This window comes from Abrus precatorius, unplaced genomic scaffold, assembly GCF_003935025.1.
Source record: "Abrus precatorius isolate BTA unplaced genomic scaffold, Abrus_2018 Scaffold2, whole genome shotgun sequence".
Lineage (NCBI taxonomy): Eukaryota > Viridiplantae > Streptophyta > Magnoliopsida > Fabales > Fabaceae > Abrus > Abrus precatorius.
The window spans coordinates 30,060,267-30,132,355 of record NW_020874362.1 but is presented as its reverse complement, the minus strand read 5'-3'; the positions used below and the strand labels follow the sequence as shown (position 1 = coordinate 30,132,355).

Below are 72,089 nucleotides of genomic sequence, written 5' to 3'. Positions count from 1 at the left end.
TGTAAAATAAAAATTAAAATAGTATATATTTTTATATTGATATAATTATTTATGATATCATATTATTAAAATTAATACATATGTAAAAGTTAAAATATTAAATTAGAATAACTAATTATTAGTATTTTTTTTTTATTATAAGTAAAGTTTAAATATGTCATTTTAAAATCATAGATTAATAATTTTATATAATTTATTAAATAAATTTATGTTAATATTTGTTTCAATTTGTTTGAGAAATAAAAATTAAATTTCATTTAAATGAATATTACTTTTGTATAATACTAAATTTTATTATTTATTGAAAAATATTTTTTATTATATTTCTACCCATTAGTAAATACTTTTTTTTATCTATTTTTATTGTAATTATTTTTATTTTTATTTTTAAATATTTAATAAAATAATAAATTTACATTACTTATATTTAAAAATAATTAAAAATTTACTCTTTAGTTTCACTTCAACAGTCCTTTCAATTTATTTTTAAAAATTTATTTTTTATGTTTATTCTAACTAAAAAAATAAAAATTCTTATCATTGAAAAGGATAAAAAAAATATAAAATATATTAAAAAATTATATATAAGAAAGTATTTATTATTTTTTCAATGTAATTATATTTAATATAATAAAACTTTATTATTACATATTTTTATATTAAAATTATTATTTAATAAAGATTTTAAACAAATATATATAACGCACAAATATATTTACTAGGTGATCAATAAAATTGTGACTTTTTTAATAATAATATGTCGTCGTATTAAATATTTGCTTCATCAATTTTTTCCTATTTTCAGTTTAATCCCTATAAATTAGATACTAATTTTTTCAAAATAATCCTCTTTAATGTATATATCTAAGCTTTTGTGTCAGTTTACTACTCTCTTGTTTGAACCCAACATGCATAAGCTAAACATAATTTCCAAGAGCAAGATTTAATTTTTGCTCATTCAAATAAAATAAAAAGAATAAAATTCACATCAACAAAGAGTGATTAAAGATATTTTTTAGTGTCGTAAAAAAGATTCTAAAAATTAAAACGCATTTGGGGAGGGGAGGGGGTGGCGAAGTGTTGGCGGCAACTTGAAAGTACATAAAACAGTTTGCAATGGTACGGGTCTTGTTTCAGACCAGGGTTTCCACGGTCGAGAACATCAACGTTGTAGTGGTTAGATCTTAATGATGGTGGTGTTTTTAGGAGTGAAAGGCTTGTAAAGGCTTTTGTCCCCGTGGAAGAGATGATTAGTGGTGATAGGTGACGTGTGTGCGACAGAGATCGATTGCGATTTTGGTTCACAGTGGAGAAACAAGGATGCCATTGTTGATGTTGCATGATGGTTCCTACGAGGCAAAGGCTTAGTTAGCGATTCTTGACAGTAAGGGAGGTTCGAGACAATGCTAATAGTTAAGGCAAGTCTACGGGAATGCGTGGTAGGAACTCGATAGTTACTGAATGGTTTCTTGAGCTTCTTGTAGGATTTATTTGCAATTTTAAAAACACAGATCATCAAAATAAAATTAAAATAGATCATTAAAATAAAATTCCAATTCATTTATGATGTAATTATATTTTATACACGTGCTATTAATTAAGCTAGGGAGTACTGTAACCCGCTGAGGGTTACCAAAGCAATGCCCCGCTAAGATAAGAAAAACTCAAAATAAGAGAAAGTCAAAGGGCGAAAAGAGTGGAACGAATTAGCGATACACGAGGCGCACCAGAGATGGACTATGGCGGAGAGGAAACTTTGGAAAAACGAAGCAATTATGGAGGAAAACGGTTGGAACGATGGCATATAAAAGGAGAGGGTATTGGGTTCAAATGAAAAGCAGAAGAAGAAAGCAATAAAAACCATCTTCTTCCAAATAAAGGAAGGAGATTGGAAAGGGTTGAATAAAGGGAAAAAAAAAATCTTGACGAAATGGGAAAAGGGTCATCGATGATCGCGTTGATGCTGTGCCTTATGGCAGCTGCAGTAATGGGTGAAGACCCCTACATCTACTACACATGGAACGTGACCTACGGCACAATTTCCCCATTGGGTGTTCCCCAACAGGGCATTCTCATCAACGGTCAGTTCCCAGGTCCCGAAATTAACTGCACAAGCAACAACAACATCGTTGTCAATGTCTTCAACAACCTCGACGAGCCCCTCCTCTTCACATGGAGCGGTATCCAACAGAGGAAAAACTCGTGGCAAGAGGGCACATTGGGTACCCAATGCCCAATTGCCCCTGGCACGAACTACACTTACCACTTCCAAGTGAAGGACCAAATTGGGAGCTACTTCTATTACCCAACCACTGGCTTACACCGTGCTGCCGGTGGAATCGGTGGGCTTAGAATCTATAGCCGTTTGTTGATCCCAGTCCCTTATGCTGACCCAGCCGATGAGTTCTGGGTCCTCATGGGTGATTGGTACGGCAAAGCCCACACCACTTTGAGGCAGTTTTTGGACAGTGGACGTAGCATTGGAAGGCCCGATGGAGTCCACATTAACGGCAAAAGCGGTGGGCTTGAACCACTCTACACAATGGAGCCCGGCAAGACCTACAAGTTCAGACTCTGCAACGTTGGGCTCAAGGACTCAATGAACTTCAGAATCCAAGGCCACCCAATGAAGCTCGTCGAAATGGAAGGGTCCCACACGGTTCAGAACGTCTACCAATCACTCGATGTCCACGTTGGACAGTGCATGTCTGTCCTCGTAACCGCTGACCAGGAACCAAAGGATTATTACATGGTGGCTTCCACGCGCTTCACCAAGAAGGTGCTGACCGCCACCCGTGTCATCCGTTACTCTAACGGTAACGGCGCTGCCTCCCCTGAACTCCCACCTGCTCCAGAAGGCTGGGCTTTGTCTCTTAACCAATTCCGTTCCTTCCATTGGAATCTCACTGCCAGCGCTGCAAGGCCCAACCCTCAGGGTTCCTACCACTACGGTCAGATTAACATCACCCGCACCATCAAGTTGGTTAATTCCGTCAGCAGGGCCAATGGAAAACTCCGTTATGGACTTAACGGCGTCTCCCACGTTGACCCAGAAACCCCACTCAAATTGGCTGAATACTTCGGCGTGAGCGACAAGGTTTTCAAGTACAACCTAATCTCCGATGAACCCTCTGCCATCTCTGGCGACCTCATCATTGCTCCTAATGTCATCAACGCCACCTTCCGTAACTACATTGAAATCATCTTCGAGAACCCCACCAAGGTTCCTCAATCTTACAACTTGGGTGGTTATTCTTTCTTCGCTGTCGCGTAAGTATCCCATCCATTAATTATTATTAATTATTAATTTATGAATTGAATTATATTAATTGTTGTGATTATTGTAGCATTGAGCCCGGGAAGTGGAACCCTGCGAAGAGAAGGAACTACAACCTTCTTGATGCAGTGAGCAGGCACACGATTCAGGTGTTTCCCAAGTCATGGGCAGCAATTATGTTGACATTCGACAACGCTGGAATGTGGAATTTGAGGTCGGAATTGGCTGAGAATCGTTACTTGGGACAACAATTGTACATCAGTGTTTTGTCTCCTGAACGTTCATTGAGGGATGAGTATAACCTTCCTGAGACTCAGACTCTTTGCGGCATCGTCAAGGATTTGCCCAAGCCTGCACCCTACACCATATAGAGTGTTTATCTCTTTCTATACTTCTGCGATCAGTGCCATGTTGCTCCCACCATTCACTCCCATCATATCTTGAGACTTCAGTTTCAGACAACTTTATTTTATTTCTGTCTTGTTTACTTGGTAGCTGATGTACAACCCTTTCCACTGCATTTTTATTTTCCATATCAATTTTATAAATATATACAAATTTCTCCTTCCATCTACTTATGCCTTCGCCTTCCTCTGTCCTTCTATTTTCTTTTTAACTTTTGATGCGATAATAATAATCATAATCATAATAACTCGAGCTACAATGTTTCGCAGTTAAGCCCTAAACGGTTGCTAAATTGTTTTTGTGTTAAAAAAAAAAGAAGGAAAATTCACAAATTAAAATTTCAATAGTGTCAAAATCACACTAAAAAAACTTGTACCATTTATTTTTTTAACGATGTAAAAATCTTGATATGGACTACCCATCATTGCAAATTACACAATCGAAATGGATACTACCAAAACCCACCTGTGATAAGTGTTCAACAACAATAGGGACCCGGATGCTCTCCTGTTGTAAACTGGACGTTCAGTAAGTTGATTTTGCATTTTCGTTGGACTGCCAATAGATAGATTCGATTACTAGTTGGCCTAAACCACGCTCCGATTATTTTGACATTAATTCTAATTATTCAGGATTTTATAAAATATACTAGTGATTAAGTAGCTAGCATGGAAATAATATATCAAGGGAAAAAAACCCATAAAACAAGTAAATAAAATATAGACCCTCATACATATATAGTGTTAAATAAATTATATGGGAGCTGGAGCCCAAAAATTAATAAATTTAGATACAGTTGATCAAGAATAATGAAGTATTCAAATGAAGAAAATGACGTATAAAAATAACATCAGTCAAACAAGAAAAAATTACTAGCATATTGAACATGACTTTTTATTTGACAGTTTTATTTTTGTAATAATAATAAATGTCATGCTTGAAAATAATTATAATTAAAAAAATGTTTTTTAATTAGTATTTTAAAATTTGTTTTTTAAATATTTAAACGTTAGAAAATATATTTCTAACATTTATCCTTTATATATGTAACTTGAGATCTATTAAAGAATGATTAATAATAATTCTTTCAGGAAAAAAAAAACAGAAATCGGACATCAAATATTTGAAAAATCCCTTTATAAACACAAAACACTAGCCGTATTGATCAGCACAACATGCCCAAAGCTCGAGGTTTTTCATTTTAAATATTTTGTTGAGCTAAATTACTAATAACGAATGCTTGAAAAAAATATAAAAAGATTCAAGAGGCAAGATAACAGTATTTATGTTTCACCTTTTATCTGCCGGGAGAAATTCATTTGAATTTAGACCTCAATTCATCTCAAGACTCTTATGCAAGTACAAAACTAACAAACAATTCACAGTTAGACGTAGTCAATCAAAAAAAATGGTGGAGGCTGTGGTAATTGTTTACGAACTAGAAATATTATAAGGGGTAGGTTCGTACTTTTATAAAGTACACAATAACGAATAGACATCTAACCTATAGTGAATAGAAGCTCATGGACGCTCAACCTACACTAAATGAATGGAAGTTCAAGGGCACTCAACCTACATAGACGAGTGTAACATGTGCTTTATGGGAGAATGAGTTTACTCCTATGTCTCAACATGTCTCATTTTTGTAAGAGGTTATTCAATGTTTCAAGATGTAGGCTATGTCTAAGAACAACCACTACCTCTTTTTTAGCTACCTCCTTTTCAAGGGTAAAAGGTCTCTACTAGAGTAAAGCGCGTCTAAAAGCTCTCCAAGCTAAATACTGCCCATCTCGTTTAATAGAGTGTTCTCTCAGCTTCGCTTGAGCATCATTCCTTTGTCTAAGCATACTAAGAAGCGTTCGTCCAAACACACTCCTTTGTGTTTGCATCATCCATCAATTATGAAGTTTCATCATTCATTTTCATGTCACGGCCTATGAACTTAAGGAGCACACTTGTGAGTAGAACACTTTCTGAAAGAAGTCCTTTGTGGAGTTCCTTTATCCTTCTTCCTTACTCCCTTGGGAAGGTTTTCTAAGACCTTGAAGTAACAAAAATGTTAAAAAGAAAAAAAAAATCCCTTAAACTTAGGAGAGAAAAATTCCCTTGTCTTTTATCCTTCTATCCTTTTCTCTTTTTATAATCTGTATTTTCTTGCTTCTCAAGTAGCATATTTTTTTACTCTCCAAGCAGCACCTCTCCTTACTCTTCATGTAGCTCGCTTCCTTGATCTTCAAGTAACTCATTTCTAATTTTATTCCTAATATTTTATTTGGTTCCAAACAACGATTTTGCCTGTATACAAAGTGTGGGTGAGTTAATTAGTAAGTTTATAAATAATAGAAGGGTCGATTCTTCAATGTGTCAAAATATCTAAGATGTACTGTTACACCTAAACTTTTGTATATTGTTGATTAAATAAAAATAATTATATCAACTGTTTAAGATTAAAATAAGATAAATAAATAGAGAAAAATTATATCATTGGAAAAGTTGGATTCAATGAAAAGAGTAAGCTAGTGCACATATATGTAAAATAAAACGGAGCCAAAGTCTAAATAAAATGAAAAATACATCGTAGTGTATCGATTATGTGGTAGTTTTTGTGACGAATTAATTATGGTAGGGGATGTAATGGGGCACTGTAGCGTATAAGACGAATTATAGTCGTATATCAGATTGGAAGAGGCTGATTTAGGTTGAGAGAAAACGAGATTAGTTAACAATGGTTTTAGTTGAAGCTTGTTGACTCCAACAAGCAGGAGGACGAGGTTCTAGTTTTGAAGGGTTTCAGATATAAGTGGGGGAAGAAAATTTTAACTGAGTTCAAAGTTGAAACGAAATTATATATATATATATATATATATATATATGATCAAATATTATATAAAAAATAAAATTATAAATTTATTTGTAATATAATATAAAATAATTTTGAATTGTTATAAATAATAATAAAATATTTTATAATAAAAAATTAAATATTATATTTTCATTAAATTTTACAAGAAATAAATATAACTATGAAATTATACTATATTTATTAATTCACTTGTCATTATAAGTGAGGAACAATTTTTATGTCTAATTTATCAAAAGAAAGACTAGCAACTTTAAAAAATCTAACTTCTTCAAATGGATTATATTCATCTCTATCATCTCACCCTTATTATAATTTTTAGACTTCCATGAAAGAAGTTGAAGATTTAAATACTAAGCTATCTTAGAATTTAGCTTATTTCATTTTAAGGAGTGAAAAATATATAGTTGTAAAAGGAGCTTCAAGGTGATGAATGGATTGAAGTTTAGGAATTACAACTTCATACACAATCTATCATTCCTCTTGTTGCTTTGTCTTACATTCAAAAATTTTTCATTTTTATCACAAATCAAAATTGATTCTTTGTCTCACATGTTGAAGCTTAAGTTTCTATGTTGTATTAACCAAATAGTCCACATCTGTATGAACCAAATAGTAGTAAGCAGAAAAAAAAAAGAATAAATTAATAGGAAGTTTCACGGTTAATAGAAAGAGAAAAAAAAAAGAGAGAATAGACAGAAATGTGAGCAAGGTACCTACACACATGAAAGAGACTAACTTTGTTAGCACATGAAAGACTAAAGAGATTCATAAAGTGTAAGTCAAGCGTACTTCATTTATAAGATAGAAATTGCAAAGCATCTTAAAATTTTAATTTGTAAAAGCAATTGACACATAATCACTCTCTAAAAGTGACTTTAGAAAAATCGGTTAGTATGTAACTGCTCTTCAAGAATATCTTTAGAGAGCAATTAATATATAATTTCTCTCTAAAGTATAACTTTAGAAAATGGTTAAATTTTAACCACTCTACAAGTCTTTTCAAAAGTATTTTTTAAAGAGTAATTATAGAGAATTGTTCTCCAAAATCTTTTTCAAAGAGCAAGTCTAACGTAACTGCTTCGTATCCTAGAAAGCAATTCTCTACTAATCTAATCACTCTTTTAGATAATAAATTATAAAGTAAAATCTAACATTATTTTAATAATAGCTAATAATTTCAATTTCACATACTGATTATATACATTGTTAGCCTCTTCAATAAACGTATAACATAGTTTAAAAATTTGAAATCATTGGATTGAAATATTTCCATTGTCTTATTGTAAAAAATTAAATCAAATCAGTTTATATAACACAATTTATTAATCTATGGCCTGTGAATCATAACCAAGGGCTTGTTAGCTTTAGGATTAGAAAATTAATTCTCATATTTTTTTAATAAAAAAACACAAATTTTAATAAACATATATTATTCAAATTAATTAATGTATATTTCTCAATTATTTTTAATGACTCTAAATTAATTTTATTAAACTTTCTATATGGAAAATTGAACTAGGTAATGCCACGTTACAAAGGAAAACCGTTCAAGTCATCACAAATAATTTTTAAAAAATTATCATTGATTCATTCTCTGATTGGATTAATAATTATTTTTTAATTTTTATTTCACTAATTTATAAATGGTTTAAATATATTTTAACTACCTTTAAATAGGGCTTATTTCAAATTACTACAAATTAAATTTTTTTTTTCATTTTAATACCTAACTATTTTTTTTTTAATTTTGTACTAAACGTTAACTTTCATCAGTTAAATGGTGACGCAACTCGCAGTTTGCCACGTCACCCTCAATTTCTCTCTTCCATCTCACACTTAAATTTTTACGTCACGAATCCACATCAAAAAATGAAATATAATTTACATGTTGCCTTTTGGATAATGAGGGAAAGAGGGCCAAAACAAGAACCCTATTCCATGAAGAAGAAGAACACTAAGGAGAAAAACACGTTGAAGACAAACAAGAAGGAAAGAAGAAGAATCATTAAAGGAAGAAGAAGGTTAGGGTTCCTTTTTCGTTGGTTGTCGTTGTCCATCTCGATCTCTGTTTCTATTCTTCATCTTCACGAAATGAGTAGTATGGGTGGTTTCTCATGCTCATCTTTTACACGAGCTGTTGTAACTTGCAAATGTAAAAAATCCGTTATAATTTTCACCTCACAGAGAAAGAAAAATCCTAGCAAAAGGTTTTGGAGATGTTCTAGTTAGAATGTAAGTTCAACTAGTTGTATTTGGGAATGGATTTCTGTTTTTATTTCTAAAATTTGTTTGTATTTGGTTTGCAGGAACCTAATTTTTGCAATTATTTTTGTTAGGTTAAAGAGTCTGTAGATAGAGACAATGAGTTTATTATCTCGAGACAAATCTGCACAATTTAAGAGTTGAATGCAAAGATCAGCGATGTAATGGAGGTTGAAAAAACAACTAAGGAGAAAAGGGCAAAAAGTAAAGAAGAGATGGTGAGACTTCACGAAGAATATCATGATCTCCATCAACAGCTAATGATTGTGTTTTAGTTTTTCATTATCATTGTGAGCATTATAGTAGTAATAAATGTTGTTAGTAAGAAAGTTTTAAAGGCTGACAATTTGTAATTCAATGTATTTCAGTATTAATAACTACCTCCATAATTTTAGTATTTCAGAATAGAACCTGTATTTTTAAATCGTTTAAGGTTTACTACCTGCATAAATAAACATTTTCATATTACTACCTTCAATATATAACTGACCGTAAAGTACTGCTTAATATTTTATATTCTTTTAGTATCTCTAAAATAAATATTTTACATTTTACTACTTGCATTATACAAATTTATCAATTCACTATCCAAATTTAACTTCTTAAAGCAGTTCCATAACAACCGCTCTCTAATATATATTTCTGAGAGCAGTTCATTTAGAACCACTCTCTAATATGTACTTCTAAGAGCGGTTCATCTAAAATCGCTCTTGTAGTTGTATTTTGGAGTGGTTGTTAAATAACCGCTCTCAGAAGTGCTATACTTTAAAAAGCAGTTCACAAATGGAACTTCTCTTACAACTTTACAGAGCGGTTGACCCAGAGAACCACTTTGAAAGGTGCAGATTAGAGAACAGTTATTTCTTAACTGTTTTCAGATGTTATATTTTTAAATTAAACCCTAAGCCCTAATCTAGTTATCTCTATTCCCGCGCTAAGTCTGTACTTCAAATTTGTCTCTGTTCAGTGTTTTCTTGAACACAGATAAATTTCCTTGAAGTCATAAGGACCAAATTTCCACCATATCCTCACAAGATGTTCTCTATAATCTAAGTATTTTTTACAATCCTAAATGCTTCAAAGTACAACCACCTATCCATATCAACGTTTTTCACAGAAACTGTCTCTTTACCCCTAACATAGTGCATCACAGGGTCCAACTCAAAATGACCCCCATAATGAATAATAGCATTGAAAGCTATCTATATACAAAAAGAAACAAATATTTGTGTCAAGTAAAACAAAATTAACAAAATTAAACCCTTTCTCTCAATAATCAAAATAAATAACACTTATCTTCAACAATGTTCAAAACGGTGCTTCGTATTACTCTTTGCTCAACACTGGGTGCTTTCTAGAACAGCAAAGGGTCTCGCCTATTTATGGCAACAAAATGCCATATCTGGTAACACTTCTCGTCCACGAACAACCAATCACCAACAATGGTGCTTGGGAAACAAGGAACAAATAACAACGTAAATGTTTGTTTCTGAAACAAAAAACAATGAAGATGAGAAACAAATTTAAATTTTAGATAAGAGATTCAACCATTTTTGCTCTATATTTTGAAAATTTTCACTTAAAAATAAAGATTGAGGAACTGCCCATTTACGACTTCAGCGTTCCTTTCTTCAACACTGCGATATTAATTTTTTTGTTTTTTTATTTATTTTAAAAATAAAACACAAATGTAGATTTATGACATGAAAATTTAAGAGTGATGTGAAAGAGAGATTGAGGGTAACGTAGTAAACTGAGTTATGTCACCATTTAACTAACGGAAACTAACGTCAAATACAAAATTGAAAAAAAAATAGTTAGGTATTAAAAAAAATTAATAGGTAACAATTTGAAATAAGCCCTATTTAGAGGTAGTTAAAATATATTTAAGCCTTTATAAATTGATTTCTAAATTGGTCACCAATAATGTCTAATAATTTAATCTTTAACTTTTTAAAACAAATTAGTTGCTACTTTAGTTTCTAAATGAATTAATGACTATTTTTTACTTTTTATTTTAGGTTTTTGAAAAAACTCTTAGCTAGTTCAGTTTCTGAATAAATTAATGATTATTTTTTTATTTTATTAATAAACAAATTATCTCTAAATCAATCACTAATTATAATCGATAAATTAGTTTTAAAATTTTTAAAAAAATGAATCACTAATTCAATTTCTAAATAGATTAATAATTATTTTTTATACTTTTATTTTAATAATTCACAAATCAATCACTAATAGTGATAAAAATATCAATCTCTAATTTCTTAAAAAATTGGTTGTTAATTTAGTCTTTAAAAAAATATAATTTGATAAAATAAATAAATAAATTTAACTTCAAAATTAGTCATTATATTGACTAATGGCTTTCTTGTAGTATTATTATCAAAGTTATCTTTCATAAAACAAGTTATGTATAATTTTTTTACTATTAAGCTACACGAAACTCAAGATTGTAGTGAAAGCTTGTACAGATATGTATGTTTTTCAAATTAAGTTTTTAAAGTATATTTTTTTCAAAAAAAATGTATTAGAAAAGTCTGTTATCTTAATTATATTTTCTATATCCTTGGTGCTTATAATAACCCTAAATAAGTAGCATAAGCATTTTAGTCATAATACTCATAAAAATTGTGGACCTTCTCATAGTATTACCCTTCTAATGATTTTAATATAATGATCATTCTTATTGTCATTTGCTTGGTTCTTCTTATCCTTTAACTAAGTTTTGGCACTTATGCTTAGTATAAACATAGGATTGTTGTTATCTTTTTAATCTTATGTGATATTTATATTATACGTGACAACTCTTGAGAAGTTAAATGGTGAGGAATGGGGAGATTTAGAAGGTCCATGCCATAGTTCAACTTAGTAAGTAACTTTAACTTTTTATATTTTTTAAATCGATAACGTGAAACACCCAATTCTAAATATAAAATAAGCTTATATGATTAATGAAATTTGTTTTTTCATGTAATTCATAGATAATGTCAATTGAACTTAAAAACAAATTATGTAATGAGATTTTCCATTTTCTATACTAGCTAAAAATGGTAACAATGATTATCCAATATTCAATATTTAATATCATATATGATACAGAAAAATTTTATAGATACATTGACATAAATAAAAAATTGATCTAAAGATAAGAAAAAATGTTTAGATTTTGATACCGACCAATTTTCCTAATAGCATAGCACTGATCTATTGCTATGATAGTTTAAGTGTATCATAGTTGGTACTCACCAATTCATTCATTGAATATATTTTTTTATTTATTTTTGTGAAATCGTAGTTATTGCCTATTGTATTGCCCTTTCTACTAAATAAATCTACTATCATATATCATAAGATTTAGAGCATATTCCTAAAATTTGCTCTTGTACTTTATTTAAATGCTTCTTCCTGTTACTATAATTTTTAGTTAGATTGTATTGTGGAGTTACCACAGAATTTTTCAATTATAGCATGGCTAATAAAGTATGAGGTCAAACCAAACACTACTATCCTTTCATATTGATAACTTTTTTTTTTCTTTTTCTTGTTTCATAGGCAGGCAATACTAAAAAAAAATATCACATTATACCATATTTTAAAATTTGAGAAATACATTTATGTTGAATTTGCTTTTCTCACAAAATTATCTACATTGTGATGTGTGAACTTTAATTTCTAATAGAATTCACAAAATTTAAATATTAAAAAAGTTAAATATTTGTTATTTTTTTAAAATTTTAATATTATTTATTTAAAATAATTATATATATATATATATATATATATATTGTTTTTAAAATTTTTAAGTACAGATACTATTATTATTAAAATATTTATGAATCAAATTATCTAAATTTAAGATATTATTATTGTCAATGAAAACAATTTCAAAATTTAACCAACAATAGAAAAAGCTAGTAAATAAATAAAAAAAGATTTTAAAATTAATTTTAGTGTCATTTAAATCGTCATTAACATTAACTACTCTAAGTTAAAATTTTAAACAATAATAAACTAAGTCTTTACCAACAATTTTTCATAATTTTCAGTAAAACTTTTTCTAACAGGGTAATAATTATTTGCTAAAATTTATTTTTGTTATACTGATTATAATTTAGTAGACCAAAATTTAAAACTTAATAATTACATATTTTCAAAAGGAAAAAAAGCACTTACATAATTAATTTATGTGCAATATACCTATAATTTAGTTTAAAAAATCCATTCAACACAATATTTTGTCTGGTATAAAGTTATTCTTAGAGTATACAACTAATTTACATTTTAAAATAAATTTAATGAAAAAAAACACTTAATATACTAAATATATATTGATGGTCAATTAGCTTGGCAAAGAAACGTGCATGGGAGGATATAATAGGAATGGGCCAGCTTTGTATTCTAACAATAGGCAAATGGAACTGCTTTGACGAGGAGGATATACGTAAGAGGAAGCACGCATTCGAAGGAGCAAAAGCAAAGGGAAGTGAGAGACGAAATCGGAGGGTTTGAATGGTGGAGAAGCAGCGAGTGAAACATATATAACATGGGGAGAAGAGACTCATCATGTACCAAATAAAAACAGAAGCCCTTTAAAGAGTAAAAAGAAGATCAATATAGAGAGAAAACATGGGCAGCATAAGGCTTTGGTTGTCGCTATGTCTCTTTGTTGGGACAATGGCACCCATCATGGGTGAAGACCCTTACTTCTATTTCACATGGAATGTCACCTATGGCACTCTATCTCCAGCGGGTGTGCCCCAACAAGTTATTCTGATCAACAACGAATTCCCAGGACCCAACATCAATTCGACGAGCAACAACAACATCGTTGTTAACGTATTCAACAACCTCGACGAACCTTTCCTCTTCCATTGGATGGGGATCCAGCAAAGGAAGAATTCGTGGCAAGACGGGGTGGCGGGAACAAACTGCCCCATTCTTCCGGGGACAAACTTCACATACCATTTCCAAGTGAAGGATCAAATAGGAAGCTACTTCTACTACCCGAGCTTGGGCATGCACAGAGCAGCCGGTGGCTTCGGTGGGCTTCGCGTGAATAGCCGGTTGCTGATCCCCGTCCCCTACGCAGATCCAGAGGACGATTACACCGTCTTAATCGGTGACTGGTACACCAAGAGCCACTCCACTCTAAGCAAACTCTTGGACAGTGGACGCGCCCTTGGTAGACCCCAAGCCGTCTTAATTAACGGCCAAAACGCCAAAGGTGACGGAAGCGACCAACCCCTCTTCACAATGATCCCCGGAAAGACCTACAAATACAGAATCTGCAACGTGGGCCTGAAAAGCTCCCTCAACTTCAGAATCCAAAACCACCCCATGAAGCTTGTTGAATTGGAAGGGTCCCACACAGTCCAAAACCTTTACGATTCCCTTGATGTTCATTTGGGGCAATGCTTCGGTGTGCTCGTAACTGCTGACAAAGAACCAAAGGATTATTACATGGTTGCTTCCTCCAGGTTCACCAAAACCATTCTCACTGCAAAGGGTATCATCCGTTACACCAACGGCAAGGGCCCTGCTTCCTCCGAAATCCCTGAGGCTCCTGTGGGCTGGGCCTGGTCTCTTAACCAATTCCGTTCCTTCCGTTGGAACTTGACCGCTAGTGCTGCCAGGCCCAATCCTCAGGGCTCTTACCATTATGGCCAGATTAACATTACCCGCACCGTCAAGCTTGTTAACACCGTCAGCAGGGAAGATGGAAAGCTTCGTTACGCTCTTAACGGGGTTTCTCATGTTGAAGGTGACACCCCTCTCAAGCTCGCTGAATACTTCGGAATCCCCGATAAGGTTTTCAAGTACGATTCTATTTCCGATAACCCGGAAAACCTTGCCACCGCTGTTACTGTTCAGCCCAATGTCGTTCGCTTCGCACACCGCACCTACATTGAGATCATCTTCGAGAACCACGAAAAGAGCGTTCAGTCTTATCACTTGAACGGTTACTCCTTCTTCGCTGTCGCGTGAGTGTTTGTTACTATTATTATTATTTTATGATTAAAATATAAATACATTCGATGATTAACTATTAATTGTTGTTTCTGTTTGCTGAATGTAACAGCATTGAGCCAGGGAAATGGAGCCCAGCCAAGAGGAAGAACTATAACCTTCTTGATGCAGTGAGCAGGCACACAATGCAAGTGTTCCCAAAATCATGGGCTGCTATCATGTTGACATTCGACAATGTTGGAATGTGGAATCTGAGGTCTGAGATTGCTGAGAATCGTTACTTGGGTCAACAACTTTACATTAGTGTTATATCCCCTGAACGTTCTCTGAGGGATGAGTACAATATTCCAGAGAATTCGTTGATCTGCGGCCAAGTCAAGGATCTGCCAAACCCACCACCATATACCTAAATTAAGATTTATCTAGCTCTTGTTATATATATATATATATCATGAAATCCACCAGTGTGGAAAAGTAGAGATGAATAACGTAGGTCCGTGAGGCATCAGAAAGTTGTTGATCGGTTTGGATCAACTTGTTAGAAATATGACTTCATTTTGTTCTTTCACTTTTTTTCTCTTTAAGTGGGTGCAGGGCTCCTGCAATTTTTATTACCAATGTACTCCTTTTTATTCAACTATTGATAATTTTTCATAATTATTTGTTCATGTCTTGTTACTCTCTTTCTCTCTCCATTCCTCTTCCTTTTTGCACTTATCTCTTGCGATACTGCAAAAGCTTCCAATTAATAATAAACGTGCTTATTGCAACATTCATACGTGTCTTACTGCGTTAGAAACTAGTGCCATAATTTTACGATGAAGCTTTTCAAGGCACTCTCTCTGTCTTTGCGTGAGTTCCTTTAGGAAGAGTAGCGAATTTTGTTTATCATATTTTTACTTTTCTTTTTATTTATGTTTTTCTTCCTCACATTTATTTGACACTCCATAAAAAATATAAAATTATCATTTCTCTTAAAACTACGCCCCAAATCTCTAACACGATACAATATCTTTTCATTATTGTTTAAAATATTGGGCTGCTATAAAGTTAAAGGCATTTTATTTTAAAATAAATATATAAATTTCTATAATTAAAAAATAAATTTTATTTTTTGTAAATAATTATATTATATGTATAATAAAATTATTTGAAATAACTTTCTTTAAAAAGTATCTTAACTCAACTCTATAACCACAAATAATATGTATAAAAATGATAGATTTAATAAAATTAAATAATTTTATAATATAATTTATTTTAAAATAATATTTTTATCATATAGTGTTAAAAAATAATTTTTAACTAAATATCAATACTCAACATATATTAATAATTATAAAATCAAGAGATAAGAATCTTAAAAGTTAATTTGAAATTCAAAAGAAAATTAAGATATATACTTAAGATATATGTGAAATTGTTTGTATTTTTAAAATAATATCTAAAAGCTACAAAATAAAATATTATAAAACTATTAACATACTTATCTTAAAGATAAAAATCACATGAAAAAATCAAACACTAATAGATCAAGTGCGAAAATAAATTTTTAAAAAAATTATAAATTTGAAATATCGTAATACATTATAAAATTGAAAGACAGAAATTGAGAATTTTGCATGGTTATAAAACTAAGCAAATATAACACACAAATAAATATTAAAAATTATTATGTACTAAAGAGAAATTTAATAAAGATTAAAAATAATGGTGTTTGTCTACACAAAGAGCAATTTACATAAACAGCATCGAGTTTAAAAAAATGTAAATGTCAAAAAGTGTACAAATTAATTTAAAACAAATTTGTTAAGATTAAATAAATAAATTACTATGAAAAAAAGAATTTGAGAATAGTGTGACTTTTGAGAAAATGGATGGAAGTGATGGACTCTTGCACAAAACTTAAAATGTGTTATTATTGAATATTTTGATTAAGAGTATTATAAATAATCAATTAATTTTATAAACTTTATAAATATGTGTGTGAGAAAGAAATTTAAAAATTTATATATAAAAAGTAAGTTTAATTATATTTTGTTTCTTCATAAAAGTAGTAATCTTTAAGATAAATCTTTAATTTTTTAATCTCTATCATTAATTGTGCACTATTAAATGATGAACTGAATAAGAAAAATCTAACTCATGATTGTTTAATTCATGATTGTCATGCCACTGCTATGTCATCATTATATTTTATATTTTATGATATAAAAATTAATATTTATAAAAATATCCTAAAAATAATAATATTTTTTTTTATAGGTACTTCCTTCTTTCCCTTTCTTCAACTTGGGAACCCCTTCTTTCTCCAAAGCAATTCCCCCAAAAGACTTTTGTTACTTTTGCCCAACATTGGATAAAGGAAGCTCCTTTTGATCTTCAGTCATTGCATAAATGCTTTGACAAGATTTTTTTCATATTCAATTCATCAGCTTCCTGCATTGCCCTACCTAGCAACAAATGAGAATATAAATTATAAATCAGATTCACATGTCAGTTTTTCCAGCCTGTCCAACTAATATTCTAGTAGAAAAAAACAATTGTATAATATATAACATTAAATTAAAGAAGTGATGTATAATATATAACATTAAATTAAAGAAGTGATGATGGTGGAGAAACTTAAATCTTTTATCTAATCTTTCTTTGCTTGCATCACAAATATGTTGGGAATATCTTTGGATTAAAGCAACAATTCTTCTCTTTTTTCACTCTCTCTTTTATCAATCTCTCTTTTATCAAGTAAACTTTCACTCCTGAATATGTATAAGTCCTCCAAATTTTAATTTTAAAATTTTAATTTCTAAAATTAACAATTGTCAATCAACCTAGTCTTTTAACACTAAGAGACGTTAAAAATAAGTAATAAAATTTTGATTTATCACGTTAAGTAACACGTAAACATACACATGAATTTCAAATAATATTGTATTTGTGCATTATGTAATGCTTTATTTTTGTCCCTAAAATTAATCTATTACACTATAATTATAATTACACCCTACCTTAAACTTAGTTTATCTGATTTTTCCTTTTGAATTCAACCGTTCTTGAGCATTGAGATTCTTTTTTCATCCACTTGCTTAGTGCAGGACAACAACTGCTTATGTTTTCATCTAATTTTACCATATTTTTCTGCTTGCTTTGAGAAAGGTACGTATAAAGACCCCTCTTCCCATTCTAAAGGTCCCCCGTTTCACTTTTGCCTTTGACCTTTTTTTTTGTGATTAGGTATTTACGTTTAGAAAAGTCACAATTTGTGTTTATTATATAGGTTGATTGTGATCCCCATAGGATTCTTAAATTATGATTAGTTTTCACACGATGAAATGTGTTTTAAATTTTGTGCCTATTTATTTGTTAATTAATTTAAGTGTTTTATCATGTAGAATGAATTTTACTACAATGCACATCTACCACGGAGGTAAGTTTGTGAAACAAGATGATGGAAGTATAGAGTATGAAGGAGAAATGGTTGAAGTTTGGCCTAAAATAGATGATGAAAAGTTAGATATGTGCTCAGTTTCAATAATTATCAACTTAGGCACTCAAACTTGTACTTGTCAATTTTGGCAACTAAAAGGTAACATGTAATTTTAGCATAGCACAATATTTCAATTGAAAATTAACATTTGCATCCTTATATGTTGTAAACATGTCATGCAAACATGCAATAGCTATTATTGCATTTAAGAATGAATAGCCTGAAGAGTATTGTTATGGTTAACCAACCATGACAATATAGTACTACATATGAACACTTTGTACAACTTGTGCATAGCATCAAATTTTGGTCAAAGACAAATCAAATTCCAACAGTACCTCCTCCTATTAAGAAATTTATTGGCAAACAAAAAAAAAACACAAAGAAGAAAGAATGCAAATGAAAAGGAAAAAAAAAAGGAACAATTCAATCAAAAGCTTTTTTAAATTGAAAAGCAAGTAGTAAGGCATAAATGTTCAATATATGAAAAAAATGGCCATAATAAAAAAGTTTATCATGTTTACAGAAAATAAAGATTAGAAGGCTTCATGGCAACCAGTATAGTAAAATAGTGTAATGTAGTAGGTAACAATAATGCGGTTGGTGTTGAACCTATGAGTGAACCTGCCAAGGCGTAAGTTATAAATTAGACAAAAGTCACATGAACTTGCTCATTCTTATATCACAGTTGCTACCAATACACAATTACCACTAAGTCTCGTGCAAATGATACTCACATGCTTAAAGCACTATATTTAGGTGTAATACAATATATGTCTACTCCGACCATTAGAAAACATCAAGATTAGCTTAATAGTTAAAATTATCTTTCTGTAATAAGCATGTAACTCGTTATTTTGTAAGTAATTACAAAGAGTGTCTTTTGGTGTTACTTTTGGAAATGGATATAGATATGTAACATTTATTATCCCTTTGGATATTAAAATTTGTATGAATATTGTCTTAATTAGCATAAGCATATTACTATTTTACCATGAATGCAAAAATAGCCTTGCAAATCGAATTAATCTTATTTCATTCATTACTCAAAATAGAATATAAACCATTTATAGTACACTACATCATTGATACATGAATTATTACCCATACTACAACCTAAACATACTTTCTACTTCAATAAGTTAACCAATCCACATATTATTATCACAATGATCATAACACACTACACAATATTTTAATACCTTAATTTCAACTTCTAAACTTGTAATATTCACAGCAACTTGCATTTTTCAATATGCATTCTCACATTGTGCAATTGTTGCATTAAAACTTCCTTCAACATTATTGATATTGTCTGCTTCTATTATATCATTAAACCAATAAAATTATTCACAATGTCCAATAACCTAGAAAAACATGATACATGTTTCATTATCACGCAATTATATTCTCAGTAAATTAATTCATCAAAAGTCATTAACCTCCCATGCCCCTTTCCATATCATTGTAATTAAGGCATTAGAAGAACAATTTACTTGAATTTGTACTTATTTTTGACCTTTTTACAACAATAGTAAGTCATAGTAGCATCTTCTAGAATGAGATCTCTTGAAACAAACATTAGAACTACCTAAATGACTTTTTTTCATTATTGCTTATGGAGAAATGAGACACATTTCCACCACTAATCATCTACAAATAAGACGAATAACCTTGAAGGAAGAAGGAAAGAGCTTACATAGTGTGAGAAGAAATTACGATTCAACTTAGGATTTTAAGAAGGAACTTACCCCACGAGAAAAAGCTACAAAATAACATTGTTTAAAGTTCATGTAGATATTTGCATGTCACTTAACATGATAATCAAAATCTTTTACATATTTTTAACATCTCTTAACGTCAGATATTAAAACGACTGATATTTATTGTTTTTGGGTACTGAATTTTCAAATTTTCAATTTTGAGGACTAACTTAAGTCACATTACATATTTGTAATTTTGAAGAAAGGGAAAAAGTGAAGGACTGAGAAAAAAATTAAAAACTTTTTTGTAAATATTAATTTTTACATAATATAATATGAAAAATAATGATAACGTGATAGTGATGTGACAATGATGAGTTAAATTTTTGTTATCCAACTCATCCATAAAAGAGAACAATTGATGGCAAGAACTAAAAGCATGTTTATTTACATTTTTAAAAAGATTTTTTTAAAAATAAAAAAATAAGTGTATTTTTTATTTTTTTTTAAATATTTTTAAAAATGTAAGCAAACATGTTCTAAAATATTTTGAAGATGTCAGATGTTAAATCCTAACAAAAAAAAATCAAAAACTTATTCTAAAGTATGCTAATTTTATAGAAAAATAATAATTAAATAAAAAAAACTATAAATATAATCAATATTTATAGAGATTTTAAAATTTTATACAAGGTAATAAGAAAATTTTGATAAATATTTACTAAAAATTGAAATTTAAAAAAAATTAAATAACAACTCATCTCTCTAAAATTTAAAACAGAATTAACAAAATAGTAGATAAAAAATAAAATTATTATAATAAAAAATATAATTCACCTACTATTTTTAATTGATTTTAATTTTAAAATTTTTAATATATATAAAAAAAATAGCTTCAAAAATACTCAGATTGATTCAACCAGTAAAAGCACCTAATTTACACCCTATCGCTCATGTCATGTATAACGAAAATCAATCATTTGCACATTAATTTTTGTAAATTCATTATTTGAATGTCAAATAATTAATATTGTATCTAGTATTAAATATAATTATTTCTATTATTTATTTATACGTTTCAAAAATATTAAATATATACATTTCAAAAATATTCTCCCAAAATTAAAGGGATTCAAATTCAGTACAGTTAAAAAAAAGTTATATTAATGCAGTTAAAAGAAAAAAACTGATACTTTGTAATTCGTACAAATTGTATATAATTCAAAAATGCAAAGTATCACAAAGTATTGATAATCTGTATTCAACTGCACGAATAACACCTTTTTCAACTGCACTGAGTTTAGATCCAAATCAAAGAACACAAGAAAAAATACCCTATTTGTTGAAGAATAAAAGTGAACTAAAATATTATGTATTTTACGTTATTAGAGGTTTTGATTTATTTTAAACTTTTTGTTTGTCTCAATGTTAACATTGTTTTTTAGAACTTTCATTAAACAAATGAAAGAAATATAATAAACTCATACTCTTAAAATTAAGAATATTTAATGATTTTTTTATTTTTATGCAGATTTTAAGCCATGATTATTTTAAAATGAATGGCATATTTATACAGAAAATTCTTATTACACATCTTAAAGGAGTTATATCTCCTCAAATTTATTAAGGTAGCAAAATCAGAATGGAAAAGCATATTGTTCTTTAGATATTATTTGTGTTATATACCAATAAATAAGATTTTATTGTAATAAAATATGTATATTTAATGTTATTGCAAATTATCCAAGTGAAACTACAATCTTGATTGAGAATAATATGCAAAAGTACGTATAGTAGTTATACCTAAGTTTTGTCTAATCAAAATCTACGTGTGCCAAAAATGAAATGAAAGCAAACAAAAGTGATTATAGTCTACCAAGAAAAAAGTGATGATAATCCAGTCACTCCCAAGGTCAGCTTTAACAATACATAATTCTTTTTTCTTCATTTTATTTATAATGTAAAGTGTAAACACCCACCAAAGCTAATATTATAAACAACACTGATTCAAGCTTTTATACGCATCCACTAATTGCTGCACTTACCTCCCCCTGGTCGAAAGAAGCAAGCTTGTAGCTGGTATTGATGGAAGTTAGTTTCCTCTTAGTTCACCCGTTTTGCTTTCTCTACTCACCCTCCAATTCCCACCTCCATATTGTTGCCAACCCTCCTTTTTTTCTCCCTCCCTTTTTTAGTTCTCTTATTTATTGGTATGAGTTAAGGTCTTCAAAAGTAATATTATGAGGCTCCAAAAGTGTCATTTAAGTGAAGGAAATTTAAGCTAAAAGCTTGGGGCCTTAGCCATGTCTCGTAGGATATAAAATTAAAAAAAAAAAACTAAGGTCATGGGCCATGAAACAACCAAGTCGATGTGAGCTGGTTTAGGGTTTAATGAAGAGACGTATTATAAATTAAACTCGGTGCAGAAAACATGAGTAAATATGCCTCTTGAAAATAAGAGAGAGGGATAAGAGAAGTGCATAAATAATTTATCTTCATTCTTCAATTACAACATTTGACCTACGTCTAGTTCCCAAATAACTACTTGGCATTTTTTTTAAATTCACCCCGTTTTTGCTTAGAAGAGCTACAACCAACCTTTCTCGACTTCCATCACCAAAGTAAAATAACAAGTGTCTTTGCTTCCCAAAACATGAGTAAATATGACAATTACATTGTTCACAAAATATAACCTTTTATAGACAATTAACCTTTTACACGTTTGAGATGTCGAGTTGGCAGAAGTTGTAGCGTTAAGGAGACCTCTGGGAGCTGAATCTTCTTTAACTGATATTCAGAGAATAGATGTCTTATAAAAGTACCCCCCAGGCATATCATGTCAAGTAGATCCAAGAAGCATTCGAGTTTGATTATCGAATATATATGCAGACAAATTTTCAAACCAAGTCTATTAATGATCTGGATTAGAAAAGAGAAAGTGTCCTACGCGCCAGAAATGAAGAATCAACCAAAACTGGATTTCCTACAAAATCCTTACACTGCCAGCAGACGCCTGATTTGCTGCTCGATTGCTTCCAAAATTCTTCCGATTTGATTCCCTTGCGATTCTAGAACCAAACTACACGAATACACGTATAATAGAAAGACAAATGAATCGCCATGCAAAAGAGTAGTTAGCCAAGCTAAATACATATGTACAACTTTTTAACGAATTAGCCATTGCCTTCCAGTGAAGTTGCATTCTCTTGCTATTAATTCCTTATACAAAAGTTTGTTTCCCCCATAAAAAGATGTAAGAAAAATATAGTAAGTTTTCACTACCCTCGAAAAACTATATACATTTTAGTCCTTCAACACACCCCCAGCGATATATTAAGCTCTATTGACATCTAACATGAGATCTATCTTAGGAAAACGTAGGGCGCTTCTGGTACACTAGTGAAATAGCAGAGTACAAAACTACAGCTGTCGTAGGAATGAACTGAACAATTGAATCCCAAAAGAGTGGATTGAAACTAATACATAAACCTAGAAGCTTCATATTTAAAATTGCTAACCCTCAAAGAAAAGCACATATTCTTTCCTTTAATAGTAGTATTGCATAGCTTTAGAACTTACATCAAGTAAATTCAAGTGTAAAGTTTGAGAGATGCACACCTGGATTGCTCGTTTCGGCAAAACTGCTGCTTCATGTAAACCAAGCAATTCTGCGACCTTCAAGAAATACATTAACTATGAGATTCGATTTTAGGAATCCCTCTTTTTTTTTTGGGTCTTCAGAAAAGGGTTTAATTTGGAAAAATAAAAGTGCATATCTAAACATTTGTTTTGCTTAGATGGAACATCAAACTTTCGGTTGTTGAAAACGAGAAGTCAGTACATTAACTGGATCTGCCAAATATAAGTAGGATTACCTATGACCAGTTGGAGGTTAAGATTCTGGAGCGTGCATTTGGGAAGGGGAAGGTCAAACTATAATACAATCCATTGGTATTAATTTTCTTAATGGAAATTTGTGTATATTAAGGGAAAAGAAGTATCGTATCAGATCTAGACCAAAAGCTTTTAATTTTTCCTGTGTATGGAAGATGGATACAGTTCAAGCAACAGCATTAGTTTTAAGTCCTCAATATTCAAACTCATAAAGCATATAATTTTGCTAGTATTATCAAACACTCAGATCACTAGTTTGATTTCAGCTCAGTCAAAGAGATTTTCATAGTCAGCCAGCCAATAAATGGTCTGACAATACATCAGTTTCCATAACAATTGAAAATGAGGAAAGTAAATAAATCATTCAAACACAACAAAGAAATAGCAATACCTCTCTTAAAATCTTCTTATCACCAATGCCACTAGGTTGATCAAGGTTGGCTACCTCCCACAATGGAATGTTGAGTAAAACCCTTACAACATCCTCATCCAAGAACGGAAATCTAGCCTAAAGGAAAAATAGAAGGAACAGAAGGAAGAAAAAAATATGTAAATGGTAGACTAATGAGATCAATATTGATCTTTTATAGACTTTTTAACATTACCTCCTTTCCATTATCAGCAATAGATCTATCATCTCTCCCTAAATTTCTTTTCCAAATCCTTTGAAAGTCAAGTCTCATTTCCTCATGTAACCCCAGCCAACTGATTAAGGCATATTACACCATCAGAATTCATTAAAAGATAATGCAAGCACATTCTCCAGTTCAAAAATCAATACTATTAACCTAACACTCATAACCTAAGAATTTCAATAATATTTCTTCTCCAAATATAAGTCTATTGAACTACTACAAAAAAAAAGTGACTTCAAAATAAATAACCAATCAAGTACTTTTAGTTCAATAACTAGTTTAAGTGAAACCTATTTTCATTGTCTAGAGATACAGGTGCCATTACTCATTTCATTGGTCCTAAAAATATTCTTCAATTTAGTCCTTCAATAATGTAAAGCATCATAAATTTAGTTCCTTAATCATGCAAAATGTCATCCATTACACTTACTTCTCTCAATCCAACAAAGAAGGACCAATTCGATGACACTTGGAATAATTGAGAAACTAAATTGATGAAAAAAAAAATTCACAAGAAAATAATAATACTTGCCATTTTGGAGGAGAAAATTAGGGATTTATACAATATTTTTAAAAACAAAGTGAGCTGAATAACATTTTAAACTTCACGAAAATTATTTAAGTAGGACTGTACAGTATATATTTCAAATTCTTTCCTGTGAAATTATTTCCACTTCTAAGTTAAATTGCCGATAAATGATTCTAAGATGAAAGAAATTGCAACATAAACACAGAATATTATCATCTGTAAATTGTAAACAAAAGGATAAGAATAATGCTAAAACATGATTAATCATTATCATAGTAATACCTTCCTCGTCGATAACTTGTTCTATGTCTCCCGTACCCAGCACACTGTTCATCAGCACCAGAACCAACCAGGAGAATCTTTGCATTGGACTTGTACTGCATCCGTGCTTGATTATCATCATTATCAGATGTATTTGCATCAGACACCCATCCCTTACCGCCAGAAGCAAGCCATAAAGCAATTCCAATATTAAGGTCCTGAAATGATATGTGCAAACTAGTCATATTAGAAATAGTAATAAAGGTGTTCAAAAATTTAGCTACAGGGTTTTCAGTCTGAAATTTCCATTTTTCCAGTCTGGAACATTAAACTGAAGTACATATTCAGCAAGAAAGAAGCTACAATGCAGAAGCAGAATTCAGTCACGGCAGGGTAATAAGTAATAAAATTGTAGATAACATCCGCACGGAAATTACTACCCGCTTCTTAAAATGAATGTATGTGCCTTTTACTTTCCTTTTCAACCTTTGTATGCATTGTTTCCCAAGCAAAACATACAAACTTCTAATTAAATCCTTATAATTAATCTAAACATCCATATATTTTAACAAAGCTTTTAATCAAATCCTTATAGTTTAAAAACTTTTATTGAAGTCGTTCTAATTTTAAAATTGTGTATCTAAATCCTTAGAGACTAACATTAAACTTCCATTATTTGGACTTGTCAACCTCTCAATTTTTCCTCAATTCTCTCTCTCTCTCTTCCACATGATTTCATTTTCCCAAAATCATTTATCCCCATATCACCGATTCCCTAAATGCTTGCCTGCATATTAAGGCACTACCTAATAGAAGAAAATATAATTATTGAAATATGAGATGTGAAGCTTGAAAGAAACCAGCAGAATAACACCAAATGATACAGTACTAAAAATTAAGCCAGACTCCCTCTCATCTGAACATTTAACTTCTGCTTACTGGACCCACATAAACACTTCTCTTTGTATGCATAACTATAATAAGCAAACCAATACGGAAATCTATGCAAAAGAGCAAACCCTCAAAAAACAAAATTTGCTATTCGCATCTGGTGACAGTTAAAAACCCACAAGTGTGAAACCAAAAAGTGTGTTATGTTAGCATTTATACGGCACTTTTGACACGGGGATAAAAATTAAAGAATGTCCAGATGCCAATGAGCAAAGCAAAGATTTAACTGTCAGTTACAATATTTAACAAAGTTAATGGTATTGATTTTTAAAGATTTAATTATAACATGTTAAAATTATAATGACTTAACTAAAACTTAGTAAAAATATAAGAACTCACATTAATTTAACCATCTTCTTTAACAAGTGCATTTATAACTTATATCTATCAATATCAACAAGAAAATAAACTGAAGCACATAGGCTATATATAACTCGGGGCCCAACAGTGCAGAAACTGTATCACTCTTCTTATAGCTGAAATAATTTATTAAAGAACTAGTAGACTAGTTTGGCACTTTTTTACTAGGAAAGTTGAGTATCATTATGCTTTGATATTATAAATTAGTTAAACCATAAGTCCCCAACCAGGTTTGTAACTTCGTTTTGTTTCCCACAAATATCCTTTATTGGAGACAATTCTACTCAAGATATGGTAAAGAACTAAATGTGTGTGCCTTTCCTAGTGGAGATTTGAACCATGGTTCACCACCTAGAGGGAAACTAACCCTTCTGCTAGACCCAACTCCCATTGGTGACTTTTTTCTTTATATTTTATTTTTTGTTCCTAAAGAAAAATAAAATAAGCCTAGAAAATATGGAAAGTTCAGTCCATCAAATGACATTAAACAATAATGTTGATTAAAATGTTCTAAAGTAAGCAGTTAAGAGGAATCTTGTAATATTGAAGGTTTCAGTATTTTAAATTTTTAAATAGCTTAATTCGATTCAATTTTAAAAATGAGCAAACTTTTTCTTTTTCACAATGTTTTAAAAACCAGTTGGACCGGACAGGTTGAACCAGTTATAATTTAACCCAAGTATGTATTTTTACAACATTAAAATATTTTCTTAGTACTACAATTTTGTATAACATATTTTATTTCTTCTTTAAAATATATTTATCATGTGTTCTGGTTCAGCCACAAGTTAAACTGATAAAACCGGTTGAACATTGGACTTTGACCACTCTCATAAATAGTTCTTCAATTGAATCAGTAATCAAAACATTGCTTTTCCAACTGTAACAGTTCAGTGCTAAAATATACAGTGCAACAGTGTCATCAAACACACCCTAATTCAACATTTGAATAAAGGAAAGACATATTCAGAACCTTAAAGGGGACATACTTTATCTGTTATTTTACCTGTAAAAGACCAGAAGGTAATCTAAAATTAACAATTTACATTTATTAATGATATACTGAGAAAAGAAGACATGCATATCTATATGATATGCCTTTATAACAGGAAGACATTTGCAGTTGATTGGTCATTGCAAATCAACTTAGAGTAACTAGAAATGTTTATACATGACAGAATAAAAGTATAAATTACAGATCTAGAGAATTATTAGTTACCATGTAGGTGTTGGCAGGATTTATGAGTGACATAACATGACTAGTTTCAAACACCAGGTCTGATAAGTCAGCATCAATCTCCACAAGTCTCCACCTACAATTATAGCGAAATTTCAACTGAACATGATAGTCATAGATGCAATAAAAGATATTTTGACATAGCACGTCCAATAGGTGCATGATCACAACAGTATAATTGCATAAGAGTCCAGAATGACAAACAATATAAAAAAAAGTGTTACGTAATTAGTAGTTAGTTGATTAGGCATGCTGCCTATAAATAAGTAGAAGGGATGTGAGGGGAAATGGCTTGTGAATTGAGAGAGGATTGGGGCCTTTGGGCATTGACAGAGAATCAGGTCTCTCAAATACCTGGATTGTACTAAAATTTCTGTTAATACAGTCTTTATTCAATATCTAAACCAGTTTCTATCAACTGGAAGGAGTTACATCAGTTGCAAACAAGAAAAGTTGTGGGAGGGTCGTAATGTAGTGTTGTCAAATAACAGCCATGGCGGTACCATAGTGGATGACGGTGATTGTTTTCGCCCAAATGGCCACAACCATGACGGAAAATGGCAAATTTATGATGGCGGCCATGGCGGAAAATGTCAGTTTTTGAGGAAAAAAACAAAATGGACCTCTAACCCAACCCAATCCAAAGTGACCCAAAACCATACTTATCGATAGCACCACTATCGGTTGGCACTATCATGCCACCATGGAGCAGCAGACAGCTGCAAAATACTTGCTGTTGTGGAGTGTTTCTTTCCGTCACACAGGTTGAGCCTAATTGTAGATGAATTCTTGGTGTGGGTGCGCATTTTCGTAGCAAGTGGTTCCAAACCGAATACAATTCAGATTTATTTGGATCTATTGGGGGTGAGGAATAGTAATTTTGGGTGCAAGAAAGTAGAAAAGAAGATAAGAATCTTGAGAGAAAAGAACCCAAAGCTTGGAGACCAAACACAAAAGCAGAAAAATGTGTACCTGTCCAAGAAATGTATAAGAATCATGTGAGCCAGAAATCTTGGAACCAAAGACAAACAAAGAGGAAGAAATTCAACTAAAACAAGTTCACATTTTGGGTCAAGAACCAAAAACGATAGAGTTCAATGGATTGGGACAAACGGTCGAGATAGAAAGACAATTGGGTACTGTGAAGGTCTGAGAAAATTGTTTTTGTGAAAGGAGATCATCATTTGAGTGGTGATGGAGAAACACATGCAACATCATTGGGGTAAATGAAGAAAGGATGATAATGAACCATGATTTGCCAATAAAACCTTGGATTCTTAGTACATTTGCAGAGGCAATGATGCTTTGTTTGAGGGCTAAGAATACAAAAGAAAACAAAGCTTTGGGAGAGATTGATTGCAACTACTTGTTGTGTTTGACCCAACAGGGATTGAGGCTAATTTGTAATTACAATCTTGAAAGCATTTTAGGAATTACAATCTTGAAAGCCTTAGTAGCAAGAATACAGGTAAAGTATTCATGCCTGGTACAGATACAGGTATTAAGACTTGGTTGATTATCATTCAATCTGAAATTAGGCTGCAGTCATTTCCAGTCAACCCACAACATCGATCTCACTAGAAATATATGTTTCATACCATATTCAATGCCCATAAAATTAGGTAAAAGTCAATATTGACATACGGCTTAAATTTAAAATTATTCAATATGTACTTGCCCAACATACTTAAATTTATGTCTAGTGTTTAATGTAAAAAAAGGTAAAAGATGTCAATTTTTATACTCAAGTCAAAAAATGAAGGAACATAGAAAAGTAGAAAGAAACAGGCCCTTGGATTGCATACCTCCTGAAAGGTGCAACTCTTCTTAGCTCTATCAACCCTGCCTTGGCAGATTTTCTATCAGGAGCTAACTGGCCATCAAAACTTACATTAAGCAAATCAATTTCATCTGCCAATTCAAAAAAGTTTTAGAAAATCAGCTTAACTGAAGGTTCCCAAAGTAAAACATGTCAACTCAACAAACTCAACTAGTTCTCCCACTTTTTATGTGTTTCAAAACCAAACAAGGAAAAAGAACTAATTAAGATTCTACCAAATAATCAGTATAATAACAGGTAAATTAAGTGAATTTGAATGCACTCACAGCTGGGATCCAGGCATTTATCCAATAATGCTGCAAGTATCATAGAGTCCAGGCCACCAGAGAAAAGAATTGCCACAGGAACAAATTTCTCTTGTCTGATACCAGATACCACTGCCTATGCCATCAAATCCAAAGAGTTCTACCATGAGTTATGAAAATATAAATAACATGTAACAGCAAGAAACAAGGACAGCTCAAGAATACATTCAAAGGTCGTCCAAGGCAATGGCATTCAAGAGTACAAATTCTTTGCATAATAAAGATTTACAAAAGAGATCAAGAAGCAAATGCATATGCTAAAGACTGCAAAACATATAGAAATTCAGCGTAATAAAGTGCTTTGGTTATTTATGATTTACTGTCAAGGGCTATCAGTCCAGCTTAGTAAGGTGCTTTGGTTTTCACAACACCATGTGATGTAATCCATCCAGTGGAACTTCACTATGATGTAACCATTCAGGAAGTAAAGCAAAAATTCCCATGTGACAATTACATTAAGTCAGAGTCAAAAACTGTTGCCAGACAAGCCAATGTGTGTAGGCATAGACTCACAGCACCGGTTGAAGCTAACAAGTAATATAATTAGACTCAAATGCATTCATCAAAAAGCTAAGAGACATTGATAGAAAACACAATCAGAAAAGAGAAAGAAAGTATGGAAGAGATACTCTGATATATGTATATTGCTGTATGAATAAGGAAATGTGAAAGATTGCACTAGCAACAGTAAACGAAGAACAAAAGATAGTAACTCAGGAGAGCACCACGCTCCCCTTCCCAAGCCACAATGGCCGCTAGATCAAAATGAATATTCTCTGCCTTTCCCTGATTCCTTCCTCTCACCTATAACCAACTCCCCTACCTCCCATCTCTAGTGGGCCCCAAAACAACCCACTCAGCCTAACTGACTAGTCCTCCCTTTTTAAACACGTGTCACCCTTTTACCTCTCCTGGAGTATACTTTCCAGGTCTTCTCTCCCTCACGTATCTGCTGCCCGGGTATCTCACTGTTAGCTGGGCTCACGAATGTATGGGCCGTATCACTTGCCACCCCCTGAGGAACAGTCTTGTCCTCAAGACTGAAAGAAGGAAATTGGTTACGCATGACAAAATTTTCCTCCCATGTAGCCTCTTCAGCTGGACGTCCTCTCCATTTAATCAGCCATTGAGCCACAGCAGTCCCATCTTGCAGCTGAGTTCTTCCAGCCAGAACTGTTTCTGGTTCGATACCCTCCTGTATGTCTATTTCAAGACCCGAGGGTAGAGCTGCTTCCACTACTCGATTCCCCACAGCTTTCTTCAACTGAGAAACATGAAAAACTTGATGAACTTTGGACGATGGGGGTAGATCCAGCTGATACGCAACAAGGCCAATGCGTCTAAGGATAGTGAAAGGACCATAAAACCGAGCAGAAAGCTTCTGGTTAATACGCTGAACCACTGAATGTTGCCTGTGTGGTCTGAGTTTTAAGTAAACCTGGTCCCCTTCTTGAAAAGAGACCTCCCTCCTATGTGAATCTGCTTGTTTCTTCATATTCTGTTGGGCTCTAGACAAATGATACTTAAGTTGATTCAAAGCCTCATCCCTCTCGATCAAAGCCTGAGCTACTGCTGCCACTTTGGTCTCACTGGGTGCGAAACTCAGAACCGAGGGCGGTTTCCTACCATAGACCACCTCAAAAGGTGTGGTGCGGATAGAGGAATGCCAGGCAGTATTATAGCACAACTCAACCCAGGGTAACCAGAATGTCCACCCTTTTGGCTGTTCTCCTACAAAACAGCGTAAATACGCCTCCACATAGCGATTGGTAACCTCTGTCTGGCCATCCGTTTGAGGATGGTATGAAGAACTCATCCTAAGCTTTGTCCCATATAGTTGGAATAAAGCTGTCCAGAAATGGCTCAGAAATATCGGATCACGATCACTGACTATCGACTTGGGAATCCCATGGAGCCTAACCACTTCCCTTATAAATACTTCAGCTACCCCTTTTGCAGTAAACGGATGCTTCAGGCAAATAAAATGGGCATACTTTGAGAGCCTGTCGACTACTACCAAAATGACATCGAACCCCTTAGACTTAGGTAAGCCAGTTATGAAATCCATGGATAAGTCATCCCACACTACCTCTGGAATCTCCAAAGGTTGCAGCAAGCCAGCTGGCGACAGTGTAGAGTACTTGTAACGTTGACAGATGTCACACTCTTGGACATAGCGCTGGACCTGTTTTTTCATTCCCACCCAGTGCAGATTTTCAGCTAATCTGCGATAGGTCCTATAATATCCTGCGTGGCCGCCTTGTGGAGAGCTATGAAATTCATCCAACAACTTAACAATCCAGGGAGAGTTCGCAGGTATCACCAGTCTTCCTTTATACAATAAAACTCCCTGAGTATAAGAGTACCCAGCCTTAGCATTAGCACCCGACTGTATTGCAGCAATGATCTTTTTGAGATATGGGTCTTCTTGCACCCCTGCTGTCAAATCTTTTCCTTCTACCCACAGTGGAAAAGAATTGATCATCCTCAATTCTACAGGCTCATCGCAACGAGATAGTGCATCAGCCGTTGTGTTCTCCTTTCCGGGTTTATATTTAACGTCAAATTGATACCCCAATAACTTCGCAATCCAGCATTGTTGGTCAGCAGTGGTAATTCTCTGCTACAATAGAAATTTCAGGCTTCTATGATCAGAATAAACCACGAATTGTCTTCCCAGTAAGTATGGACGCCAATGCTGTATGGCTAAGACTAGTGCCATGATCTCCTTCTCATATGTAGACTTGGACAAACTCCTGTCAGCTAGTGCTTTACTAGAATAGGCGATAGGCCTGCGATCTTGCATGAGCACAGCCCCTACTCCCCTGCCCAATGCATCGCACTCTACCGCTGCCAATTCTTCATACGGGTTCTGCACTTCGAGCCCACTAAACCTCTCCAATAATTCCTCTTTGAACGTGGTCCAATTCAGCCCCGAGTGTATCTCCATTAGTATAGTGAACCAATGGATCGCGGTTCCGCTCATGCTCACCTGAGCCAAAGGTAATTTCGATTCCTCGGGAGTCTGATGCACGCGAAAATAGAGCTCAGCTTGAATCAGCCATCCCCTCGGGTCGGTGCCGTCAAACACCGGTAACTCCACGCGCCTGGCCACTGTGAACAGGTTGTCTAGAGTCCCCGCAAGGTTGTCCATAGTGAGAGCGTCTCTGGTCGACCGTTCCTTCTCTCCGTCCCTCTCCGTGCGGTTTTCCGATTCGGCGGTCACAAGTGATTCTGGCGACTCTTCGTTCTGCGGCATCTTCTCCAGTCTCCGTACCAAACTCGCAATGTATTTGCGGAACTCAGCCTGCTCCTTCATCTCTTGCTCCAGGCGTTGTTGTACCTGGTTGACGACGTTCGCTGCTGCCGACAACTCCGACAACGTCCTTTCTACCACCCCCAAACGCTGGTCCATCGCCTCCAACCTAGCTTGATTTCGCGTTTCCATCTCCTCCGTCACGTTTATATCCGACAGGTCGGACCAAATGATAGAAAACACAATCAGAAAAGAAAAAGAAAGTATGGAAGAGATACTCTGATATATGTATATTGCTGTATGAATAAGGAAATGTGAAAGATTGCACTAGCAACAGTAAACGAAGAACAAAAGATAGTAACTCAGGAGAGCACCACGCTCCCCTTCCCAAGCCACAATGGCCGCCAGATCAAAATGAATATTCTCTGCCTGTCCCTGATTCCTTCCTCTCCCCTATAACCAACTCCCCTACCTCCCATCTCTAGTGGGCCCCAAAACAACCCACTCAGCCTAACTGACTAGTCCTCCCTTTTTAAACACGTGTCACCCTTTTACCTCTCCTGGAGTATACTTTCCAGGTCTTCTCTCCCTCACGTATCTGCTGCCCGGGTATCTCACTGTTAGCTGGGCTCACGAATGTATGGGCCGTATCAGACATCCCCACAGCTGAATATGTCTTTAGTCTTAAGAATATATAAACTGATAAGAACACATGCTAGCCATGATGTTAGCCAAAAATCATAGATATATCTTATCAGTGACATACAAATACAGAACTTGTAATCCGGTTTCAACTAAGTGGCATACCTGATAAATAGTATACAATGAAGTACGCCGTAACACAGATTCCTTTAAAGCATTTAGCAAAATATGAGCTGGCCATGGAATTGCATGTTGAATTGATCCTGATTAATCAAGACAAACACATGTCACAGCCTAGGAAGACTTAAAGCTACACAGACTTTCCAAATAATGCTAAAAGCCAAAGGGACTAGAATGTTCCGAAATATCAATTAAAGCATTGAATAAGTAAGAGGATCATTATGGCACTAGTATATGTTAACCACCTGTTTCACTCGAAACTGCCTCAAAAGAAGTCAGATGCCTATCATGTTTCCACCTAGAACTCTTATGACAAGATGTCTGCAGGTCTTCAGAGCTTGGTTCAACAGAAACTCTCTCCCACTTGATAAGTTCATTTAACATTGAGTTTTTATATTCATGTAGCTTGATTTCACCAACCAGATATCCACATGAATCTGAAGCATCCACATGCACACTATATATTCCACATGGTAGCTCTTCCCAGTAACTAAGACATCCTATTCCATTATGAGCTTCATACTCTGCAGCAAATTAATATTAATAGATCATATGTTTCAAACTTTAATTTACAAATTCAAGAACTCACATACCTAACTACAGTTTTAACAGACCATGCCAGCTTATTTTAATGTGTTAAAACCAGCGGGTTTTTTTTTTTTTTTAATCAAACCAGTACATCCAGCTTGTGCTATTTTTTTATCAAACTGTATTCTTTGTTCAATTGTTCAGACTGCTGTCTACCTAGCCCCTTATTTAGTCCTTCACTAGTCCAGGTTTACAACTATGCAATAACTAACAGCAAAATCCAAATAATATCCAGGGAGTATAAACCAACTCTACAAAGTAATATTAGAGATATAAAATCAATCATGAGCTTTCACCTAACAGCTTGAGATTTATGCAGCAGAGTTGGTCCTTCACAACTAAGAACATAGGTTAGAAAATGGTGGCTGAAAAATATTTAAAGGAGTTATATTTAACATTTCTTAAAGAATACATGTATCAATTAATCAGAAATTTCTATGAACATACAAGAGAGATAGCTTCACCAAACTAGAATGAAATATGTTAACTTATAGTACAGTTCACATATTGAAAGCTGCAAAACCTCATGTAAAATTTTAACCTGAACTACCACGTACAATAGAAGATCCATGCCCTACAACATAAAACCAATGAAAAAACAGACAGAAAAAGAAAGGGGGAAAATGAGAGAAAGTGAGTTTAATAACAACATTTTTATCCCCTAGCAAAATTCTGTCATTGCTCTCTCTCTCTCTCTCCCCCCAAGCCTTTCATATATTGTTGCATAATTCTCAATAAAAATTTCATAGAAGTTCCAAATTTATCAAATAGGTGCTCGGTTTAACCCTCAAAATATGGTATAGCTTAACTAAATTTCAAGTTGCAAAGATGTGTTTGAACTCAAACAATTAGCTTATCTTGTGATAGGCCTCTCATAATACAGATCTATAAAAGAAGAGAAAGGCCCAACATGTGAGTGATCACTGGGCTTTTCGTCAGAGGGTGCACTTCTGCTGCACTTTTTTCTAACTGTAAGATTATAGTTTTTCTCTTTACCTCCATTTCCTATCTGTTTAAAACCAGTCTCTTTCATATTGAAAGAACAGAATGCTGGCGTCATTCAAGCAGCACCAAATAAGGAAACACAAAATCTCCTAAAAACAGTCAAAGCCATTTTGTGTGCCTTTCCTAATGGCATTGACATATACATCCATATAAAGACCATATGAAGTACATAGCTTAAAGTACATTCCCCCCAGCACTAAAATACAAGTGTCAATAGTTTACTAAATGGCAATATATTCTATTCAGATGACTCTGGTTCAGAAGAATTAAACCATAAGAGCAAGATGACTACAGCTGTTTCATGTATTACATACCAGAGGCCTGCTGAACTGGAGAAACAGGTGATACAGAAGAAAGCAGAAAGGTTGAGTCATCTTCGGTAGGCCAGTGAACAAGGAGGCTCCGTCTTCCAAATGCATCTCGGCCAAACCAAAGGGTTCGTGAAGTATCCTAAAAAAGACAAAAAGAAGCACAACCTCTGACACCGTGCAGAAGGAAACAATACTTCAAAAGATTTGAAACACAAAGAAACTTACCACTTGGGGTTACCTGCCAATAGATGATAGCCCAGGGTCCTTGAATTGTAGAAAGAACATCTGGAACAGAACTTTTCCCACCTATAACACAGTGATCAGTTGAACAAGAACCACAGGAGCAACACTTTCCTAAAGTCTGCATGAGAAACTCAGTATCATTGCAATCACCAGCGAGGTCAAGTCCTCCAAAAACCTCACCTAGAGAGCACAACAGAAATTAAAATCCAGAATGACTTATCAATATAAGGGCAAAACTAGAGAAATGCACACTGCAAACCACACAGACAAACAGAAAGACATTTCACACCTTAAACGCGTAGTCGTTGAGACATGTTCATGCCTCATAGGCTCATACAGATACAGCAATACAAACATTACACATCATCCGTGATGAACATATTGAACAAATAGTTAGATTGTATATTATTTAACTTTAACCTAGCAAAAATAATATTTCAAACTCACCATTCACTTATTCACCGTAATTAACCACCGCCATTTATCTGTTTCTGGTTCTAATTATATTACATGCCATTTCCATGTTCATTTTTTCGAAACAACCATCATTCCACGGCAGGAACAAAGCTAAAACTCTAACATCTGAGAAAGTAGCACACAATACCATTATACACAAGAACATTTCCAGAATCATCCGCCAGTGGCTGAACAAGCGGTTTAGTTCCCCGGAGCTGCAGAGTTGCACCGACGAAATGAAGTTCCGCGGTTCGAATCGCAAAATGGTGGCATTCTCCGTCGATGTCTTTGTTTCCGGAACATGACACGTCATCATCGTCTTCCGTGAAGGATGAGATTCGGTTTTCACCTGATACGTTGAATTGCAGAAGAACCTTCTTGGCGCCCAAGCTATCGGGACCCCTTCTCCGTAGAGCTGCTTTGAGATCATCTAAAGAGAACAACAACTGCACCAGAAAAGAAAAATAAAGTAAATATAAAAGGGCTTCAAAAATGAATGGTACAAGTTGTTATGTGCTTCAGATTTCGGCCATTTTAATAGGGTAAGATTTGTGCTTACTTTCTCAGTTTTGCGAAGTGGACTTGTTGAATCGAATGCCAAAGATGAGATGTCAATCCGAATGCCTGAGACAATCAAAGCAATTCCACACATCTTCCTCTCTGCTTGCAATTGCAGAGAGTGTGGTTTTAGTAGGGTTTTGACTTTGAGTTGGCTTGCTGGTCCTATTCGTCTAAATTGTTCTAGTTAAAATTGAATGTCAACATTTGCTTCCGTAGCATAGTGGTAGTGCGTTCGCTTCGTAAGCGAAAGGTCGTGAGTTCGATCCTCGCCGGGAGCTTGGTGTTTTTTATACGAGAGTCATCACACATCACTTGTGATTTCCTGCAACAATGTCTAAAGACTGGAGATAAACATGAATTATTTTAGCATTTTTAACTTTTTTTAAAAAAAAAAATTGACTCTCTTGATAGAAGATAGTTTTCATGATGATATTTCTAAATATCTAACATAACGTTTATTAAAATGTTATGAAATAATATCTTCTTCAACTAGAAAATTAATTAAAAAGCAAGAAATTTAATTTTACATAAAAACTTATAATACATGTGGCATAAAATAAGAAAATAAGTATAGAAGAACATAAGTACAAACAAGCTATTAAACGTAACGAAATATTTTTAAAATCCAACTAAAATAATTTCTTATTGTTTAAATAACTTTCAAAATCTGTAACAATTGAAGTTTTTAATCATTTATATTTTTATTTTCTGACAAAATATTCGCCTATCAATTAAAATATATTTTCTTCAATATTTTTAATTTGTATTTTTACATTTCATACCTATTTAACTTAAAATATTCTTATAATATACAACATATTTGCTTCCATTCTTCAATTATTGTATGTCTTCCTTCACTAATTTTCGACTTAAAATTATGTAAATTCTTCATGTAATTTGTTTTCAACGAGAATGAGAGCATACTTGGCAATAGTTGTTTTGTCTTGGTTTGAACTTCTAAGCTTTATTATTTTAAGAATTCAAATATAATAAAATGTTGCCTTATTATATTATAGGTTAATAATGCATTGATCAGTGTAACATCATAATGAATTGATAAATAACATTTTGATGATTAAATAATAAATATATTTTATGTTTCCCCTATTTTTTTAAAATGTCCTTTTTTACTTAAGGTGCATCTAAGATGTGTATCATTTACACAAATTTTATGAATTTTTTGTGTAATTTCTTTCTACATGCATTTTATGCTTTTTTAAATATTACTACTGTTTACGGTAAAAAATGACAATTGTAAACAAACAATCCAAAGATCAATCTGGAGACTGGATTTAGGTCCTCTTTGGGTTTTTTTAAGTGTGTTGTTAACGTGATGCTCAAATTAACGGCGTAAAAGAGTATTAAGCAAGAATAGTGAATAATAAATGGGCAGAATTGAATCAAATGTAAATGTTCTTTACAGAAAAACGCTAAATAGGAAATGAATTGCAATAATTGAAATAAGCATCAAGCTGGAATTAAAATGCGGAAATGTAAATGCAAGAATGTAAAGGTGCGTGAATGTAAACGTACGACTCCTAGCAATGAACAGCAGCAACCGTTATGTCTCTTTGTAGTTGGTGTCTAGCGCGGTGCAGGGTTTCAGCGTCTCAAAGAGTTTAGGTGCGGTGTCGGGGTGCAAAAAGTCGTCCTTTGTGAAATGGTGCTTTGGAGTATTTATAGACATGAAGATCACTACAGTTTTCCTCCTTTTGCAGGCACTTCTTAGTAACTGCCTTCAACTGTTGATGCTCACTATCCACGATTGCTTGTGATCGTGCTGTTTGTTGGAGCTTTTTTCTTAACCGCTATCGCCCATGATCTCCTTTGCGTAGTGGTGAATGTTAATAACTACTGGTAACCGCTTTTGGATTTTTCAAGACTCCTATCTTTCGAGTATTTCTGAGAGAAACCTAGGAGACTCCTTTAATATTATGACCTTAGAATAATTTCTTCTTGACTTCTCTTTTCGAGCCATTCTGGAGTTTTGAGAGTTTGTCTTGGTCTTGTAGACTTAGAACATTTTCTTTGCTCATTTCTGTTTTTCGAGCAATTCTTGAGGGACTCTGGAGCTTGACCAGATTTGTGGACTTAAAATATTTTCTGACCACTTCTTATTTTTCGAGCAGTTCTAGAGGAAATCTGTAGCTTGGCTAGGTTTGTGGACTTAGAATGTTTTCTGAACACTTCCTATTTTTCGAGCAGTTTTGGGTGTCAGAGACTTGAAAACTCCTCAAAAACTCCTCGAAAAGCCATCAGTTTTTGTGGACTTAGAATATTTTCTTGTTAATCCTGTTTTTCGAGCAGTTTTGGGTGTCCGTGACTTGAAAACTCCTCGAAAAAAGCCTTTAGTTTTGTGGTTTTAGAATATTTTCTTGTCTTTCAAGCAGTTTAGAGAAAAATTAACAATGTGACAAAAATCTCATAAAATAGCTCAAAATGTGTACCTTTTAATTAAAACTAAAGATCTTAGATAATCTTCCAATATTCTCTTATGTTCAGGCTTATCTTTGTCTCCTTCTTGACCCCCAAAACTTGTTGAAATGTAGTTTCCTTTAAGATAATTTTTAACTTAGAAAATTTTAATTATCCCAAACAGATGCCCCCTAAAATATTAATATCTCAGGTTTATGAGATTTTAATATTTTTTATTTTGATATTTAATTGAAAATTTTTCATTTTCTAATTTTCCCGCCATTTCTTATGGCGTTTCTGCCACTTACCTGCTTTATGTCAGGCACATCATCTAAAGTCGGCGCATTAAATGCAAGTACTGCCTGGCAGTTACCGAAAATGTCCCATTATTGAGACGTGCTCCATTCTGTTGAGGATTTAAGGCCATTTTAGATCGAAAAGACACCTCACTATCTCTTCATCTTCCCACTAAGTGCCAAAATACTCTGGACTTGGGCTTTTGTATAGGCCTTGCACGAGATTGGGGACCAGTATAAAAAGCGAAGTTACCTTCTCATTTTTTCACGCTTTCGTTTTTTACTCTCCTACTTAGAGCTCTGTTCTCTCTCTTCTGCTTCTTTTTGTGTCGAAATTTCTTCTGGTTCATCCCCATCTTCCCTATTTCTCTTCGAAATGGCCTCCAAGTCTGAGGTTCCCTCTGCTTTTTCCAGTGCTGAGCTCGTGCCTCTGGGTCATTCGAGCTACCTTCCTGAGCCACCTCTCGAGGAGGAGAAATTGGCTATTTGGAAATCCCAGGTACTTATTCCCTTTTCATTAGGCTCGAAACCTCATGCATTTTTAGGTCCTTTTGTTCCCCAGCCATCTGTCGAGTCTTCTTTTTCTGCTGATGGGGTCTTGGCATTCTCTTCCAAATATAACTTGGATTCTCTCGAGAATGCCCAAAAAATATTTAGAACTATGCCTCTTGTAACCAAAGACTTATATTTGCCTTGGTTAGATAGAGTTGAGGGTGAAAAACAAGATAGTTGGAGGGCCATAGGAATCTATGATATCATTCAATTGTCTAGGTACAATCTGTCTTACAACTTCCCTATGATCATGAGTTCTCTTTTCTTCTGGGATCGAGCAACTAGCTCTTTCCACGTGCCTTGTGGTATGATTACCCCAACTCTTTTCGATGTTGCTGCCATTCTTGGGCTTAGGCCAACTGGTCCTTCGTTTCAACCAGATTCTCATCCAAAAAACCCTGATGTGACGCCCAACTTCCAAAAGCTTTCTTACCAACTCTTCATAACCTTGAATATGAATCGAGATGGTCCTGTTACGGATGAAGAGCATGTTGCTTTCCTGATGTTGTGGCTTTCTGCCTATGTTTTTTGCTCGAGATCGCTCCAAGTGCCAAAGACACTACTCACTTTGGCGCAATTGCTGCACGAAGAGTCTTCGATATGCCTTGGGAAACTTATATTAGGAAACTTGTATGAGAACTTAAATGAAGCAGTGGCTTCATTTAGATCTAATGACTTTCCTTCAGTCATTAGTGGGCCCTTTTGGCTACTTCAGCTTTGGTTGAATGCTATTTTTGAAGAAAAGTTACAAAGCTCTGAGCCACCCAATATCTCTCGAGAGATTGAGGGTTTTCGTTTAACTTTTTTGACTACGAATGTAGCAAAAAAAACATTATTGTAATGCTTTTAGGCAATATTTCAACTTTTTCTTATCTCTTCAATCTCTTACTCCTCAACTTTCCCCTTTTTCTGCTCGAAAAATAGGGCCAATTTGGTTTAAACGCCCTTGCCTTCGAGAACACCAAGTGCCCAATCTGAGGTTTTGATGACATGGAGACAATTTCTTTCATGTCAACTTCTTTTTTGTAGTTTCACCCCGAGGCCTTATCATGTGGTCACCTATCAACCAAACCTTGTAGCTCGACAATTTGGCCTTAGTCAATTAATGTCTGCGTTTATGTTAGATGCATCCAGCCATGAATTCTTAGAAAATGCTCGAAATAGCATTGAAGACTTAAATGAGGCCATAAGTTTTTTCCGCAAACGTAGGCCTGAGATTTCATCTTTTGAATTCGAGCCATCGCTCTATTGTACCCATGCTTTCCAGAGTTGGTGGTCCAATTACTATAATCATCACGAAATTTCTGTCGAGGCGTGCAACCAGAAGATGACTTCTGCTTTTTCTATGTTTCAGAAAGGGGATCCAAAGGCCAAGACGAGAGGTACGCACATTCGAGAAATTCAATCTTTTGAGCGATTTTTTAAAGTTATTTACTTACCACAAAGAATATCTCAAACCATTTTTGAAGCTGCCATTTCTTTAAGAGAGAAAACCAAAGAAAGAGTAAATAAATATAAGGCTTTTCATCCTTTTGACCAGTTCATAGAAGATATTCTTTTCAAAAAATTTTGACTAACTTTTTCCCCTTTACCAAACTGTAATTTTGCTCTGGCCTTACCCATTATTTCACCTAAATGGGTCGATTTACCTTCGACTCTTTTGAATGAATTATCCCCTCCTCGAAGTAAAATAACAGCTTCGAGATTTTCTTTTAAAACTTACCCTTACCCACTTCACCTTGATATTCGAGATGTGAGAATCCTTACAAAGTTTAAAGATGGTAAGGTTTACCCTACTTTTTCTCGAAATGCCTTTCTATATTTTTGTTTTAATTTTGACTTCTCACACACTTTTTTGCAGCTCTTCCAACAGAACCTTTTGTTGGTCGATATAACCAAGAGGATTGGGAAGAGGATGAGCCTCCTAAGAAAAAACAAAAATCAACTCGAAAAGGTTCTTCTTCAACAACCCTTAAAAAGGGTTCTTCGTTTACATCCCAAGTTGCCTCTGGGGTATCTAAGGTAACTATTTTGACTTGGGTTTAATTAATTCTCGACATAGGTTTAGATTATAAGCCTGCTTCTTTTCTTTTCCTAGGCTAAGGCCATTCCCAAGACCAAGACTCCTACCAAGCCCCAGATTTCTATCGAGATGACTGCTTCGACTCCTGTGCAGCAGACACCTGATCAACCTTCAGCTCCATCAGTGGAGGTAAATTTTATCTTTTTTCGATTACTATTCTGTCTTTTCGAGCAATTTTTTGATCCTTTTCTTTGTGGCAGGTTTCGACTGATGACACTCCAAGTGTCAATTCACCCCCTAGGGTCCGAAAAGACCCTAAAAAATGTATCCTTGAGGAGTCTCAAAAAATCTCGAGAAAAGAACCTGTAGTTACTGCCCAACAAGGGAACAAGGCAGCTTCTTCCTCGAGTTCTGGATCTTCGAGTTCTTCTTCGGATACTTCTTCGAGCGCTTCTAGCTCGAGTTCTGAAGACCAAGCTCAAACAGAGCCGGCTCCTGAGGTAAGGCATCCTTTTACTCAAAATTTGGTCTTCATACTTGTGAATTTTCTAACTTCTTTTTCTCTAGGTGCCCCCTATATCTCGACAAACACCGCCTCTGGGTTCTCCCGAAGTTGATGTTGTTACATATCAATCAGAAGAGGAGGGGCCCTTGCATGAAGTTGAGGAGAATGTAGCTGAAGAGGGAAACCAAGTCTCTGAAAACCCCCAAATTTCTGTCGAAGGTCCTCCCAACATTGAAGTTGTACCACCAGTGTCATCCATTAACTCAGAAATGAACTTGGATGATTTTAACGCTATGGTGGAGGAAGATCCAGAGGGGGCCATCGACAAAATTTTGGCTGGTACCTTCACCTTTTCTTCTTTGTCTCATACTCCCTCAGGGTCACATTCAGAAGTCTCCAAGCCCACTGAATCAACTGAAAAAATGCTCGAAGAGCTTAGGTCCTTGGTCTTTGATGCGCCAATGATGAAGAACCTTCCAACTGACAAGGACTTGGTTGGCAAGATCAAAGGCTTACTTTCTTCGTTGAAGGCTCAGCTCTCGATATTTCCTGAAGGGCTCCAACGTTTTGAGTCGCTTTTCATCGACTCTTTAGCAATTATAAACCAAACTGTTGTGGTTGGGTCTAAACAAGATCAAGCTCGAGCAATGTGGGACTCTGCTTCTAATAAATTGAAAGAGGCTCGAGCTGGGTTGGTCAAGCTAAAGGAATCGGCTACCAATGCCGATATGAAGCAGAAAGAGGTTGATGCTAGAATCGTTGATTTAGAGAAACAACTCGAAAGAGCTTGAAAGGAGTCAGAGATGCTGAAAAAGGCTAGTGCGGCTTGTGACAAGAAAAGAAAATTTTTTATAGAAAATGTGAAGACCCTGACTATCGAGAGAGCTCAAGCTATGGAGGATATTTCGAGTTTGGATGCACAATGTACGGCTCTTGAAACCAGATATCAAAATTTGAGAGCCGTTTATACTGAAATGCGCTCGAAGCCTCCTTTTTGATTTTTTCATGTATTTTTCTTTGAATTCTAGTAGTTATTTTAATGTAAATACTCAAATTCTACTTTAAATGACATTTATTCATTTGGCCTTTTCATTACTCGAATTATCTTTTGCCTTGACTCAAGTTATTTTTACTTCATGTATTTCTGGTTTGTATGGTTTTAAGTACTTACCGTTAATCGACATGACTCGACTATTAGTTCCAAGTTCTCGAATTGAATACGCGTTATTTGAAAACACATTTTCGATCTCGAAGGGGCCTTCCCAATTGGGTGACCATTTTCCAAGTTTTCTTGATTTTTTGTCGAACAGTAAAATTACTTTCCATACTAATTCACCAGCATTAAAAAACTTGCCTCGTACTTTTCTGTTGTATGACCTCGTAATTCTTTCTTTTTGTCAAATCATTTTCTCTAAGGCACTTAAGCGAATTTCATCCAAGACATTCAATTCATCGAACATTAAGGCCCAATAATCTTCACTTGATAACTCAAATTGCCGCTGTAATCTAACTGATTGAAGATTTACCTCAACAGGTAAAACAACTTTCTGGCCATAAACAAGTCGAAATGGGGTTGTCCCTGTTGCCTCATTTAGAGATTTCCTATACGCCCATAATACTTGACTTAAAGTGTCATGCCAATTTCTTAGCTTTGATCCAATGTGTTTTTTAATTAACTTGATCAAAATTTTATTTACTGCCTCCACTTGTCCATTGGCCTGAGCATAATATGGGGTCGAAGTTATCATTTTTATATTCAAGGACTATGCATATTGAGTTACTTTTCGACCTACAAAAACAATTCCTTGGTCTGTTGTCAAAGTTTTTGGTATACCGAATCGATGAATTATGTATTCGTCGATAAAATTAACAACATCACTCTGAGTAACTTCTTTCAATGGAACTGTCTCAGCCCACTTCGTAAAATAGTCGACAACTACAATGATGTACTTATGGCCTTTTGTCGAAGGAGGATGAATTTGGCCAATTAAATCCAGAGCCCAGCCTCGAAAAGGCCATGGCTTAATTATTGAATGTAATTTTGAGGCTGGAACGTGTTGAATATTACCATGCTTTTGACATTCTTCACAAGATTTTGCATAGTCAAAGCAATCTTTAACCATCGAGGGTCAGTACAATCCTTCTCGAAGTAACATCCATTTCATTCTTTCTCCAGCTTGATAAGCTCCGCAGATCCCTTCATGGATTTCTGCCAAGGCAATATAAGTCTCATGTTCGCTGAGACATCGAAGTAAAGTGCCATCAACACCCCTTTTATACAATTCATCAACCACAATTATATAGTTAACTGCTCGAAATTTTATTTTTCGATCAGTTGGAATGTTGGGGTCCTTGAGATAATTGACTAAAGGTTTCCTCCAATCTTGGTCAATTAAGTCATTTATGTTTAGGATCTCAAGGTTTGTTGACCCTAACTTCTCCCTTATCTCTGTTAATTTTGCCAGGTTTTCACTCGAAAATCTATATCTCGAGGCAATTTGGGCTAATTCATTGGCCTCTTGGTTTTTGTTTCAAGGAATATGTTCTAGAATGACTTCGTCAAATTTTTGTAATAACTTATTCACTTTTACCTAATATTTGACGAGGTTTCTACTTAAACATTTATATTCTTTGGTTAGTTGCTTTATTACTAACTCAGAATCTCCTCGAATGATTACATTTCTTGCCCCAAAATTTAGCAGTATTTCAAGTCCAGCTAATAATGCTTCGTACTCAGCTTCATTGTTTGAACAAGCTGATTTTATCTCGAAGAGTAATTTTGTTGAGATTTCGTCTGGTGAAATTATCAGTATTCCGATTCCAATTCCATTTTTATGACTAGACCCATCGAAGTACAATTTCCATGACTTTAGACTTGTAAAATCTACTTCTTTGATTGGAATCGAATGATCAACAATGAAATCAACAACGACTTGGCCTTTTACAGATTTTAGTGATTTATAAATTAGAGAATACTCTATTAAAGCCAACGCCCATTTTTCAACTCTACCATGAAGGATAGGTTTTGACAAGAAATATTTTATTATATCGTGATGTGAATAAACATGTACATCGAAAGGCCTAATATAATATTTCAATTTCTCACAAGAAAAATATAGACACAAACATAATTTCTCGATTGGACTATATCGAGATTTTGCACCTATCAACATTCGACTAAGATAATAAACAGCTCTTTCGACACCATTTTCGTCTTCTTGAGCTAGCATGCTCCCAATAGTTTCTTCTGATGTCAAAATATATAACTTCAAGGGAAAACCTTTCTTTGGCGGAACCATTACTGGTGGTTTTGTCAGATATTGCTTTATCTCCTCGAAAACAGCTTGATGCTCTACCTCCCATCGAAACTCTTCTTCTTTCTTTAACTTCAATAGGGGTGAGAAGATTTTAACCTTGCCAGAAAGGTTGGAAATAAATCTTCATAGAAAATTTATTTTTCCTAGCAACGATTGCAGTTGTTTTTTAGTCGAAGGGGCTTGTGTCTCAGATATTGCTTTGGCCTTATTCTTGTCGATTTCAATTCCTTTTTGGTGAACAATAAAGCCAAGGAACTGTCCTGCAATAACACCAAAAACACACTTTAGAGGATTCATCTTCAAGCCATATTTTCGCATTCTTTCAAATGCTTGTCAAAGATGACCAACATGGTCACTTTTATACTTAGATTTCACAATAATATCATCAATATAAACTTGCAAAAATTTGCCTATTATGTCATGAAAAATAGTGTTCATTGCCCTCTGGTATGTAGCTCCAGCATTTTTTAATCCGAATGGCATTACTACCCATTCATAAGTTGCTAAAGCCCCAGGGCATCGAAAAGCTGTTTTCGATATATCCTCTTCAGCAATAAAAATTTAGTTATACCCTGAATATCCATCTAACAAAGTTAAAATTTCATTACCTGCTACCGAATCTACTAACATATCGGCTATTGGCATAGGGTATTTGTCTTTCGGTGTAGCAGTATTTAGATTTTGAAAATCAATGCAAACTCTAAGAGATCTATTTTTCTTAATCACAGGTACTATATTCGAGATCTAGTCAACATACCTGGCTGTACGAATAAACTTGCCTCTAAGGAGCCTTTCGATCTCTTCCTTGATTTTTGGCAAAATCTCTGGCGCAAATCTCCTAGGTGGTTGCTTTACTGGCCTCTTTTCTGGTCGAATTGGGAGTCGATGTTCGACTAATTCCCTCGAAAGGCCTGGCATCTGGTCATAATCCCAGGCAAAGCAATCCTTAAATTCCCTTAGTAGCTTGATTAAATGGTCTTTCACTTCTTCATCGACCAATTTACTTATGAAAGTTAACCTCGGCTCCTTCTCATCTCCAAGGTTCACTTCTTCTAAGGGATCTTGTGCCTCTATTTTTGGCCCTTTTCGAGTTAAATCTTTTTCGAAGCCAATCGGTGCATCATCATAGATGCAATCAAGCCGGACATCATTGCCTTCGGTCTCTAAGACCGATTCTTCTTGAATCACACATGTTTCGAGTATTGTGTGCCTTTGTTCAGCTAGATAAGCCAAACTTGTCTTAATGGTCGAATATGGTGAATTGACCTCCCATCCTTTAGCCACTTTTAGGGCCGCCTCTCTTCTTTCGGCTAGATGAGCCGAACATTCGACCATGTTGATATCTGCATGGCCTTGGATTGGGTCTACGGCTTTATGGGCCGAGATTTCTTCAATTTTTTGTGATTTTATGGCCAAACTAAATTTATCGGCCTCCAAAGTATCCCGAGCTTCAAGAGCCGTTTTTATTTTATTTTCGGCTACGTAAGCCGAAATTCGATCCAAAAGGCTCTTTTCAAGGTTCTTCATTTCCATTCTTTTCGGCCTCCACTATTTCTTGGAAGCCGTAAAAACCCACCGAAGGGTCTAGGCGGATCTGGTGTCAAATTTCGCGAGCATTTAGTAGGAGAGGATTTTTGCCAAAATGAGGGCCGCCTATATCTTCTATACGAAGTGGCGCAATGTTGGCAAAAGACTTGTCGAATGTTTTGCTATCGAGACTGCTTACATGAACTTCAGTCTTAAAATAGCTCTGATCTCCATCGACGTATTCCAACACTCCATTGTTATTCTAAAGACATAGTTTCTGATGCAGTGACGAAGGTATTGCCCCAACCCCATGAATCCATTCTCTCCCGAGCAATAGATTATAACTTGCCTTAGAAGCTACCACTACGAAAATGGTTGCTCGAGAAACAGGCCCAACTCTTAGATTCACGATTAAAGCCCCCTTCGAACTTGAAGATTTCCCTTCATAGTCCGTCAATTCCAAGTTATGGGGCAGTAAATCATCCTCTGACTTCCCAATCTTTTTCAGCAAGAAACTAGGCATGATATTGATAGCTGCCCTAGAATCTACGAGCACTTTGTTCACTCGAAATTTTTTGTCAATTCGAGCCGCGATGTATAGCGGCTTCATATGGCTCTTCATTTCTTGTGTCGGCTTCTCGAAAATAGTTGACGATTTAGCAAGTGAACCATCCTCTGCCAAATAACAATAACACCATGGGTTATCATCGGGTTCGTCATCAGCATAGAAGTCTTCTTCGTCTCCTTCGCCGATTCCTTCGGCATATTCAGCAGGTAGCATGGATACGACCCCAAGTATATCCTTGAGATCATCTTCAAAGCCTGATTTAAATACATCGGTGATCAATTCATCATCCGCATCGTACTTGATCTCTGGGCTCTTCATCTTCAAGTCCTTTTGCACTGCTGGTGCTCTTTCTTGGGTCGTTTTGGCTTTGACACTAACCGGGGTACGCCGCATATTCCTGGCGGCATTGCCCTGGGTTTGTTGGACTTGATTTTGAGCTTGAATTTGGGCTTGGATTCGAGCTTAAGCTTGTGCCTGGACTTGAGCTTGAGCTTGAGCCAAGGCTTGTGCTTCATGCTCAGCTTTCCTGATTCTTTGAGCCCTTCGCCACTGAGTTTTAGTCATAGGAGCCTTAAAATAAGGTTTTTTCGTCTAAAAATGGCTCCCGGATGGATTATGGAACCTAGTTTGGGCGAAAGACTTAGGTTACGAGAAAACCTGTTGTGGCATGACCGTCGAATGTGACGGTCCTCTCTTTTTGACCATTTACAATTTTGGTCGAGTTAATGATGGGTGCAGCATGTTTCGAACCCATGTGTTGCTCGAAACATTTTGAGCAGGTACGAAGGTTCTGGTTTGAACAGTTTGGGGATCACGTATGGTGATAGAAGCATTTTGGGTCTGTATCCCTTTGTTCTTGGTGATCACCTGGTTGGTGGTCACCTGATAGTGTTTCTTTATCTCTGATTGCTCGAAGGCTTTAGCCACCGCTTTATCGAAGACGGCGCTACACCTTGGGCATAGCATGACCTCACTGTCAGCTTCCTTCTTTCGAGTTAGAAAGTCCAGTAGCGAGTCACCAGCCCTTGGGAAGATTTCAGCTTCTTCCTTCTCGAAAGCGTCGAAGGTGTCATTCAAAGAGCCTTTTCCTTCTATTTCTTCTACAGCTCGATCGAATGACCCCTGTTTTTCAGCAACACCGACCATCAGTATGTCGATAGGTTCTACGAAATTAGCTTCTATTTGCATGGGATCGAAATCGATTTTCATCGGCATTTTGGTTTTTTGTTCGAATTTCAATCATCCTTGCTTAATAGCGTCTTGAATCAGATCCCTGAAACGAACACAGTTATTAGTCCAATGACCATAAACATGATGAAACTTACAATATTTTTGACCCTTTCTCTGTTCTAGAGTAGGAATCTTATGATCATCAGATAATATAATTTGCCCATCCTTCAATAAAATGTCGAAAATATGATCAGCTTCAGAAACATCAAAGGCATAACTCTTATTAGGCCGAGTTTTGTCTTTAATTTCGAGTGGTTTTAAAGATTGGCATTCATAAGGGGGTCCTGGTTTTAATTCAGCTACATTTACCTCATTTACCCCTAAATCGACATCTTCTTTGTCGAGATCATTCTCGCTTCCTATTTCTCCTTCAGTGAGACCTATGTAAGTCACTTTGTCTTTTCAAGGAAATTTCTCTATTTTCATAGGGACAGATTTTTCAGCCTTAAGTTGCTCGATTTGCCTCACTTTCGTCGCTAACTGCGACATGTCTCTTAGCTGCTGATTAATCAGTTTCTTTCTAATCGTATACTCTAATCCGCCTACAGCCATTTGGACTAGTTCATATTCTGGAATTTGATTAAAACATCTCGACCTCATTTGTTGAAATCTACTTAGATAATCATCAATAGATTCATTATGTATTCTTTTTATATTAACCAAATCCATTAAGCTAACTTTCACTTCACCACGAAAGAATTGTTCATGAAACCTCCTTTCTAATTGATTCCAATTATGAATTGAATTCGGTGGTAAGGTTGTGAACCAGGTAAAGGCCCCCTTAGTCAAAGAACTAGGAAAGTACTTCAACTTTAAATCTTTATTTCGAGCTAAATCTCCACATTCTATGGCGTATCTAGCTATATGTTCTACTGTCGATTCACCGGAATCTCCGGCAAATTTAGTGAATTTCGGGACTTTCCAGCCCCGAGGCAGTTCAGCCTGCAAAATTACCTCAGAGAATGCTGAGACAAAGTAGGGTCTATTAGCATATCCTACGTCGAACCCATGTTGATTCAAAACTTGTTCGACTACATTGGCAATATTTTGAGGATTCGGGTTGTTTGGATATTGAATTTGATGCCCCCTACATTATTTTGCCTAAATTGCTCAAGTATTTCATCAGCATTCTGATTTCGAGCAATAATATAGGGTTGATTTTCCTAGAAGTCACCCTCATTTTGTCTCAGAAGATTTTGGTCGACCAATTTGCTCAAATGGAGCATTTGGATTTTGAGCAAAAACTGGGGGTTGGTCCACCTGGAAATTTCTCTCATTTTGTCTCGGAGGATTTAGACCAAAATTTGGTCTATTTTGCTCGAAAATTTGACCATTTCGACCAAGATCGGTGGCATCTCGATTAGATGTTTAGGCAACATTTTGCCCTTGCCTTATAGGGACTTGAGGTGTCCCAAAAACGTTAGTAATTCGACGCATTTGTTCAGCCAAAATTTGATAGCTGGTATTAGTCGTTTCCACTATGGGATTCAATACAGTGGTCATTTGATGGGTCAGCATATTGACCATCTCGTGATTGCTTTCATCCATTTGTTGCCTCATGGAATGTAAGACAACATTCGAAAACGAGCTAGCAGGAAGTGAATCCCCACTCGAAGCTCCAAACGCAAATTGTGTTTTAGGTACTCCACTTATCGTACCCATTCTCGGTGGAATGGTATGGAGTACACCCATTTCCAATGGAATGGTGTGACTATGGGGTGACACGGTTGTCACCACAGGGTTGGAGTAGGTTGATACTCCAAAGATAGGCGACATACACACAGGAGGTAAGCCAAATGGATGATCACCCAGCCTTGGCCTTGGGCCAGGATTTATGCTGGGATTGGTTAGTGGCATAGTAACCATAAATTGGCTAACTACGGGAAATGACGGCGTAGGTAACGTCGTCGTTGGTGGGGGTTGTGCGGCAGTAGTAGTACTGCCGCTTACATTTTCTGGGTTGGTATCACTACCATCACTTCTAGAATTGCCATTCCCAGAACTAGAATCACTGTTTCTTCCTCTATTAGCCATAATACAACGTCCATTACGTAATATCATGCAACAAAACAATCAATCACTCAAAACACACAATAATGTCCCACTGGGCGTGCCAATTTGTTTACGGTGAAAAATGACAATTGTAAACAAATAATTCAAAGATCAATCTGGGGACTGGATTTAGGTCCTCTTTGGGTTCTTTTAAGTGTGTTGTTAACGTGATGCTCAAATTAACGGCGTAAAAGAGTATTAAGCAAGAATAGTGAATAATAAATGGGCAGAATTGAATCAAATGTAGATGTTCTTTATAGAAAAGCGCTAAATAGGAAATGAATTGCAATAATTGAAATAAGCATCAAGCTGGAATTAAAATGCAGAAATGTAAATGCAAGAATGTAAAGGTGTGTGAATGTAAACGTACGACTCCTAGCAATGAACAGCAGCAACCGTTATGTCTCCTTGTAGCTGGTGTCTGGCGTGGTGCAGGGTTTCAGCGTCTCAGAGAGTTTAGGTGCGGTGTTGGGATGCAAAAAGTCGTCCTTTGTGAAATGGTGCTTTGAAGTATTTATAGACATGAAGATCACCACCGTTTTTCTCCTTTTGCAGGCACTTCTTAGTAACTGCCTTCAACTGTTGATGCTCACTATCCACAATTGCTTGTGATCGTACTGTTTGTTGGGGCTTTTTTCGTAACCGTTATCGCCCATGATCTCTTTTGCGTAGTGGTAAATGTTGATAACTACTGATAACCGCTTTTGAATTTTTCAAGACTCTTATCTTTCGAGTATTTCTGAGAGAAACCTAGGAGACTCCTTTAATAGTATGGCCTTAGAATAGTTTCTTCTTGACTTCTCTTTTCGAGCCATTCTGGAGTTTTGAGAGTCTGTCTTGGTCTTGTGGACTTAGAACATTTTCTTTGCTCATTTCTGTTTTTTGAGAAATTCTGAAGGGACTCTAGAGCTTGACCAGATTTGTGGACTTAGAATATTTTCTGACCACTTCTTATTTTTCGAGCAGTTTTGGAGGAAATCTGTAGCTTGGCTAGGTTTGTGGACTTAGAATATTTTATGACCACTTCCTATTTTTCGAGCAGTTTTGGGTGTCAAGGACTTGAAAACTCCTCAAAAACTCCTCGAAAAGCCATCAGTTTTTGTGGACTTAGAATATTTTCCTGTTAGTCTTGTTTTTCGAGCAGTTTTGGGTGTCCGTGACTTGAAAACTCCTCAAAACTCCTCGAAAAAAGCCTTTAGTTTTGCGGTCTTAGAATATTTTCTTGTCTTTCAAGCAGTTTAGAGAAAAATCAACAATGTGACAAAAATCTCATAAAATAGCTCGAAATGTGTACCTTTTAATTAAAACTAAAGATTTTAGATAATCTTCCAATATTCTCTTATGTTCAGGCTTATCTTTGGCTCCTTCTTGACCCCCAAAACTTGTTGAAATGTAGTTTCCTTCAAGATGATTTTTAACTTAGAAAATTTTCATTATCTCAAACAACTACTTTATAGTATTTGTGTGTACTTATAAATGAAAATTGAAATTTAGAGAAATTTCAAGTGCAAAGAGTCGAGCCTAGTCATGACAATTATAAAAATAAAATAAAATAATAGAAAACATAGTTTTGTGAGTTGCTCACTAAACATGACAAGTTTAGAGAGCCACAAATTAAATGAGGGAATGGAATGCTTGCAATTTTTATTCCTTTTTATGGCTCAATATTAAGTTTTGTGCGAAGGATACGAAAAGTTGCATTTCCTTGCTATTGAATCGGTGGTTCAGTGGAGGATGATCATTTTATACGACTTGTACTCAAAGTTGATGAGTTGGGTGAGTCTTACTAAAATTTTCAAACATTTGATTTCAAAAAGATATAGACATCTTTTGTGGGATACAGTTGTTTCTTCGCTTTCAATGGTGTCACTTGACAGCGAAAAAAAATAACGGCTGTCATCACGTAACTTTGTTTTTTATATAAAAAAAAATAAAAAATATTGGAAGAGTTTTTCTATTTGACACAGTTCTTAAGTGAAAATAATAATAACCAAAAAATTTATTTATAAAAAAACTACATATTAAAATTAATTTAATTATATTAGACTTTTTTTTTTGTATTATTAGTTTAATTATATTTCTGTTCGCTATATTTTAATATATAGACAATTTTGGTCTCCTTATTTTTAATTGCTCATTTTTAGTTTATTTAATTTTTTAAATGTGTGTTTTTGGTCTCTAAATTTTAATTATTCACCTTTACGGTCCCTTTAATTTTTAGAATATGAAATTTTGGTCCTCTAATTTTAGTTATTCATGTTTAGTCCCTTTAGTTTTTAGAACATAAAATTTTAGTTTTCCGCGATTTTATTTACTCATTTATTTTCTCTAGTTTTTCAAATGTACAATTTTAATATTTTTAATTTTAATTGCTTACATTTAGTTCTTCTAATTTTTAAATATTTAAAATAAACCCTTTATAAATATTTATTAACTATTCCAATGAATAAGATTTTAATATATTCTTTAGCATCGTTTATCTTTATCTCCAAATTCTCACATGGTATCAAGAGCCTATAAGATTCGGATATGGCTTTCGCATCATCATCTTTCACTCCTCACACCTTTCAAAAACCAATTTCGTTAAAGTTTAATTATAAACATTTTCTCATTTTGCAATAGCAGGTCCTTACGACTTTTATGGGCTTAAAACTCACAAAATTCTTTCTCACATTATTTATCTTTATGCGTAAGGATTATACTTATGGATTTGAAACATTAAATTTCTTTGACAATTATTATCATTCTGTCTTCAACATTTTTATTTAAGCTAATATCTACTTGTTTTAGTGAAAATTTTACCTTTTCACTTAAATGAAAATAGACTAAAAAGGTTTTCATATTCAATTTAAATATGTTCTCACTTTATTTTTTTAAAATTTAACTCAAAAAATATATATTAAAAAAGTTATTAAATAATGTATCAAAATTATAAATATAGATGTTCCTGTTGGAGAAACACTAGCCTTCAAGTCTCTGCTCTGAAACGATAACGTCCTTCTGACTGTTGCTGACGTGGGTACCTGCAAAAAGCACTTCGATGCTAAAGTCAGGATTCAGTTTTGAGCAATAAATGTTATTTAATAATGAAAAGTCATCTATTTACCTGTACTTCCTACCTTTTTTTTATAAGCATTGTTATGGGCTAATGGGCTTGCTGAGTCAGCCTTGAGTTTTGACCCTTTACTTTAAGTAGATAATGTCTTGATTATTACCTTTAATTTGATTAATTACCTTCTAATCCTGACAAAAGATATTCGGTCAAACTGGGCCGAATATGTACTTAGTTTCCTTTTTCTATATGTAGGACTGAGTAGTTTTCTATCCAGTACAATAGACATTTTATTCATTTAATTATTTCATAATAATTCTAGGAATTAAATTTATATACTTTCAGATTTTGAGACCCTATCCTTGTTTTAAAAATAGAAAGACAATGATAGAATGTATTATTTAATTACAAAAGCATATCTAACATTTTTTTTTATGGGGGCAAGCAATATTTCAAATTGAACTTAATCTAACTTCGTCTCTCATATAATTTTAGAGTTATAAAGTTTAAGTATTTGACTTAAATATTGTGACTTAATTTAGGATAATGGCTAATTTATTTACTTGGTCTTATTTTCACATTGTTCCAATAATAATTCGGTCCTTTACATACTTAATTAGGTCAAATTATGTTAATTAATATATCATGTTAAGATTAGGTTAGTTTATAAACTTAATCTATAGTATCATATGTGTTTACATGATGTTATTTAAATTAGACAAACATTAAAAACAATCATGAAAGGTTTATAAAAATGCATTATAATTATTAAGTATTTTTAACATTTTAATAGTTTTTTATTTAATTTATAGAAATAAGTTGTTTTCAGCTTATTCTAAAAAAATGTATTAAATAAATATTTAATCAAGCTATATTTTTAAAATGCACCCATATAAACTATTTTACCTTGCATTAAAATCAATTATCAAAATTAATAATATTTTATAAATATATAAAATATTTTTATTTAATTAAATTTTGATGTACTGTCAATTTAAAAATTCTACACTATCATTTAACTATAACATTAATTTTAAAATTTTTCTTATAAAAATCAATTGTTTTAAGTTTTATACAATTAGATGATAGTGTAATTTTTTTATATCTTTGATGTATTTTAATTAATTCTAAAATTAAATTATTTATTTAATTAATGCAATTTTTTTTATTTAAGGTTAGAGACAATGAGGTGTCTTGAATGTCAATAGCTTAAGGATTTGTTTGGGAATTAGTTTTTAAGAAAAAAAAATAGAAGAGAAAGACTTGCATAATGTAATTTTTTGTTATAAAATTTTACATGAGAAAGAGAGGATTTATAGACCCTTCACAACTCTTATACTAATATATTTTAAGTTCTTCTAGACTTATAAGAGATTTTGTATTAACTTTTCTTTTTCTTTCTTTCTCCTCTCCTTTCTTATTATTCAAATACTTCCATTTCTTCTTTATCGAAGATCTTAAATAAAGCTTAAAAAACTAATCATTATTTATCACTTATTTGATATAATTTGCATTAAAAAATAAAACTTTATTCTAAATATATTTACTCTACACATCTAAATACAATCAAGTCTTACAACACTAAATTTAATCAATACATAATTTATGTGAATATAAATTTTTTCTTAACAAATTTTTAACCTAAAATTTTATAACAAATCTGCCTTATCATTTTAATAATAATTTAAAACAGTTATATATTTTACACAAAATATAATTATTTAAAAATATGTAATTATGATTTTTTTAATTTCAAATGATAAAATATAATTAAATTTGTTGGCTTTAAATTAATAGTATTTATGCAATGAAATATAAGAAAAACTTAAAATGAAATGCTTTAAATAAGCATTATTTTAAATTCATATTTATATAATAAATTGAAACACTGCTTTTAAAAACAAAGAAAATTTATATAATTTATTGGTAAATATTTAGCTTTAATTTTTTTAACGAATAATAAAAATATATAATTACATTCAACATTAGACATTTACATTAATTTATTTAAAAAATAAATAATTCTTTCCTAAAACTACACATGGAGAGATAACTTTTAATATTTCATTTTTTAAAACAATAATAATAATAATATCAATATTATATCTCATATATAATTAAGTGATAATATATATATATATATATATATGATACTGATAGTATATTTTAATTATATTTATTTATAATTAGTATCACATTTTTTTAATGTATTTAAGGTAGACCTAATAAAATGGATTGTCTAGTTGGATTAGCTTAAACTTACTCTATAGAGTGTAAAGTTTGGACTTTACATTTTGTGTCCGAATAAAATCTAAATGTTTTTATTTTATTTTATTTTAATATAATTAAGCTTGATGCGGAGTAAACTTACAAAAATCAATTTTTATTTAATTTTGACACTATTTTAATATGATCAAATTAGATTTATACATTTTTAACTTGATTTCTCAAAGTCTGTAATCCACCATAAGTTAATCAAAATGGATAGGGTAGCCCGTTTTGGCCACTCTAGTTTAATTTAATTAAAAAAAAATCCTTACCTAAAATTACACATAGAGAAATAATTTTTAATTTTTTTTTGCTTTAAAAAAAATAACAATAATAATAATAATAATGTGAGGAGCATGTGGAAAGTTAATGATAAAATTAGATGTCTTAATAACAAAAATCCTTCTTTGCACATTATGATAAATATAGTGTGTCACGTCTAAACACTTTTCACATTTAGGATCCAAATTACATATAATCAAATAGAAAAAAAGTAAAATGGATTATTGTGTATGAAAACATTAATGACAAATGTTGACTTTTTATATATTAATGTATGATTAATTAGATGTCTTAATAACAAAAATACTTCTTTGCACATGATGATAAATACAGTGTGTCACGTTTAAACACTTTTCACATTTAAGGTCCAAATTACATATAATCAAACATAAAAAAGTAAAATGGATTATTGTGTATGAAAATATTAATGACAATTGTTGACTTTTATATCTTAATGTATGACTAATTGATAGTATATATATATATATATATATATATATATATATATATATATATATATTTGAAGGCTCTGATACCAGGGTTTATCGGCTGGACAGCTGACAGGCACCTACCGGAGAAACTGTTTTTACAGTTGCCTTAACATTAGTATGGAAATTTTTATCCTGGTTCCAACCTATTCCAAATTGGATGAAAGATGTTAAGACATTTTGTTTTTTGTGTGAATCAGATGTACTTAAAGTTTAAGCTTTTATATGCTTTAAAAAAGCCACTTTGTAAAAGGTTTGGAAATCCCACTAGTCCCTGACTAGAAAGAAGTATGCTCTGCACTTGCCATTTTTATGGATCCTGTGCATCGGATAAGTGTGATAGTCATTTTTTTTGTAAAATACACGAATATTTTAAATTTACCTTGGAAATACGCAAAATTTATTATACATTAATTCATATCAAACCTCTACAAAGAAAAAAAAAATTATGCCCCGCATAATTTCTGATGACTGAATAAGTAATTTAATTTTTGAATAACATTAAAAAATTTATTTTTAAATATATCATACTAAAATAATATCAACCCAAATATATATAATATAAATGTTTTTAATTACTAAATGGTGATGGCAAGATTTTGCTCCCTCCTCGATCGGGTAGAAAAGACAAGAGCAGGAACAAACAGCAACAGAGGAACTTTTAAAAACCTCAACCGAGAACTTTGGGCCTGGTCGTAGTCGCAGGCCGAAAAAGCACGAGTGTGAATAAACCGGGTTTGTTGGTTCAATAAAAAACCAAACCAACCCTTTCCTCGCCAACAAGAAACCAAAAAAGTCCCCTATATATATTTACGAGTATTTACGCCCTCGCACCTCCACACAGAGATCTCACTTTCACTCTCACTCCACCGCCTCCACTCCCATTCCTCTCTTCTCTCCCCTTCAGCGTTTCGATCTCTCCCTCGGAGGTATCCCTTCTCTTATTTTCCTTCAGTTTTTTTTTTAATTAATATATTTACTTTTTCAAAATAACTCTTAGTATCGTGATTCTGATTCTGATTTTATTCTTTTCTTTTTTTGTCTATCGCTGGTTTATCTTAGTTGTTCTCTTTCTCTGTCTGTATCGTTTTTCTTATTATACGGGTTTAGTTCTCTTTGATGGTTGATTAGGGTTTCGTTGTTAATCTAGTACTTTTGAGATTTAGGGTTTTGAAATGTTAAAACAATCACAAATTATTATTATTATTATAGCCTCTGGTTTATTTCAAAGGTTTCGATGTTTTCTCGACACATGGCTGGTTCGTGTGTAATGCTATGAAGCAAGCACATACACTGTGTCTCCAGTTGTAACCTTGTCCGATACTACATGAACACTTTTGTATTTTTCGTAAATTTTATTTCTGTCAATATAAATTGGATATCATAATAATTAGATGATAGCATTTTATTATATTTACGTTGACCTATGTTGATTATGAAAACATGAGTGTTATCTCTTGTGATTGAAGATTTTATTGTGTTGATTTTTTTTACAGTTTTTACAAGTTATATTATAGCCTTGTCATGTGCTATTCGTTTTAAATTTTGTCACATTGTATACGTGTTGCTTGTTATCCATGTCTCTTTAATTTTGTGGTGCTTTTTTGGCCTAACTATATCCTAGTTGTCTAAATTGAAGCCCCTTGTTTTATTAATGGAGGGGTAAGGATGTTGCGCTTCCGTCTGTGCATTCTTTGGATTATTGGTTATTAGTTTTCCTTAATTGGGTTTTGGGAATAATTTATTTTGTGCCGTTAGTTGACTAAAACTCTCGATGTGTACATCCCGCGATGTCGCGTTGCAGAGATGGCAGTAACTGATGGATCCCCAACCCCTCAGATGGTTGGCAATGCTTTTGTGGAGCAGTATTACTCTATACTGCATCAAGATCCAGACCAAGTTCACAGATTTTACCATGAGTCTAGTGTCCTAAGTCGACCTGAAGAAGATGGATCCATGACCACAGTGACTACTACTGCAGTAAGTATAAGTGATGGATGCAATCATTTGTTTCACAGACATGCAAAATTATACAAATGCAAATTTAGCACATTTCAAGTAGCATTTATTCTAACCTACTCTTTTAATTTCTCATGTCCTGAACTGTTTAATGCTTAATTAGCCATTTGTTTTTTTTTTAAATTAAAAAATGGCTATTTGTTTAAGCATGACTCAATTCAAAATTCTATGGAAAGCACCATGGATTATGCACTTTTGATGTGAATGTGGAGATAGTGTCCTATTTTAGAAAATCCTTAGTATTTTGTAAGTTAGGAAATTGGTTGAAGCAATAATAGAAAATCTTTATTGGAGGTCACATTGGGGATGTATTGGAAATAAGTGCAGTAATAACATTATTTGATTAACTTTTTCTATTCTTGATCCTTACCCAGTGTCCTTAAGACACTTTTTGGCACTTATTATTAATAGTGTGCACCATCAGTTGTTAACATTCTTGGGGGAGTGTACTTAACTAACACCTTTATTAATAGTGTGCATCATTTTTTTGGGTGATAATAACAGACCATTACTGTATCAATCACATCAGAAAATTTCATGAAGGCTATCAGATATTGGGAGGGTGTAGCATTTAAGAATAATCACAAGAAGAGCAATAAAGCATATACATTACTGATAATAGTCATGTGGATATGGACTTTGTTATAATCCTATTCTAATGTCATAGTTTGCTTAATACTTATAAACATTTATTTTTTGATACCCAATCTTCACATCTGCACCCTCATTCGTGGGTGAAATCAAACTGATGTATTATTATGCTCTGAAATCTGAATTTATTCACCTTTTACTATCTTTCTGGTTCCCTTTTGAGTTATTTTTGTTCTATGAAAAGCAAGAAAGTAAAGAAGATAATCATGATTGTCTAATCTAATTCATGATGAATTGAATGTTGGCAATCCCTTTATAAGCTCATTATGCTGGCCCAAGCTCATTATTTATCTTAGTTTATTTGGGTGCTCTAGTTGAGGCATTTTATATTTTTTTATTACTTTGACTATTATGCATTGCAACAAATGATTTAAGATATGCTAACTTGAATGATCTTACTTTGTTTTTGTACAGGATATTAATAAAAAGATACTTTCTCTGGATTACACAAGCTTTAGGGTAGAGATTCTGAGTGCTGATGCTCAGCCTTCATACAAGGATGGGGTGATGGTTGTAGTTACTGGCTGCTTGATGGGAAGTGACAATCTGAAAAGGAAGTTTAGCCAGTCCTTTTTCCTAGCTCCACAGGACAAAGGCTACTTTGTTTTGAATGATGTTTTCAGATACATTGATGAGTATAAGTCAATTGATATTGAATCTGTGCCTGCAAATGATGCTGATGAAAGTTCTCCAACAGATTCTTTTACCCCAGAGCCTGGTAATTCTTCTATTTACATTTCCTGGTTATAAATATATGCTTCTATTCCTGCTGTTTTTCATTTTCTTCCTCTTGACTTTTGCTTTTCTTGTTAGAAGTTTTGGTTTTAAATATTTGCTTGTATCTATGAATACAGAGGCCATTCATGTTCCTGAAGACACTCCACCTAGTCAAACTGCCATTGTTGATGCTGACAATACTGTCAGCAAAGAAGTGAGTCAGCCAGTGGAGAATGGAAAATTGTCAGTTACTGAAACAGTGGTTCCTGTTAATCATGTTAAAGAATCCAATCATCAGGAACATCACTCACACACTGAGAAAGCTGCTTCTAATACACAGGAGGATGCTCCCAAGAAGTCTTTTGCATCCATTGTAAGTTTTATTTATTTATTTATTTACATCTTTATTGTATCTCTTGTAGTGTCTGAACATATGTGACTATTCTGTAATTTTTGTTTCAGGTTAATGCACTGAAAGATAATGCTGCTCCTTTCCATATCAGGACTTCCCCTGTGAAAACTGTTGAACAACCCCGTGTTTCTAGCGTGCCTGTATCAGAAGTGCCAGCTACTAGCACTGACAGTCCAACAGAAAAGAGTAATGAGAATGCAGGTGATTCCCATTCGGTGACTAGTATATGAATACAGTTTACTATAGCTTGTCGCATTTGATCAGGAAGCTTCTTTGTAACTTATGTAATTTACCTTGTGCAGGCAAGGCTTATGCAATATTTGTTGCAAATTTGCCTATGAATGCAACAGTAGAGCAGCTGGAACGAGTTTTCAAGAAATTTGGGCCCATTAAACCTGATGGTATTCAAGTTAGAAGTAATAAGGTTAGTCTGTTACTAACATTTCTGCAATCTAGTGTACGGAACTTATTTCAACAACTACAACTATTGACACAATACTTTGTTCTCCTTTCCAGCAACAGGGATCTTGTTTTGGTTTTGTGGAATTTGAATCTGCTACTTCAATGCAAAGTGCACTTGAGGTAAGATCTCCATCATTTGTAATTAGACTTTGTATTCTTTGTCCATTTACTGGAGGTGTTGCAGATGACACATTTCATATGATGCTAGTTTTTTTGAAAATTGTTTCACATTCTGTGATCCAGAAGTTGTTTTTTGCAAAAATGTTGGAAGGGTTCTACAATTTGATGAGATCTGCAGTGCTTTTTTAATTAAAATTGTTGTGTAGTATGAGTTCTTTTCAATTAATTATAGTGAAATAGTTAATATATTTGTGCAATTGTCTGTTGATGGTTTATCGTCGTTAGCAGCATATGTTTGATGACAATTTTTCTTGAGAATTAATTAATTAGGAATGCAAGATTGAAAACTGCTAATGATTTTAATTTACATTTTATAAATGCAGTAGTTACATGTGTGCTGCATGGTGGTGGATTGTCTAAGTTTGCTGCATGTAGTGCATCTGAAGTATGCTTTATGTGCCGATTTTTCTCATTGTTCAACTTTATAATCCCTGTAATGCAAATGCATCAGAAATGTTTGTATGGTGCCTTTTGTTAGCTATTCCAATATAACATTTATACGATTATTTCAGGCCTCTCCTCCGGTTACATTGGACAATCGAAGGCTTTCCATTGAAGAAAGGCGAGGTATGTGGGCTGTATTTCTCAGCAAATTTGAACATTTTAAAATTAAACCGGCAGGTTTTGTTGATTATTTCCCATGACGTCAATGTCTTTGACTAATTTATGTTCTAGACATGCTGTATAATAGGTTATCCCATGTAAGGTAAAATTGCTAGGAGAAAAATTCTAATGCTTATACTGTTCCATAAATTGTGCCAATATTGTCACTTACCATCGGGTATTCTTGTTGCAGCTAATAATGATAGGGTCAGATATTCATCGGGCAGGGGTGGATTCCGAAATGACAGAAATGATAACTTCAGGGGCCGTGGCAACTTTGGTGGTGGCCGTGGTGGCGGTGGTGGCTATCCAAATAGGAATGATTTTGAGAAGCGAAGTGAGTTCTCTGGCCGGCCTCGAGGAGGCAATAATGCTGGGCGTAGCAATGGAGAAACTATGCCAAGGAGTTTTCAGAATGGAGGAAAAGTTGCTCGTCAACCAGTGAAAGTTCAGTGAAGTGCTTTATTTTGTTGGGAATTGAGTGACAACGGAGTTTTTTTTATAGATAGCGGCATCTAGGGATTTTGGGTTTGCAACTCGATTAGAGTTTTTACTTTATATCTGTCATGATCCTTTCGCTTCAGAGTTTCGGTTAAAATCAAATGATTCCCCATACCATCTTCTCCCATCTCCCCCATTTTTAATTTTTTCCAATTTTGTTACATTTTGTATCTAATTTTCTTGAATAATTGTTTTGGAATTGATCACAATTATATGCTATTTTTTCTCCTTGATTCGCCTGTTGGTTGTTTTTTAATTACAAAATTCAATTTGATTTATTTGAGAAAGATAATAGTCTACTAGATAGACTGGCTTTTGGGCTAAAATGAATTAGTTGTTCTGTTTACTATGGGTAAACGTGCGATTTTCGAATTTTCATCCCTTATAGAAGGTCAACTCTTTTCTTAGTGCACCATTATTTCGTGCTAAAGGATTTCACGAATCACGAACCTAGTGTAATATGCAGACGTGTATTTACTTTTTGTAATAGATAAATAAAGAATAAAACTTGCCTTCCATAAGCTTTATCACTGCTCATTGGAATAACTTTTACGAACTTTGATTTGTTATTTCTGATAATTTGCTGGTACTTAAAATTTTGTGTGCGCACCGCTGCATTCTATCATTAGGTCAATGTTACTTGGATAGGAATTTTATGTGTTTGCTGTAACGCTTTATATTTTTTAATATATGATAAATTTTTATATGATAAAGTAAATTTTTTTTTAGAAATTTTTTAATAAGAAAAAGAGACATTGAAATGGTATAAGGTTTATAAAGTAAAATTTCATTAATTCATAAGTACTTTAGAAAAATAAAGATTTTAAAATTTTCATCAGTAACAAAAAGAAATAGTAATTTTACAACTGTTTCAAAAGAATGCTATAGAACTGAAAATATTCATTATATAACACAAAATAACTAAGTCCTATAGCAGTTCTCATCCATCCATGCACTGTGAGCCTGGTACTATTCGTCCTGATTTCTTGAAAATGTTATGTAAGAGTGAGTCTCTATCTTACCATTCATACATTACACATATTCATCTCAAAACACATCTTATCATGATTAAAAAAAACATTATGACATTACATATCACAATGTCATATAAAGCTTATTTTTATCTCAACATATATTATATTCCATAGATTCACAATTTCTTTTACTTTTATCTGCGCTTACCGCGTCCTGTGGCCACATTTATCCGATGCCTCTATTCCGAGGTCTTACACATCCATATAAATAGTCGCCGGATGGTCTAATGCAATACGGATACAACGCATGCAATAGACAACCCCTTAGTAAAGGTAATGGTCAGGAGTTAAGTTGAGAAATGAGTGTGTGGCCATGTGGTGCATTCGAACACAATATTCCATGCACAATCTCGAATGTCACTCACCACCCTGCATTTTCCCAAGATATTCCATATCATCTCCATCTTCCACTCCCCAGTGTATCTCTGTAACTATTTATATCATATCTTTTTCCATCTTATACTCTTTCGAGTATATTCACATGTTCACATATGCCATTTATCATGTGCACACATATTTTTCATTATATTTCCATACACTTTTCATCATATACATCAAACCATGGCATATTCACAATACACATCATTTTTACATGAAACTTAATATATTCAAACATGAAACATCCATCTCTTTGTATATTCCATATCACAAAATCATAAAATCATATCAACCATCCTCAATATACCTTATCATGCCCTATTTGAACATAATATCACATTTTCACCATGTATTCCTCATAAAATCACATAAACAGCCAATTATTCTCACTTTTCACCGATTATTTCTCATAAAATAAGGATTATTCTACATATAATCACATACATGACAAGATTCATGAGAATACAAGTAATAAACATAACAAAATGATAAAGTAGAGCCCCCTTTACCTCAAAACAAAGCTTTTACAAAAATTTAACCGAAGATTTGAACTCTAGAACGGAGTTTTTCCTAAGAACATCATGAACATCTATAAGAAGAAGAAGAAGAAAAGAAACGAACATAAATCTAACTTCAAACTTAGAGAAACTTACTTGAAATCCTTTAAATCGGACGTAGAATCACAAATCTGAAGAAAAATCTAAGTTTAGGAGGTTTAGTATGAGAGAAAATGGTGAGATATAACCTTAGAACCTTTGAGAACCTTGGATAGGAGTGAAGAAATAAAAATTTCGTGTGAAACCCCTTTTTATAGAAATTTTTTGAAATTTACTGTTCATCGCCGGAAACATTGTTCACCGTCTTACTGTTCACACCAGAAACACTATTTGCGGTCACTATTCATGCTGGAAACACTGTGCACACGTAATGTACACGGACTGTACGCGGATGTGACGTCAGTCATGACGTCATGTTGATGTCATTGATGACATCATCAACATTGTTCATAGGCGATTTTACTATTCATTTTTTTTAAAATATAAATTCTATCCAAATCTATTCCAATTATACTTTAACAAACTTCATTATATTTAAATCAAAATGCAGAATGTTACAATTCTTCCCTCCTTTAAGGAATTTCGTCCCCAAAATTCACTAAGTTACAAAAAGATTAGGATATAATTCTCTCATCTTATTCTCAGTTTCCCGCGTGGCATCTCCCTCATCACTAGTATTCCATACTACTTTAACTAGTGAAATATCCTTACCTTTTAATTTCTTAACACGACGATCAACAATTTTCATCGATTGTACATCATATGACAAATTCTCTCTTACTTGAACAGGATCAAGTTCTATCACATGAGTAGGGTCAGGAATATATTTTCTAAACTGAGATATATGAAATACTGGATGTAAATTTGAGAGATTTGGAGGCAAAACAATTTTATAAGCAACAGGACCAACTTTTCTTAGCACTTCAAATGGCCCAATAAACTTAGGAGATAACTTCTTGGATTTTAAAGCTCTTCCAACTCCAGTTATAGGTGAAACTTTTAAAAATATATGATCACTCACCTAAAACTCTAAAGGTTTCCTCCCCTTATCATGGTAACTCATTTGCCTATCTTGTGCTATTTTCATCTTTTCTCTGATCAATTTGATTTGCTCATGTTGCTTCTGAACCATATCTGGCGCATATAGGATCGCCTCTCTAGTTTCATACCAACATAAAAGGGTTCTGCACTTTCTTCCATACAGAGCCTCAAATGGAGCCATTCCAATGCTTGCATGATAACTGTTATTATATGTGAATTCCACCAAAGGTAGACATTCCTCCCAAGTTCCTTGTTGTTCCATCACACAAGCTCTCAACAAATCCTCCAAGGACTGTATTGTTCTTTCAGTCTGACCATCAGTTTGTGGGTGATAAGCTGAACTAAGTTTTAACTTAGTACCCAAGGCTTTCTGCAGACTCTCCCAAAATCTCGATGTAAACCTTGGATCTCTGTCTGACACAACACTAGTTAGCACTCCATGCAATCTGACTATCTCTCACATACATATCTGCTAGCTTCTCCAACTTGTACTTCATATTAATGGAAAGAAAATGAGCTGCTTTAGTCAATCTATCTACTATCACCCAAATTGCATCATGATTACTTTTTGTTCTTGGTAGACTAGACACAAAATCCATAGAAATACTATCCCACTTCCACTCAGGAATTTCTAATGGCTGTAACATTTCAGGTGAACGTTGATGTTCTACCTTCGTCTTTTGACAAGTTAAACACTTTGCTACATACTCAACCACATCCTTCTTCATTCTATTCCACCAAAAATTCTTACTAAAGTCTTGATACATTTTTATCGCACCAGGATTAAAACTCATTATGCTTTTATGAGCCTCCTCAAGTATCATCTGCTTAAGCTCATCATTGGAAGGAATACATACACGGTTCTTGAACTTAATCAATCCATTTGCATCACAATGGAACTCCAAATCCTTTCCTTCACCATTCTGCCTCATCATTTCCTGCAAGAATATATCTTCTTGTTGGGCATCACGAACCCTAACCAAGAAATCATTGTTGATTATCGAAGTCCCAAGATTCAAACTCTGAGGTCGCACCTCCACTGCCAAATTCATATCTCAGAACTTCTCAATCAACTCTAATTTTTTCACCATCATACTTGCCATATGCAAGGACTTCCTACTTAAAGCATCAGCAACCACATTTGCCTTCCCAGGATGATAAGACTATGTAAATCATAGTCCTTCAGAAATTTCATCCACCTTCTCTGCCTCATATTTAGCTCTTTCTGATCAAACAAGTACTTCAAACTCTTGTGATCACTAAATACCCCAAATCTCGCCCCGAATAGATAATGTTTCCATATCTTAAGGGAAAAAATCACCGCAACTAATTCTAAGTCATGAGTAGGATAATTAACTTCATGAGGATGCAATTGCCTCGAAGTATAAGCAACTACCCTTCCATCCTGCATCAAGATACAACCAAGCCCTTGCCCAGATGCATCACAATACACATCAAATTTCTGTTCTGGATTAGGCAAAACTAAGACAGGGGCAGATGTTAACTTTTCTTTCAGCTTTTGGAAACTAGCTTCACACTCTTCATTCCACACAAACTCTTTTCCTTTTCTTGTTAACTTCGTCAAAGGAAAAGCTATTTTAGAAAATCTTTCAATAAATTTCCTATAATAACCAGCTAGTCCCAGAAAACTGCAAATTTATGTGGGATTAGTAGGCCTTGGCCATTAAGCCACTGCTTCCACCTTTACTAGATCCACCATAATACCATCTTTTGATACCACATATCCCAAAAATTGAATTTGTGGTATCTAAAATTCACACTTAGAGAATTTTGCATACAATTGTCTTTCTCTTAGTATCTGTAAAACAATTCTCAAGTGTTCTGCATGTTCTTCATGAGTCTTGGAATAAATCAGAATATCATCTATAAATACTACAACAAATTTATCCAAAAACTCATGAAAAATTCTATTCATGTAGTTCATGAATACTACAGGAGTATTAGTCACACCGAATGGCATAACTAGATACTCATAGTGGCCACAGCGGGTTCTAAATGTCTTGGGGATATCCTTACTCTTGACTCTGATCTGATGATAACCAGATCGCAAATCAATCTTTGAAAATACGGAAGATCCTCGTAACTGATCCATCAAGTCATCAATTCGAGGAATAAGATACTTGTTCTTTATTGTTACCTTATTCAATTGCCTATAATCAACACACATCCTCATGCTCCCATATTTCTTTTTCACCAAAAGAACAGGTGCTCCCAAGGTGACACACTTGGCCTTATTAACCTTTTCTGCAATAATTCTTCTACCTGTTTCTTTACCTCAGCCAACTCCACTGGTGACATACTATATGGTGCAACAGAAATAGAATTTGCTCTCGGAATGAGATCAATAATAAACTCAATCTCTCTTTCTGGTGGCAATTCAGTAACATCATCAGGGAAAACTTCTAAAAAATCTCTAACTACTGGGATATACTCAAAACTTCTAAAAAGTCTCAATTGAAAATAGAACCATGAAAGCCTTAGCACTTATTATATTTTCTGATTGATCTGGACCTAAGAGTTTAGCACTTTCTGATACTTTAGTGCCAAAAATCAAAACTTTCTCTTTACAGTCCAATAGAACATGGTTGGATGACAACCAATTAATTCCCAAAATTACATCAAGTTGGGAAAGAGGTAAACAAATCAAATCTATACTAAAACTCCTACCATGTACCATCATAGTACAACCTAAACACACAGAAGAAGTTGCTACGGGTTTACCCGTAGGAGTAGATACAATAACATCACAAGACAATTCAAATACAAGTAATTCTAGACATCTCATACAATCCACAGAAATAAAGGAATGAGTAGCACCAGAATCAAACAACACATCTACAAGTCAGTCTTTTATGATACATTTACCTCTAATAAGCTCCTCTGATTTTGAGGCCTCAGCTCCGCTCATAGCAAAAACTTTACCTTTCACATTTGGCTTTGTTCCAGTGCTTGCTCTAGATTCAGGTCTTTGTTCCACACTCATGCTTCTACTCTTTTGTGGAGCAGACCAACAGACACTAGCAGAGTGTCCCATTTTCCCACAAATGTCACATGTTGGTGGAAGTTGAGGACAATTCTTTTTAATATGAGGTCCACTACACTTGAAACATTTTAGTGACCTTTTGAAAGAACCAGAACCATCACTACTATCTTCTTGAGATACAGTTCACTTCACTTGAGACTGATTTGGACTAGAGTAAGGTCCTCTAGAAAATCTTGGAGGCCTTCGGTCTTGCCTCACAAGACTACCGATTCTGGTATCCACCGTCTTACCCTTAGTATTGGCTTCAAATATTCTGCATTTACTCACTAGAGTGGGTAAATCTGTCAGCTGGAATACACTAACAGCAGCTTGAATATCTGGCCTAAGCCCATGTTCAAATTGAGCACATAGATCTTCCTCTCCATCATTATGTTGATAGTGAGGCCAGTATTTCATCAATTCATGAAATTTAGCAGCATATTCACCTATAGACATGTTTCCTTGTTTCAACTCAAGGAGCTCCCTAGCCTTCTGTTTCTTTAAATCTCTAGGGAAGTAATTTCCCGGAAAAGTTGCCTTAAATGTCTCCCAAGGAATATAACCATCTTCTTGTAGTAGAGTTTGACTAGCAAATCTCCACCAGTCCTCAGCTTCTCCACTCAGCATATAAGTAGCATAAGTTACCTTATGCTCCTCTCTACATCTATGGCATGGAAAATCTTCTCCACATTTTCTATTCACCTCTGAGCTCCCTCAGGATCAAACTTTCCCTCAAATTTTGGAGGGTTATGCCTAGTAAAAGAAGAAAGTCCTCTATACTTGGCTGGTTCAGCCTTTGGTTATGTGCCAAAGTCTCTAAGACTTGGGTCATGCGCTCTAAGAGTTCATTTGTAGCACCAGCAGGTCTACCTCTACAAGCCATAACTCTAATCTTGCAATAAACTCAAATCACTTATTAATCTATCATTCGCATACATATATACATCTAGTTTAGGTAATTCACATCTAACAAGTCATATTAGCAAATAATCATTTCATATTCTAGTATATCTATTACACAACATAGACATGTTAGTCCCATATCCCAGTCTGGTCTGGATGAACTGCTCTGATACCAAAATTGTAACGCCTTGTATTTCTTTTCTCAATATATGATAAATTTTCATAAAAATTTATATGGTAAAGTAAATTTTCCTTCAAAAACTTTCTAATAAGAAAAAAGAGACATTGAAATGGTATAAGGTTCATAGAGTAAAATTTCATTAATTCATAAGTACTTTAGAAAAACAAAGATTCTAGAATTTTCATCAGCAACAAAAAGAAATAGTAATTTTACAACTGTTTTAAAAGAATGCTATAGAACTGAAAATATTCATTACATAACTCAAAATAACTAAGTCCTATAGCAGTTCTCATCCATCCATGCACTGTGAGCCTGGTACTATTCGTCCTGGTTTCCTGAAAATGTTGTGTAAGGCTGAGTCTCTACCCTACCACTCATACATTACACATATTCATCTCAAAACACATCTTATCACAATTAAAGAAAACATCATGGCATTACATATCACAATATCATATAAAGCATATTCTCATCTTAACACATATTATATTCCACATATTCACAATTTTTTTTACTTTTATCCGCACTTACCGCACCCTGTAGCCACAGTTATCCGATGCCTCTATTCCGAGGTCTTACACATCCATGTAAATAGTCGCCGGATGACCCAATGCAATACAGATACAATGCATGCAATAGACAGCCCCTTAGCAAAGGTAATGGTCAGGAGTCAAGTCGAGAAATGAGTGTGTGGTCATGTGGTGTATTTGAACACAATATTCCATGTACAATCCCGAATGTCACTCACCACCCTACATTTCCCCAAGATATTCCATATCATCTCCATCTTTCACTCTCCCAGTGTATCTCTGTAACTATTTACATCATATCCTTTTCCATCTTATACTCTTTCGAGTATATTCACATGTTCACATATGCCATTTATCATGTGCACACATATTTTTCATTATATTTTCACATACTTTTCATTATATACATCAAACCATGGCATATTCACAATACACATCATTTTTAGATGAAACTTAATATATTCGAACATGAAACATCCATCTCTTTGTATATTCCATATCACAAAATCATAAAATCATAAAGTCATATAAACCATCCTTAATCTACCTTATCATGCCCTATTTGAACATAATATCACATTTTCACCATGTACTCATCATAAAATCACATAAACAGCCAATTATTCTCACTTTTCATCGATTATTTATCAGAAAACAAGGATTATTCCACATATAATCACATACATGACAAGATCCATGAGAATACAAGTAATAAACATAACAAAATGATAAAGTAGAACTCCCTTACCTCAAAACAGAGCTTTTACAAAAATTTAACCGAAGATTTGAACTCTAGAATGAAGTTTTTACTAAGAACATCATGAACATCTATAAGAAGAAGAAGAAGAAGAGAAACGAGCGGTAAATCTAACTTCAAACTTAGAGAAACTTACTTGAAATCCTTTAGATCGGACATAGAATCACAAATCTGAAGAAAAATCTAAGTTTATGAGGTTTAGTATGGGAGAAAATGGTGAGATATAGCCTTAGAACTTTTGAGAACCTTGGATAGGAGTGAAGAAATGAAAATTTCGTGTGAAACTCCCTTTTTATAGAAAATTTTCAAAATTTACTGTTCATC

The 72,089-nt window shown here is 33.9% G+C and overlaps 5 protein-coding genes and 1 non-coding gene across 11 annotated transcripts; 4 read left to right on the top strand and 2 right to left on the bottom strand.

Annotated features, from left to right (window-relative positions):
* The first annotated feature begins 1,930 nt into the window (after window positions 1-1,930).
* LOC113859049 (L-ascorbate oxidase homolog) lies at window positions 1,931-3,648 on the top strand. The gene is made up of 2 exons (XM_027491865.1): window positions 1,931-3,270; window positions 3,348-3,648. Exons 1-2 carry the CDS (start codon window positions 1,931-1,933, stop codon window positions 3,646-3,648), a joined length of 1,641 nt encoding a protein of 546 aa, XP_027347666.1.
* Window positions 3,649-13,436: 9,788 nt separating this feature from the next.
* LOC113859083 (L-ascorbate oxidase homolog) lies at window positions 13,437-15,187 on the top strand. The gene is made up of 2 exons (XM_027491899.1): window positions 13,437-14,791; window positions 14,890-15,187. Exons 1-2 carry the CDS (start codon window positions 13,437-13,439, stop codon window positions 15,185-15,187), a joined length of 1,653 nt encoding a protein of 550 aa, XP_027347700.1.
* Window positions 15,188-22,527: 7,340 nt separating this feature from the next.
* LOC113857747 (asparagine synthetase domain-containing protein 1) lies at window positions 22,528-37,326 on the bottom strand. 3 transcript variants are annotated; one of them, XM_027489927.1, is made up of 15 exons: window positions 37,220-37,314; window positions 36,809-37,106; window positions 36,200-36,384; window positions 35,965-36,100; window positions 34,300-34,581; window positions 34,043-34,110; window positions 32,414-32,415; window positions 29,941-30,035; window positions 29,640-29,745; window positions 27,817-27,910; window positions 25,308-25,504; window positions 24,467-24,566; window positions 24,253-24,369; window positions 23,586-23,642; window positions 22,528-23,046 (listed from the first exon to the last, which is right to left on the bottom strand). In XM_027489927.1, the coding sequence occupies exons 1-15, from the start codon at window positions 37,310-37,312 to the stop codon at window positions 22,951-22,953; spliced, it is 1,926 nt and encodes a 641-aa protein (XP_027345728.1). In that variant the 5' UTR covers window positions 37,313-37,314; the 3' UTR covers window positions 22,528-22,950. The 3 variants fall into 3 exon arrangements, with proteins under 3 accessions (XP_027345728.1, XP_027345727.1, XP_027345729.1); XM_027489926.1 differs by lacking the exon at window positions 32,414-32,415 and having other exon boundaries at window positions 29,941-30,055; window positions 34,043-34,140; window positions 34,303-34,581; window positions 37,220-37,326; XM_027489928.1 differs by lacking the exon at window positions 32,414-32,415 and having other exon boundaries at window positions 29,941-30,055; window positions 34,043-34,140; window positions 34,303-34,581; window positions 36,200-36,322; window positions 36,809-37,307.
* Window positions 37,327-37,427: 101 nt separating this feature from the next.
* On the top strand, window positions 37,428-37,499 carry TRNAT-CGU. The gene has a single exon. It is a non-coding gene; the product is annotated as a tRNA-Thr (tRNA).
* A 21,106-nt stretch (window positions 37,500-58,605) lies between these two features.
* LOC113858060 (ras GTPase-activating protein-binding protein 1-like) lies at window positions 58,606-63,579 on the top strand. 4 transcript variants are annotated; one of them, XM_027490489.1, is made up of 9 exons: window positions 58,606-58,725; window positions 59,601-59,776; window positions 60,881-61,184; window positions 61,321-61,556; window positions 61,646-61,796; window positions 61,898-62,019; window positions 62,112-62,177; window positions 62,750-62,804; window positions 63,034-63,577. In XM_027490489.1, exons 2-9 carry the CDS (start codon window positions 59,603-59,605, stop codon window positions 63,294-63,296), a joined length of 1,371 nt encoding a protein of 456 aa, XP_027346290.1. In that variant the 5' UTR covers window positions 58,606-58,725; window positions 59,601-59,602; the 3' UTR covers window positions 63,297-63,577. The 4 variants fall into 4 exon arrangements, with proteins under 4 accessions (XP_027346290.1, XP_027346292.1, XP_027346289.1 ...); XM_027490491.1 differs by having other exon boundaries at window positions 62,118-62,177; window positions 62,750-62,808; window positions 63,068-63,470; XM_027490490.1 differs by having other exon boundaries at window positions 58,641-58,725; window positions 59,555-59,776; window positions 63,034-63,571.
* A 5,959-nt stretch (window positions 63,580-69,538) lies between these two features.
* Window positions 69,539-70,021, bottom strand: LOC113859798. Its single transcript, XM_027492483.1, has one exon. The coding sequence runs from the start codon at window positions 70,019-70,021 to the stop codon at window positions 69,539-69,541; it is 483 nt and encodes a 160-aa protein (XP_027348284.1).
* Between the last annotated feature and the right edge of the window lie 2,068 nt (window positions 70,022-72,089).

What these genes read in the sequence shown, in the direction of transcription:
- LOC113859049 (XM_027491865.1), top strand. Translation starts at nt 1,931, where the DNA reads ATGGGAAAAGGGTCATCGATGATCGCGTTGATGCTGTGCCTTATGGCA. An exon ending in TATTCTTTCTTCGCTGTCGC is followed by an intron (nt 3,271 to 3,347) that starts GTAAGTATCCCA and finishes TGATTATTGTAG; the next exon opens with CATTGAGCCCGGGAAGTGGA.
- LOC113859083 (XM_027491899.1), top strand. Translation starts at nt 13,437, where the DNA reads ATGGGCAGCATAAGGCTTTGGTTGTCGCTATGTCTCTTTGTTGGGACA. An exon ending in TACTCCTTCTTCGCTGTCGC is followed by an intron (nt 14,792 to 14,889) that starts GTGAGTGTTTGT and finishes TGAATGTAACAG; the next exon opens with CATTGAGCCAGGGAAATGGA.
- LOC113857747 (XM_027489926.1), bottom strand. Translation starts at nt 37,312, where the DNA reads ATGTGTGGAATTGCTTTGATTGTCTCAGGCATTCGGATTGACATCTCA. An exon ending in CACTTCGCAAAACTGAGAAA is followed by an intron (nt 37,107 to 37,219) that starts GTAAGCACAAAT and finishes TTTCTGGTGCAG; the next exon opens with TTGTTGTTCTCTTTAGATGA. An exon ending in TAAATGCCTGGATCCCAGCT is followed by an intron (nt 29,746 to 29,940) that starts GTGAGTGCATTC and finishes TTGAATTGGCAG; the next exon opens with ATGAAATTGATTTGCTTAAT.
- LOC113858060 (XM_027490488.1), top strand. Translation starts at nt 59,603, where the DNA reads ATGGCAGTAACTGATGGATCCCCAACCCCTCAGATGGTTGGCAATGCT. An exon ending in TTCTTTTACCCCAGAGCCTG is followed by an intron (nt 61,185 to 61,320) that starts GTAATTCTTCTA and finishes CTATGAATACAG; the next exon opens with AGGCCATTCATGTTCCTGAA. An exon ending in CAATGCAAAGTGCACTTGAG is followed by an intron (nt 62,178 to 62,749) that starts GTAAGATCTCCA and finishes CGATTATTTCAG; the next exon opens with GCCTCTCCTCCGGTTACATT.
- LOC113859798 (XM_027492483.1), bottom strand. Translation starts at nt 70,021, where the DNA reads ATGCTGAGTGGAGAAGCTGAGGACTGGTGGAGATTTGCTAGTCAAACT.